Genomic DNA, 72,089 nt, shown 5'->3' with positions numbered 1-72,089 from the left:
ACTAGTTGCTATTCTTTTTATCTTGGTACGTTTCATTTTTGTTTTAATATTTCACTGTCTCTATAATTGATTGTACAAACATATCTCATCATTCAATCACTTTTCAAGTTTTAGATTTTGAAATTTGTACATATTGGGGTTTTCCTTTTTCTTTATTTTGGATTATTTCAAATCTCCAAAGATCTTTCTTGTAACATTTGCATATTTTAGTTTGTTAAAATCTTCGAAAGTAGAGGAGAAGGCTCCAAAAGCATTCTGTCTCTCATTGCTCTCTGCCCTAACATTATCATCTGTGTAAGATGTGCCAATGAGTAGACCATTTTCTTTTACTTTTTTTTCCATAGCTTTTGAACCACTTTCCCTTTCTCTCCTTCTCTTTCATTCTTCTTTTATGTTAATTGGAAGAAAGCTTTGAGGCCTCTCTTGAAAATAATGAGGTTTTGAAGGGATAGAAAGAGAGTGATGGTGGGATCCATCAAAGGTTTGGGATTTCACACAATGTTCGCATCACTCTTTTAAATGTAATTAGAGGTTGAGGAGTTGATCGTCGATCATAGATAAGGAGGGGTGGTTAGTGGCTTGGAAAAGAGTTCAGACAACATTAACTTTTTCTAAAAAATAAAACCAACCTTCCGACGGTTGGTTAACACTCCTCGACAGTCGAGATAGGGTAAGACTTGTATTCTGGTTCTGTTGATACCTATATTTGTGCTTCATCACTTTATAATTGTACTTTTATTTATCCCCTTTGTATATTTCCATGTGTTTCATGTTTGTCTTTTATGTTTCTTCTATTTATATATTTCTTCATGTTCTTCTCCATTCGGGTTTGCTCTTGCGGAGGTTACACATTCATTGTTGTGCTGGTACTTTAGTTAATGATGTCTAGTAATTTTTGTTTTGCAAATTTTCTTGTTAGTGCTCAAGTTTGATTTCATACTGCCTTTAGCATAGCTTTACGACTGCAGAATTCAATTGCACGTTGCCCTTTTTTATTTTGGTATTACTGATGGACTTATTTGTGATACCTTTAAAGAAGAAAATTTATGGCTATTTGTGTTGAAGTTTATTTGTTGATTATTGGTTGGTTTTTTCCCTCCACTTTTCTTAATATTTTGAAGTGTGTAATAAGGTAAGCAATTTTTTAGTCCCCTAAATTTGTTTTGTTGATGAATTGTTCCCTTTTTTTTCTCGATTTTGTTTTCAGGTTTTCATCATTATTCATTTGGTGGCTAAATATTACTCATGGGTATTTGTTCGATCTTATTTTGTTGTGATCAATTGATATACATAATATGCACTATAAATTTGTTAAATTGTTGTATTATTTGCTTTTTTAATAAGGTTTGAGGAACCTCAAGGTACGTTTTGTTAAAGCATATTTTATATTGATAAATTTGAAGTTGTCAAGTCTATAACAATGATAATGTTAATACGAGTAAATTTATAGCAAATTTAGTTGACTTAACTTATTTACATGCTGGTTGCTCGGACTCTTGGAAAAACCTTACGTGCATTTTAACCCATGATAAGAGGACTTAAGGTTGTTATGACTTACATATCAGTTTTTGAGATTTTCCTTTGTAATTTTTTCATAGACCTTATTGTAGTTTTTTTTCTTCATTTTTGTTTGTAGGACGTTTCTAGAGAATGCAAGACCATGTTTGAGTGAGAAATTGGTCTTGATGAAATTGAGAGTTCAATGAACAGCACACCCGTATCACCCGTATTTCTATTTCTAAAGCAGAAGGGCTTTCGGTGGCTGAAACAAGTGAGTGATTAAGTTTTTTATCACCCGTATTATTTGTTATCACTAGGGAAAGAAAGCTGAGTAGAAAAAGTAGAATGCCAAATGGAAAAAAAAGATTAGTAAGCAGCGTTATTATTTTAAAATAGAAAACAAAAATTAACATTATTGTTAAACCGAGCCATTCTCGAGAATATGAAATAGAATTGGATAGCTGCCATGCATCGTGTCTATGAATGTTAAGAATGAAACTATCGGTAGGGTTATAGAATAATCATTCTATCAGCCTCAATTATGATACATGGTTTATGAAATAGAATTTTCTTATGTATTGTAATAGTAGAAGATTCTTCGTCAGGAAGCAAAGCTTATAGCTTTGAAGAGTATCTAAAGGTTACAGAAGAGCAACCGAAAGCTTATGATCAGCTCCAAACCAATTTTCCAGCACAAAGCCAGAGTGGATCCCAAGTACAACGAGAAGGTTGTTAAAATCAAATCTCTTATGTCTTATTTCATAACTATTTAGTTTTGATCTTAAGTACAACAATTTTCATTTTTTTCTAGGTGAACATTGTATGTGCTTAGAAATTAAGTGTTTTGAAATTAGAGGTGAGCAATCACACTTAGAAACTAAGTGTAGAACCATAGAAATGTTACCCCATCGGTTCTAGCAATGCCTAGTTACCGCAGTTCATAACAAAGAAAGAAAAGAGGCTCGTAAATGCAGACCATAAAAAAGTGAGACAATCAACAATTATAAAAAAAACATATGCAATATGCATTAAAAAAAGCTCATAAAAAATAGAGTCAAGTTGGTTAGGTCAAGTAGAACATGTTGAGTTCCCTAGCTATTAGAGCTTTTGGGGGAAAACATCGCTTTTGGCCTAACCAAAACTAGACCATAGTGTTTTAAACATAACGTCAAGTTTGATTGAGGGCTTTGAAAAGAGGAGGAATCCTCCTCGATCCACAGTAGGGCGAAAATGAGGCTTGTTGTCACTTCGAAGGGAGCAGTCAAACTTAGCATTGAGTTTGATTTTTTTTTTGAAAAGGTAATGATAATATTATACAACAACAAGGTGGACCTCACATCCTGAGGTCAAGACAAAAGAGTGAACAACACTCACAGAACAAGTAGTTAGACAAAACAACCCATAAGTACCCAAAACAACCCCACATCTTGGGAACAAGAACTAAAACCAAAAGAAACCAACTAGTGTTCCAAACATTAAAAGGACAAGAAGAAGAGAGAAAGACAACAAAGTTAATAAAGAGAAGAGAAACCCCATAACCCGGGGACAAGCAAACGAAAAGAACATTAAATAAGACCATGAACACCATCCGACCAAGAAGCAGCACGCGCTTTAATACACGACCAAATGAGCTGGAATACAACCATAGGCTCCCAAATAGCACCTTCATGAAGACGATGATTTCGCTCCTGCCAAATGAAATAAATTGTAGCACACCAGAGAGAAGGCGCCACAGTTTTCTCCTCACACTCTTCCCAATACCCTGATTATAAATCCAAGATAACTCAACCCCCCAATAACCGATTCTATGAGAAGATGACATAAGCAAAAGGATCCTCGACCAAATCTCCCACCCAAAATGACAAGAAAAAAACAAATGATACGAATCGCGCAAAAGGTAGAGAACAAGGAAGATATATGTCAGGAAGCAAATCTTTCTAGATATTCTGGAGAAAAGGTGATAAACTCCCATAATAGCACCAAGCCTAATACCATTGCGAATACAGAAGAAAGTAAAGGAGGAATGAATTGGCCGATGAGAACTATTACTCTACGAGGAACAACAAAAGAGGAAGTACGGAAAGAGGGACAGACGAAGCACTTATTTGATGCTGAATTTCAATCTAGAAAGAAGGGATTGTTCTTTCGCTGTAATGAGAAATATTCTCATGACCACAAATGCAAGATGAAAGAGCAAAGGGAATTGCGAATGATTGTTGTGAAGGAAGAAGGCGAGGAGTATGAAATTATTGAAGAAGGAGGAATTGATCAGAAAGAATTGAATGCCCCTGAGATCGTAGAGGAGAGTCAAGTGATGGTGGAATTATCCATTAATTATGTGGTGGGATTATCCAACCTAGGGAAAATGAAGGTAAAAGAGATGATACAAGGGAAGGTGCCTATAGTACTAATTGATTGTGGAGTCACACGCAATTTCATTTCAGAAAAAAATAGTGAAAGAGTTGCAACTGAGTATAAGAGAAACGTCGAATTATGGAGTTATTTTGGGCTCGGGCACTGTAGTCAAAGGGAAGGTAATTTGTGAAGATGTTGAGTTAATGCTGGGAGACTAGAAGGTAGTGAATGAGTTTTTACCCTTGAAGTTGGGAGGGGTAGTTGCCATACTTGGAATGCAGTGATTGTATTCCTTGGGAACGACTGGAGTGGATTGGAAGAATATGATGTTAACATTTACATATCAGGGGAAGAAGGTGATAATCCAAGGAGATCCGAGCCTAACCAAGGTCAGGGTCTGTCTTAAGAAGTTTATGAAAACATTGGGGGAAGAAGATCAAGGCTTTTTAGTAGAGTGCATAGCCTTAGAGAAAAGTGAATCCTTAGAAGAAGAGAATTCGTGGGAGGTCGAATTAACAGTAGAAGAATCAATAGCGATGATCCACTGTAGGAGGAAAACTTCGAACTTCGAAACTAAGTGTAGAACCATAGAAAGGTTACCCCACTCGTTCTAGCAAGGCCTAGTTGCCACCTTTCATACCAAAGAAAGAAAAAAGAGGCTTGTAAATTCAAAATACAAAAAAGTGAGACAATCAAGAGCTATAAAAAAACATTTAATGGAACAATTAGTATTGTTTGCTTTGGAGTAATACTATGGTTGTCCAATTTTGAGTTGAACATGAAATTACTTGATGTATATATACTCGTTCTAAAGTTGGTGTAGAAAATGGAATTCGACAAGTTTAGGAAAGGTACCTTAGACCAAAAAATCAGAGATTCGATCTCTATTCCCATCTGTTGAATTAAAAAAGGGTGGTTAATGCTATTTGTTGTGGGAAGCAGTTCTTTAACAAAGGTTGTCCAACTTATGTTTGAACATAAAATTATTTATTGATTTAAATGGTTAAAACAGGAGGAATGGATGGGTGACACAAAAGATCACAATCCACATATCACTTGAATCAAAATCTTTTGACAGTTTTGATTCAAAAAACTTGTTTGTTTGCAAGATTTACATATACTGTTTAGTTTTAGACAAGATAAATTGATACAGTTTTATTTTGGTACCTTTGCTGTTAGTACTTGCCAATTAATATCCGACTGCATAATATATAGATTCTGGCATCTTGCTTGTCCTTTTGCAGCTGCACTTTGTATATAAATCTTGAACTTCTCTTTCTTAGTTGGCTATTTTCTGACAAGGATATGTTTTTTGTGTATGCTTGAACTTCTGAAAATATCCATATTTTTTGTGTATCAAAGCTGCCTACAATGAATGACAATGTGGATGTTTATGTGCTTGATTATGCAGTTCCTGTGAACTAACATATTGATAATTAACTTTTGGTCTAACTGCTTCTAATGATATCTAACATATGGAAATTTAGATTCTAGTAATTCAAGTTTTGTGATCCACATAATCCTTGAGTTCTGTCCCCTTGTATTTTCTTGAAATGAAAATTCGAATCATGTTTCTATCTAAAGTTGAATTGCATTATCTTTTTTTTTTTTTTGAAAAGTTAATATCATAATACAACAAGGATGACCTCACAAGAGCGGACAATGCTCACAAAAACAGGAAGAATCCAAAGTATCAAAAGAAAGAACAATAATAAACCCAACAAAATTAAGAGCAACAAAAACATAAAAAGTCCAAACAACCCCACAGCCCGAGAACAAGCAGATAAAACAAAAATCAAAAGAAAACAAGCTAAATAATACCATGAGCATCCTCACGCAAATAAACAACACGAGCACTGATACAATATGGAATAAGCTGAAACAGAACAATGAGCTCACGAGCTTGACCACCATGGAGACAATGATTATGCTCCTTTCACATAAAATAAATCGTAGCACACCAGAGAACATACCACAACTTCCTTCTCACACCCTTACCAATACTCTAATGACAAACCCAAACAACTCAACCCCCCAATACCCAATCCTGTGAGAGGAAGCCATAACCTAAAGGACCCGAGACTAAATATCACACCCAAAAGGACATGAAAAAACAAATGATAACGAGACTCTCAATCCCCACCCCACAAGAAAACCTATCCAACGAACCTTAACACTACGAGGATGAATAGTATCCCATGCACTAGCAATCAAAAAACCACTATGACGACCAAGAACCCAAACCCACCTATCACCAACATTAGGACACGAACTTACAACTTGAACCCTATCCGATAAATTAATCAAATCCAAAGATACCCTCGACCACCTCCACTCCCCTTTCGAACCAATAAACTTAGAGAGCCTAGCCTCCTATCTACTCGTTACATTATAAAGCGCTCTCTCACCAACTTGTTGAAGGATATGACCACCCTGCAACCACGGATCCAGGCACAGTTTACAATGCCTACCATCCCCAACCTCCATCTGAACATGCTCTTTTAGACTATCTCGTTTACACATGATAGCGCAAAGACACCAAGACCGACCAACACAAGAATCGACCTGAACAATGACCTTCCTTTATGAATATAAGCCTCCACCCAAGCAACCCATAGAAAACTCGAACTAGTCAGCAACAACCAAAGATTCTTCATAGTACTCACAACATTCTAAGAAGCCCATCAAGAATAGCAAGACCACCCTCCTCAAAAGGAACACACCTCAGCCCACGCCACCTTAACACCTCCTCTACCTTCCTCCTTACCCCTCCAAAGATAAGACCTCAAGATTTTATCAACCTCATGATGCACACTCACAGGCAACACAAACACGTTAGCCTAGTAAACCTGAAGATTATCAAGCACATATCGAACCAGTTGCAATCTACCTGCAAATGATAAAACTCTAGCAAACCAAGAATGAATCTGACTAGTAATACGTTGAATAAGAGAGCACAATCAGTAGGTCGTAACCTCCCAGAAAGTAAAGGAAGCCCAAGATAACGAACAGGGAGATGCCTGAGGACAAAACCCAAACTGGTAGTCAAACGATAAACATCATCACTATTAACCCCTACAACAAACATAGAAATTTTACTAAGATTAGTAAATAGCCCCGAGAGATCACCAAACTTTCGAATAGTCTCGTTAATAAAACTCAGAGAGGAATCATCAGCAGTACAAAAAATCATAAGATCATTAGCAAAGGTCAGATGAGTTAAGCTAACCTTCTCACAATGCCTGTGAAACTGATAGCTCGGAGGAGGCCGATTGAACATACGAGAGAGGACCTCCATCACCATGATAAAAAGGAAAGGAGATAAAGGATCACCCTACCGCAAACCTTTCCTCCCATTAAAAAACCCTTGAAAGAGCCATTAATCATAATGGAGAACATCGAGGAGGTAACACAAGTTCTAAGGCAAATCACAAACCTCTTGGACTTCTAACACATGAAGGCTTCCTCCAATCTAACAGCCGTCCAAAAGGCCTCAATGGCAAGACCTGCTTGGCGACTCAAAACATCATACATAGGATTTTGCCCAACCTTTCTCTAAGGTTTATCCATGGACTCTTTAGCAATACGAACCTCCTCACTTAGGCTCTAAATGTGCTTACCAAATTGTCTATGGAGGGTAGGCTTGTGGTTATGTAAATTTCTCACGAAACTCACAATCAGAGAAACTCCTACATGGTGACTCCAAATCAAAGAGACAACATCAATAAACAAAGAATCCTCAACCCAATGGTTGAAGAAACAAAAAGAAACTACCCACTGTCTCTGCTAAAAGTTGGGATAAAATAAAAGGGGAGTGATCAGAAATACCCGAAGGGCATGCGGTAATCCAACACCATTAACCAGAATACGATTAAACCGTTTTATCAAACCAGACCCATGAACCTTTCTAGTCCAGGTGAACCAGTTACCCTGTACTGTAGGTTCAACTAAATAAGCCTCGCAAATAGCCATATCGAACTCCTCTATATCCATAGGAACAGAAGACCTATCAAAAGCCTCAAAATGCATTTTGATAGCGTTAAAGTCACCCATTACAAAACCTGACTATGTCCAACCAGAAGAGATATCACCCATATGAAATGACAACAAACATCTTTCAACATTATTATTAGAGGCAAAAATACATATGTTGGGATTTTATGTCCTAAAACTCGTAGTTTGTTATCATATTCAGTTCAATAAAATCGTTATTGAAAAATTTAAAATTATAATCTTCAATCCAATAAACTAAGTCTTAATGCTATTTTTAATACATTTGAACTTTATGTCGAGACATAAACGTGGATCAAGTTCGAGTGTATAGCCTAAATAGTCTATAGTGCCTTATTTAGAGAAACTACGGATGTGACCCGCTTTGTAATTAGTACAAACGAGGTGATCCTAAATTGTTCATGTAGAGACATGAAAGTGGGGGCATCCTATGTAAAGTACTTACATAAGACTGATCCATGAAATAGTCACTTTTACGTTATAACACCGTTTACTGTTTAGAACTGACTATTTCGTTTATTGATGACTTAGGTAGCTTAATCTTAATCCTAAGCTAACTATGAACTCCTGTTCACATGAGATTATCCTTACATTTGCATAGGTGAGGGTATCTCATCAACGTTCTCCCAATAAGCCTCTCATTTCAAGGGTAAGATCGGATGAATGGCTGGGAACATAGGATGCAAGACAGAATTCACTTCTACCTGTTTTAGGGTTAGTAGATAGGTTGTTCTCTTAAGCACTGTAAAGTACTTACATAAGACTGAATTCACTTCTACTTGTTTTAGGGTTACATCTGCATAGGTGAGGGTATCTCATCAACGTTCTCCCAATAAGCCTCCTATTTCAAAGGTAAGATCAGATGAATGGCTGGGAACATAGGATGCAAGACAAAATTCATTTCTACCTGTTTTAGGGTTAGTAGATAGGTTGTTCTCTTAAGCACTGAATCCAAGTCTTGAACAAGGGGCCCCACCCTCACATTAGCCCGAGAGGGATTAAGTTTATAGGTTGGACCTTAAACCAATTGTTCAATAGTGGATCAATGAAACTTAAGAAATAAGATGTAGTCTCAAGGATAAAACAGTAATTTCATCCATTCAAGGTTACGAATAACATGTGAAGGATTAACTTATTGATCATGGTTATATTAAATGGACAAGAATATATCTATAGTGAGGGGAGTGCAACTGCGAGACTTTAGTGGAATGACCCGTTAGTTTACGAATGTTGATTAACTCGGTCTAAAAGAGTTTAACCAGTTAATCTTGAATCGTTGGAGCTCATGATATATAAGTCCATTAGGTTTCCCTGCTAGTTCATATGGAATAAACTTAGAACATTGTGATGGAATAAGTCGAATTGTTTGAATTGAGAGAAAAGAGAGAAATCGACAAGTATACCGACAAGGTGCACCTTGAGGACATGAAAGTCATGTTAAGAAAGACTGAAAAGAATTAAAACTTAATACCTATACCAACAATGTGAACCTTTTTTTTTCGGTGGCTCGATTATAGGGACTTCAGAGTTAAGCGTGCTTAGCTTGAAGAAATTCTATGTTGGGTGACCTCTTGGAAATTTTCCTAGGATGCATGTGAGTGAGGAAAAGCATGCTGAAAGATTTCGTGTTGGTTTGTGAAGAGGAATTTCATTCTAATAAGTTTTTAAGAATAGTAAGGATGATGCTGCCAGGTCGCAGGGGATGCAGAGAATGCTGGAGATACGAATTCCAAATCCTAAGTTTAATGTGTTACATTTTGGTTTCAAAAACTTTTGGAATTTTGTGAGAGGTATAGACGTTCATATTCGAATAGATACAAAGGTATAATATTTCCTAAACCCTAATTCTTTTAATTTAGGGTTGCAAGTTAAATAGGTGCAATTAGGGTAATTTTGTATTCCATTTTTCCACTGCGCATGTCTCTTTCTAACATAGACTATGAAGAAACTTTCTCTATCGTTGCCATGCTAAAGTCAATTAGAATAGTCTTATGCATCGCCACGTTTTATGATTATGAAATTTGGCAGATGGATGTCAAGACAACTTTTTTTGAATGACAATCTTGAAGAGAGTATCTATATTACTCAATTAGAGGGGTTTATAGATCAAGATCAAGAACAAAAGGTTTGTAAGATTCAAAAATCCATTTATGGATTAAAACAAACATCTAGATCCTGGAATATAAGATTTGATACTATGATCAAATCTTATGGCTTTGATACAAAAGGTTGACGAACCTTATGTTTACAAAAAAGGTCGTCAATTCCATTGTAGTATTCTTAGTCTTGTATGTAGATGATATTCTACTTATTGGAAAAGGACATAGGATTTCATACTAATATCAAGAAATGGCTAGCTATGCAATTTCAAATGAAAGTTCTGGGAAATGCACAATACGTTCTTAAGATCCAAATTGTACAGAACTGCAAGAACAAAACACTAGCCATGTCTCAAGCATCTTATATAGACAAAATGTTGTCTAGATATAAAATGTAGAATTCCAAAAAGGGTATGCTATTATACATCTACGAAATTCATTTGTCAAAGGAACAATGTCCTAAGACACCTCAAGAAATTGAGGATATGAGAAAAATTTCCTATGCTTCCGCTGTTGGAAGTTTGATATATGCAATGTTGTGTACTAGATTTGACATTTGCTACTTAGTAGGGATGGTCAGTAGGTATCAGTCCAATCTTGGACGTGATCATTGGACAACCGTTAAGAATCTTCTAAAATATCTTTGAAGAACAAAACACTACATTCTCGTGTATGGTACAAAAGATTTGATCCTTACTGGATACACTCATTATGATTTTCAAACTGATAAAGATGCTAGAAAGTCTACATCAGGATTAGTATTCACTCTAAATAGAAGAGTAGTAGTTTGGAGAAGCATAAAACAAACTTGTATAGTTGATTCCACAATGGAGGTAGAATACGTAGCAACTTTTGAAGTAACAACAGAAGCATTATGGCTAAGAAAATTCTTGACAGATCTGGAAGTCGTTCCAAATATGCATCTATCAATCACTTTATACTGTCACAAAAGTGGTGCAGTTGCAAATTCAAGAGAACATAAAAGTCGTAAACGGGGAAAACATATCGAACGTAAGTACCATCTTATCAGGAAAATTGTACATCGTGGTGATGTTGTAGTAACCCAGATTTTTTCAGAGAAACTGTGGATGCCGTCCGCTTTGTAGTTAGTACAAATGAGGTGATTCTGAATCGTTCCAGTACATTCATGAATGACCCGTTAGTTAACGAATGTTGATTAACTCAGTCTATAAGAATTTAGTCAATTAATCTTGAATCATTGGAGTCCATGATATATAGGTCCATTAGGTTCCCTTGCTAGCTCATATGGAATAAACTTAAAAACAGTGTGATGGAATAAGTCGAATTGTTCGAATTGGGAGAAGAGAGAGAAACTGACAAGTATATGTGTTATAGCCATCGAATTTCATATTAGAAATAGATCTTTGAGTTGTTGGGCTTTAGTATTCCATGGACATGCAATTTTGTATGGAAAATCCTTATTAAATAGGGTCGTTGACCTCATTTGATGGGCTGGCTATTGAATTTGGGCTTTGTACCAAATTGGATTTCTTTTTCTTATTTACATAGAAAAAAAAATTACCAAGCCCATTTCTTTTTCCATCTATTTCTTTCTCCCGGTACTGAGTCTAGAGGATAGTAGGTGAACCCTATTTTAGAATATATTGAAGGATGAAACGTAACTCTTTCACGGAAGTGGGGGCTCTCCACTCCTTAATAGCTCACAACTTATGTTCGTCCATTCAAATCTTTCTACATTCGATGATGTGACCCAGAAAATTTATACGCTATTTAGCAAAAACACTTTTCTCTTTCTTGAAATATAACTGATTATGTTGGATTTTGTCAAAAGCCAAAACTCTTCGACACGCTCTTCCATTTGTGCGATAGAACTTGAAGAGCTACTTCCACGTTCAAAACTACCTACTTTGGTGGTTTTATGTTCTAACGAATCAACCCTCAGCGCCAATTCATTTATGGGTAGTTTGTCTATTTAGGCATTCAATGCGTCTATTTCTCTGACTTTTTCTTTAAACATCTCAAGCCGGGTCTGGAGAAATCTTACTTCTTTTGGCAATTCTTTCATATCCAAGAATTCCTCTTCAATCTCAGTCAGTCGCTTAGATTGCAACTTTGATAGTTGTTTCATTGTCGACATAATTGCATCTCGCTTAGCCAAGGAGCTAACAAAGCTTTAATACCACTTGTCACAAAATGCAACTTTTCAAATACGGGACGGGCGATTGTGCAACACTTGTTCTAAATTGATGAACAAGGCAACCTTGTGAAATTTGAAAGTTGCGGACAAACTTGTGAAATTGGTTTTTATAAAACGTGAGAGATAAAGAAAAACATTGATAACATCCTTAAAGAAAAAAATTGAATATTGTCAATTGCAAAGAAAGCTTAGATTTGCAAAAATCACAATAGGCCTTAGTTGGGGATTCAACTACCATGCCTCCCCTACAATACATCTTAAACTTTTTTAGCTTTGACAACCTTGCATATGAAAATTGCGAAACGACGCACCTTAGGTCGGTGACAACAAAAGGAAAGCAGTTGACTAAACTAAGTACAAAGCATAAAGATAAAGTGGTTTGAGGATATTCGAGCATGCGGCCATAGGCAAATAATGCCTTGGACAAGCCCACTTGTGACACTCTGCGTGCCACAATCGAAATCTTTCAAACATGGAACGGACAATTGAAGAACACTTGTTTTGCTCAGTCAATAAGTCAGTCATGTAAAATTCGAAAATCACGAACAAACTCACGATATGATATAACCTCCCTTCCCGTTCTTGAAAAAATTGTTTTATAAAATGTGAGAGAGAATATCATTAAAAACATCATTAAAGAAAGCGTTGAAGACTTTCAATTGCAAAATAAAAATTTGATTATAAAGAATACGATAAGACATGGTTGGGGATTCAACTATTGGGTCTCTCCTATAGTACAGTTTAGACTTTTTGAGCTTTGACAGGTTTGCAAATGACAGGTTTAAGATTATAGTATCAATAACGACTTTATTGAATAGATTATGATTACAACGAGTTTTAGGACATAAATTACAACATCTAGTTCTTACAACTTTTGATTCTAGAGTGTCAACTCTTGTCAACAACTCTTAAATGGGTAATCCATCGAGATGATCGATCATTGCAGCAATAGTGTTAGTGATATATATTAAACCACCAACTGTACCTCTGTAATTATCATAAAAATAATAAAACTACAAACACAATGCTTTTCTTTCGATTCTTGCGTTTTCACGTAAGCTTTGGTTTCGTATATATTGCTTTCAATATGGTATTAGAGCTCATTAAGCCTAAACGGATATTTGGTTCAAGATAGGTGAAACCAAAGAGGCACCATCTTGAAGGGGCATGTTCCCACAATTGAAAAACCAAGGAAACTTAGACTCCTTATAAAATAGATGAGCTACTCCTCTCATTGCCAATTGGTATTGTGATGAAACCTCATACTTTGGTAATATATAATTAAATTTACCTTCAATCACTAGCTTAAGCTTTTGGGTGAATTTGGGGTTTAATATGGTATTAGAGCAGGTGGTCCAAAAGGTCCTATGTTCAAGTCCCTGTATTGGTGTTTCCTTCCCAATTAAAATTGATTTTCACTTGTTGGACCTTTTAGATATTTCGAACCCATAAGTGGGGGATTGTTAGTGATATATAATTAAATTTACTTTTAATCACTAGCTTAAGATTTTGGGTGGTGGTTTAATTAATAGCATCAGCTTTCTAAAAAATTTCTTCAAGGCGGGTTTCCAAGAAGCGAATTGAGTTAGGAACTTTCATTAGGTAGAGCATTTGATCTTCAACCTTTACCAGTCGGTCCACATGGGCCTTGCCCGACTATTTTGTTATGGACATGTTTACATTTTAACCGTTAATAAGCCAACTTAGGCTATCACACCCCACCACGAGCACCTACTTGCGTGGCTCGAGATATGGCGTGAAGCCAATCGATAGCACCCACGTCAAGAACGACACCATCTGACCCTTAGCCTGAACCTTTAAACTCTAAATAACAGCGGAAACATAACACATAAATTTTACTAAAACCAATTGGGCTAAACCTTTTTTCATTTAACAACCTTAGACAAGTTTTACATAGACAAAACGTAATCTTATTTATCTAGAACAAAACCTTATAAAACCTTCCCAAAAGCCTAAGTCTGATAGCACAAAAGACTCTAATTTATCATTAGTGCAAAATAACAGGGCACATACGATAACAAAATGAAATCCTTTAGTAGACAGGTAGCAGCAAGTTAGGCTTAGAGGACACGATCTCTACCTAGAAAGTGGGAAAACATTTTGAATATTATGCATTTTGAAGAGTAAAACAATATGCTTGAATAAATACCTTTAAACAATAACACGCTTGAAAGACTTTTTATAACATAACTTAAACATTTTATCATAAATCCGTCATAAATCATGACTTAAGAACATGCTTGAAATCACTTTAAATAAAACATTTTCCACTCACAGATACAAGCTCAAATCCTTGGTTTATAAATTTGTACGATCTTCTCATGTCCTGAAATAATGGTAAAATAGTACAATTAATTATCTTTTGCCAAGAAAATATCAAAAGTATACTTAAAAAACTCAAAAAATTACCAAAAATAGCTCAACACGCAATATGACATTGCCTGGCACGAATGGGTGGGCGGCAGGGCCTTGGTTGGGCGCTGGCTACTGTGTGTGAATCTCACAAGAGGCTTTTCACACGCGTTGGGCATGCCTGCGTGCTAACCTCACACACAAGCACATTGTGAACCTCACTTGGTTGCGTGCTTGGCATTTTGTGTAGCCCTCCTCGTGTGCATTCTTGGCTAGTGCATTTCTTGTGTCACAATCGCGAGCTTTCAAACACGAGAGGAGCGATTATGTTGCACTTGTTTTACGTAGACAACAAGTTAGCTGATCAAAATCCAAAAACCACGGACAAACACATGATACGATGTAGCCTCTCTTCACGTTCTTGAGAAAATGTTTTATAAAACGTGAGGAGAAAGAAATTCAATGAAAATATCGTTAAAGCAAGCATTGAAGACTGTCAATTGCAAAGAAAAACTTTGATTGCGAAGAGTGCAACAAGGCTTGGGCAGGGACTCAACTACTATGTCCCATCTATAGTACATTTTAGACTTTTTTAGTTCTGGTAGGCTTGCATAAGAAAAAGCCAAGTCACACCCAAGGTTTATGAAATAAAAAGGAAAGCAAAAAGTAAAACTAAATACAAAACATTAAAACAATGTAAATTGGGGGTGTTTGGGCATGCGGCCATAAGCAAACAGCGCCCTGGACAAGCATGCTTGTTACATTCTCCCCCACTTAAACAATTGACGTCCCTGTCGACTGGCGAAGCTAGAATTCCTCGATCTTCTTCTTTCACGCTTCAAGGTCTTCAGCACATTCCTAACGTGTTTCTTCCACATGGAGGTTCTTTCACTTCAGTAGGAATTCATGTATCCTCTTCATGGGTATACCCTTCCTCACTCTCTTAGGAAGGATTTCTTCCATTTCTTTATCGTCTTTCTGCTTTAGGTCACTAGATGACCATACACCATTGTTGCACTACTGGTCATCTGGATATTGATGGTAAGGTTTCAAGTTGCTCACATGAGCTACTAGATGATTTTTTATCCATGCAGGCAACGATACCCCATAGGATGCATTTCCAATTTTCTTCAGAACTTCAACAGGCCCTTCGTATTTTCTAGTGAGATGCTGATGTTGATGTCCTCTAAATCAAATTTTCTTTGCTTTAAACTCTATGAAGAGTTGGTCTTCAGCTCAAAACTTGAGAGGATGATGCTTCTTATCATACGCTTCGAGACTTTCTCTTAGTATGCTCGAGTGATGTTCGTAGTCTTCTCCCACTTTTTCGTAAAGTTATGAGCTTGAGGATTTTTTCCTGCATAAGGATGATCAACAATATGAGGCAGTATAGGTTGTCTTCCACTCAAGATTTCGAAAGGACTCGTTCTTGTGGATAGACTAGTTTGTGCATTAAAACAAAATTGAGCCACATCCATCAACTAGGCCCAATTCTTTTGTCCAAAATCAACAAAATGTCGTAGATATTCCTTAAGCATACAATTGAATCCTTCAGTTTGGCCATTCGTCTGAGGATGGCAGCTTAAGGATATATTTAGGCGTGTCCCCAAGAAGGCGAATAGTTCGGTCCGGAGAGTACCAATGAATCTACCATCCCTGTCACTCACAATGCTTGATGGAACTCCCCATCACTTCAAGACATTCTTAAAGAACAAGTGTGCTATCAGCTCGACAGAACATAGTTTTGTAATGGGGATGAAGGTGGCGTACTTCGAGAACCAATTGATTATAACCTTTGGGATGTGTAATAAAATCCATGGATTTCGCACATTCAGGGAATTTCAATGTGTTCGACTGACTTTCCAAAGTTACTTTCTCTACTAAAAGCCTGAAGCCCCGTATGCTGCAAGAATCAGTGTTGCCAATCGAGGTTGCAACGTTTCAAATTCAACTGATCAGCATACCATTCAAAATTTGAATTTTCAACATGACGAGTTTGTAACTTTAGTGCCCCTTGGAGAAGAAAATGAAATTCAGGGTATATGTAATTCAGGTTTTGTTCCACAAGATAGTACAATTTAAATTATTCTCCATATGTTGCTTAATTATCTCATAACGGTTTATTTAAACCAGGATGCAGTGCATGATAGCAACGGTCCGGTTTCTTTTGCAGAAATAGAGAACAACACGACAGCTAGTATTGTAGAATTATCCAATACTCTTGGTAATTTGGATGAGACACATTGTTCTTGCTCTAAACATAGCGCAAAGAGAGTTTGGGAAGCATCACTTTCTTCCTTGAAGTCAAAGAAAGTAAAAGGAGTCAATCTGGACCATTTTCATTCTCACTCTAACAAAAATCTTGATCCTGAAAGTGATGTATACGATACCTGCTCTCAAGGATGCTCTTTAGCCAATTCAAAGCATGAGATTTTATCAAGTATTTATCCTAAAAATCCAACCAATCAGTGTACACAAAATTTCTGTCAAGAATTTGGAAGTGTAAATGTGGCATCAGAGGACCTCAATTCTGAAGAGAACACATTAGGAAAACCATTTAAAATTATGCTGATGAACATTGCAGACGAAACTAAGAAAACTCAGCTCATGAAGGTACGGTACCAATTTATAGTCTTCTAAAATATTCATCATTCATGTTTCTTTTATGAGATTTTCTATTGATAGTATTGAAGTTTTATATCCTTGGCTTAGTATTCTTTAAAGGGGGTGTTTGGCACAAGGAGTGGTCCAAGAAGTTGTGAAATCTAGAAAGTTTTGAACTCTTAGGGCCTAGGACATACGAAGTCAATAAGGCATAAAATTGAAATTTTCTTGTCGGGAGTCCACAAACACTTTTGGCCAAACAAAGAGCGGAAAACTCCACACTTCCCTAATCCTACTCTTCCAGCTCCTTGGCTCATACAGCCTCTACGATCTCTACATACTGATAGGCCCATGGTAGTGAAGGTGTACACCCGTAGGCACAAGAAAGGATTCAGGAGAGGAGGATGGGAAGCTGTTTTGTTGGTCTGAATGCTGCTAGTTAAGGGGGCCATGAGTCTTTTATGCTTTCATATAAATACTATTATGATTGTTTGGGGAGGGTATGTTTTGGCATAGCTTGTATCAGGTTTCTTAGAATAATTGGGAGAGCTAGAGAAGCTTCTGATTCCTTCCCTCCATTATTGATAAATAAAATTGAGGTTAAGGCTTATCATATACATACCCAGTCATTGAACTTCTCCATATTCCTTAAGAGGCATATCTTGCTTGGCTTATTTGGCTGGCTCTACTCATGTAGGATTTCGAAAGGCGAATCTGACATCCTGCCAAAAATGATTAATCAGTTTCTTTAACTGTTGAACTTTTAGGTTGTATACTAGCAAGCACATGAAGTTTAGGGATTCAATCTTTATATTATTTTTAAGAGTTATTCAATATCCCTACCTAAAATAGACAAATGAAGCTTGAAACTACCTATAATATTAATGTTGTTGTTTAATTATGACATTTTGTTATCGGTCTTTCTAACTTACGAATATCCATCTTCTGATATGTGTTCACATGCATATTTTATGGATGTAGATTTTATAGTATTTCTTTATTTATTTTATATGGCATTAGCTGTATACTTTTTTTATAAAATATTAATATAAATATTAAACCACCGATTCACCAAAAATTTTAAGCTGATGGTTGAAAGAAAATTCAATTATAGCCTTAAGCTTAAGCTACTTTGGTGGACTAGAAAGTATAATCTTAGAAACACTCAATCTGATCAAGTTCTCTGAAGCAAGAATTAAAGTTCGGAAAAATCTTTGCGGATTCTTACCAGCAACTATAGAATTAAAGAGTGAGAACTGAGGAAATTTTTCCCTTAATTTTGGGGATTTTGAACCCTTAGAAGCTCCTGTAATAATCCAATATTGATCTATTTCAAAGTGATTTTTCCAATCCTATTGATTTATGTAGAATAAATTCAGTGATTTTAGATGAAGGGCTCCAAAGTGATGGTCTCCCAGATACCTTAATTTTCTCAAACAGAATGGCTTATCCATCTCAAGAAATCCTTTCGAAGCACTTAGGAAGTTGGGTGATGAAGAAGAAAACCTTGTTCGACCGGAAAGAGTTTCAGCCCTTGAATCCTCGCCGAAAAAAATAATTTTCAGAAGGCAAAATTCAAATTTGGGTATAGCTGGCATCTCCATGTACTTAGAAGGGGAAAAGACTTCAACAGAAAAGAGAGAAAAACAGACCTCGAAAGAAGAAAAGGCAGCCAGTCGGCATTTTATTATCTCAAAAAACAGCTCACCTAGCCCTCCCCAACCAAATTTTTTCAAACTTAATGTATTTGCAGACATTTTTAAAGCTGACACACAGATGGTAGGCCCCAAGAATTCTATTAAACAGAATTCCAATGGCTTTTGGTATTCTGACGAATTGGAGGAAGAATCAGAGTCCTCTCCTCCATCAAGGAACTTCACTTGCGGGCCATCTCCTGTTTTCAGTTCTCAACCAAAATTACCAGCCTCTCCCAAGACTAAAATATCCTCTGCAATGAAAGCTATTCCATTTCATGCCATAAATTTTTCTAAGCACCTCAAGACCTATACCAAAGGGAGAACTTTTCGCAACATTTGGATGAGCTTAACTAATTCTGATTTATTAGAGGAAAGTTGTGTGAAGATACAAATTCAAAATTCAGTTGGCAAAAGGTCAGTACTGCCTTCCTCCTTAAGTAATAAATTTTCTCAATCCTCCTCCAAACTTTCTGGTTCATTCTTTAATTTTGTGCAAGATACTTCTTATCTAAAAAAAGTTGAGAACCTAGAAGATGAATTCAAGGAAGTTGAATCAGTCACCAGTGTAAGTAGTGCAGAATTTGAACCAGTTGAGGAAGAAATAATTCAATCAGAGACAGAGAAACAAGAGGACAGTGACTCTCTCGGTCCAGATTTTATTAAATTGTTTTCCTCCCCATAAAAAGAAATTTTGTGCAGGTCAGCAAGTATCCTTCCCCCTCAAGAGTTGGTTCCTTTCTTGGCAGCATGTGAAATTGAATTGATATAAGGGCAGAGGTAGCAAAGATGGAGATTATATCATGGAACACTAGAGGATTCATGGGCCATTCGAAACAATTGGCTATTAAAAATCTTTTGAAGAAAGCTAATCCAGATAGAGCATTGATTCCGGAGACCAAAAGAGAAGAGATTGCCAGTTGTATTATAAAGGCACTATGGATAAATATAAGTTGTCGATTATTGAAGTTCGGTCAAGAGAAGGAAGGTCATTACAGTGTGGCTTATAAGTTGTTTCAACATTAATTTATAAGTTGTTTGGAAAGGTTCTCGCAGAAAGATTAAAGAAAGTCAGGCCAGGTATTACTTTGTAAGACCTCCTATTATCTATACCTATAAAAGGAAGGGTAGAAAGGGAAATTCCTTAGCAACCAATTATGAGAGAATAATGGGAGAGGATCGTGTAGGTGGGGCCCGCCAGGAGGGAAGAGAGAGAGAGGTATAAATATGTAATGTTGGGGTAGGGGAGGCTAGGTCTTTTTTTGTTATTTCAAGGAGAGTAAAGGTTGTTGTAGCCTGAGGGTATCCAGCCCCGTATAAAGGAGTTGGGTAAGTTTTCTATGTTGTTCTTCCTTTATTTTTCATATCTACTACTGTTGAATGTGTTTTGGCTTTTACATAAATAAAGAATTACAGAGTGCTGCCTCTGTTTAGCCATTTGGTTAGGATATTTTGTGTTTTATTGTTAGAATCTAACATACTTCTCCATTACAATGTGGCTTTCTGGAAGAGTGCCAAATCTTGGATCCTATTTTAATAGCAAAAGAAACTGTGGAGGTCTATAGTATCCGAAAAAAGAAAAGATGGATCATTAAATTAGACCTTGAAAAGGCCTTTAACAGAGTGGATTGGAAATTTTAGAAAATGTAATGCAAAAGAAGATCTTCGACGTAGGATATTGTGTTATATTGGCCAGCCTTTACAGCATCCCCACTTTGAAGTCTTTGATGATCAGGACTTTCGGATCAGCCCTCTGCTTCAAACAGTTTTTGCTCAACCAATCAAGGCTTATTCTTCTTTGTTCTCAGCATGCTGCCTTTGATTATGATTTTGCTTTGGAAAGATTCTTTTTATCATTTTGTTTGTCTCTGTTTTTGTGGCTTTTTGTTTTGATCTTGTGTTGTCGCTTTTTGGATGTTTTGAGGGCACTAAGGGGGTGTCAACCTAGTTTGAGATGCCCGGATGCGCCTGTTGATCTTCCCTCTCCCTTTTTGCTCTTTGTATAATCCTCATGTACATTGAGCTTTGTCTCTTTCTTTATATTAATAATAGTGAGACTCGTATCCTTTTTTAAAAAAAGAAAGAAAATTCAATTATATATCACCAACACTCTCCTCACTTGTGGGCTTGAAATATTTGAAAGGCCCAACAACTGGAAATGGATTTTAATTGGGGAGGAAACGACAATGCGAGGCTTGAACACAAGACCTTCTTGGACCACCTGCTCGGATACCATATTGAAAGGGAGACAAACAAACACACAACTTTACGTGGAAACCTGTGTACCAGGAGAAAAACCACTATATTTTTTTTCTTATTATTTTCTGATGAAAAATACAATAGGTACAAGGGAGAATAAATAGAATATACAGAGGAATAAAAAAGGAAAATATTTAGGAATTAAGAAAAATATTCCCATAAACTTTTCATAAATATTCTAAGATTCTAACAATTAAAAGTTCTATTTATTCCAAATTGTGACTGCTCTAATGTGCAGTTGTTTTCTAATTCAGATGATTGAGGAGCTTGGTGGTTCTCTCACTGCTGATGGGAGTACAAGCACTCATGTCATTACAGGAAAAGTGCGAAAAACTCTAAATTTTTGTATTGCTCTCTTTTTAGGGTTAGTCTTGCAGCCTTAGACGAACACTCTTCTATGTGTCCTTTTGGCCTTTGAATACCGATAATTATCTCATTTGCACAAAAGTTAGCGATTCCATGCACACAAGGCCTTTGCCGTTATTCTTCCATTGCCTCGTAGTTGTGCTTAGGCTAGAAATTGTTGTGAACCTTCTAGATCTAAAAGGGTATAGTTTCTTATTCTACTGCCTGTTTACTTTTAGTTAAACATCAAAATCAATTCTTATGTTTGAGTTGGATTGTATCATGCTCTTCCTTTTCAGTTGTTTCTATCGTGATGGTGGGTAGTGGTTGTTAAGACAACCATTAGGCTAATTTGGGTTTCAGGCTTACTTTTCTCATTTTACGTGTAAAATGGCTCAAGCTCACTAATGAAAGATATTTGTTGGCTAGCTAGTGTTTTTATCCTCGATTTCCTTCTTCCCCTAATACATTATGTTATGGAATTTGTTAGATACCTAGATTAGTATAGGGTTGGGTATAAGGGTAATTAGATATTTAGAAAGTTACTAGTAGTTATTGTGTAAGTGTGGTTACTAGTAGTTATTATGTAAGTGTGGTAACTAGGGTGGTTACATGTTATTATAAATGGAGGGAGGGTAAGTTGGGAGAATTCTGGGGAGTGATATAAGGCTTGGGTGAGAGTACTCAAGAGGGAGGGTTCCAAGTGCTTTATACTTGGTTTTATCTTGTATTTTCTTATAGTTACATTATAATAAATTCAGATCTTGTTCTTGTTAGGAAGTATATGTCTCCAATATTATTTAAATACAGTAGAAGAATTAAAAAGGGTAATATTGACCCACACGAGAATATAGGAGAGATTATAGGAGGAGAGAATATCGGAGGAGATCTTTCCCATTAGTTTGTTAGTAAAGCAAAATAAAAGGGAGGAAAGAGGAGGGAGAAAGGGACAAAATATTCCAAAGAAGTAGAGGCTGCCGTCTTTCGTGCTCGGGAGAAGTAGAGGGTCCAAGTCAAGTTCTTTTTATTCGACAATCTCCGGAAGAATGGAAGGATCGTCGAGCAAAGGACCAATGATTGAGAGTATCATCGAAGGTGGAGGTAAGACATTGAAGGAAATCAAGGTAGAAGGTAAAACAAACAAGTTTGAAAGGGATAAAAACTCGAACGATCATAGCAAATTCAAGAAGGTTGAAATGCCTGTGTTCAGTGGCACTGATCTGGATTGTGTTTATTTAGAACGGATTGGAATCTTCAGGTCCATAAATCGATGGACTCTAAGAAGTTGCTGAATCCATAGAAGAATCGAGGAAAACGCGATTGCAACGGTTATACAATGAAGGTGAAGAGGATGGCAAAGAGTGACCAAGAAGAAACTATAGAGGAAGGTCGATAAGGATTACTTGTGAGGCTCGAAATGAAGACTCGAGTGAAGAAAAATTTGTTGCTCAAAGAAACACAAAATGGCTGGTTGCAATGGAGAAAGAAGAAGCCGACAGTTACCGGTCTACAGAGGCTCGAGAAGGTGGTCTGAAATAGGGGTGAATCACGTGACGAGGAAGAAGTTGCTGCACACATGATGGTTCCAATGACGTGGTAGAAATTGGTAGGAAAGAGGATTAGGACAAAAGGAACAATCTTGGGTTTTACTATTTCATGTTTGTAAGCACACCTTGAGGACAAGGTGTTTTGAAGGATCGGGTAATGTTAGATACCTAGATTAGTATAAGGTTAGGGGTATAAGGGTAATTAGATATTTAGAAAGTTACTAGTAATTATTATGTAAGTGTGGTTACATCTTATTATAAATGGAGGGAGGGTAAGTGAGGGGAGAATTCTGGGGAGTGATTTAGGGCTTGGGTGAGAGTACTCAAGAGGGAGGTTCCAAGTGCTTTATACTTGGTTTTATCTTGTATTTTCTTATAGTTCATTATAATAAATTAAGATCTTGTTCTTGTTAGGAAGTATCCTAACAGAATAACTCTAGAAGGTCTCATGTTAGCGAATGATAATCTTCTGCGTTAAGTGTGTATTTGTAGGAGTTCTTCTCCGGGCATCTATGGTTGATATTCTTTACCTTTCAATATATCAAAGCCAAGGATTCTTTTGCATTTCTCTATGCTTTTTCTTTACCGATTTATGCTTTTTTTTAGTTATATTTGAGAATAGTATTTCATTTCTTTCATGTGAAATGTTGAACTTCAGTAGTGTGGAGAGTGGAACGTAATATCTTACCTTTTATATTAGTAAACTTGATTTTAAGCAATGTGTTTTTGAAGATTTTATGTTGTAGAATGTTTTTTGTTCTTCAAGCTACTGTTCTTAACTTTATTTTCTCCTGTTAATGTTCTCAATGATTATCGAGCATATGCATTACCATGTGCCTTCAAGCGTGTCAGTGTGCTCTTGCTCATAATTGCAAATTACTCAGAGCTTGGATTGTCTCCTCCAGTTGGTTAAAGGAAAGCTACCGGGAAGGCAGATTTGTTGGTAAGTTCGAATGGCTTGCTAGTATCAAAGCGTAATGTATTTTCTTCCACTTATGTTTTTCATCCTACCTAATTTTTGTGATTGATTAATTCCTTATGGATCTGCAGACGAGTTGCCTTACATACTAAATGATGATGACTACATATCGAAGTATCGAGCCAGCCTAAAAGCTGCAGTTCTCAGGGCAAAAGCATGTTCTTGAGCTTTATTTGAAGGGTATGATGTTTGCATATCAGCTCACGCTCAACCACCACCTAAAACTCTATCCCTGATAGTCAAGTCAGCCGGTGGAAATGTAATTTCTCTGTTATTGTACAAATCTCGAGTACTAGGTTTGGTTCTCTATATTACATATACAACCACTATAATATGGCTATCCTCCCATCTAATGAAGACGTGAAGTTCTCAACAAACAAGCACGTATACGAATTCTAGACATGGGTCAATAAATCATAGACATGGTGACGTGTCATTTTTTTCTTAAAAATATAGGATAGTGCTAGAACACAGTTTTAATATATATAATTTAAAAAGTATGTATCATATTTATATAGAAATTCAAAGTCAATAAGTTTATGTATTTATATGCTTAAAAATAAGCTTGTCCTTCACTCAAAACTTATTCAAAGCCAAGAGTTTAATATGTGTGTGTGACCAATCTTGACCTTTATTGCATTGGAATACTTGTTGTCTAACACATCTACTGTACTAACTAGTGTTCAACATGTGTTCTCCGAGTGTTCCATACATATTGTTTATTGATACACTAGCCAAACTTGTGTGTATGTGCTTCTTAAGTCTTTAATATTTATGTTTGTTTTGATCCTAGGAATTGAGCATGTAATGTAAAAAGTCTATGCACAAGGGGTCATATGGCCATCTCCGTGTTTCTTTAATTATCAAATTTGTTCAAGTTTTTAATTGTCTCTAGATCAAAATCTGGAGTTATTTTTTGTGATTTGGTGTACAAATACATACATCCATGTTTCTAATTATGATTAGATTGTTTTCTGCTCGCAACATTTTATTGTTTAGCTTGTCTTTGATCTTGAACTTACTATTATGTTGATTTAAATTCCATTTTAGCCTTAGAACTTTCAAAACATCCATTTTAGTCATCGAGCTTCCAAAACGTAGCCAACTAACGGTTTTAGTATTTTGTAAATTATTTTATCAATTAATATTCATTTATCCAATACTCATCGGTCATTTCTGCTATATGTGATTGGAATATATCTCATAGGAAGCATTTTGAAAGTTGGGAAAAGATGGAAAATTTTAGGGACTAGAACAAGAATTTGTTTAATATTTTTTGATAGGGTGAATTCTTGCAATTTCCTTGTCGTATATACATAATTTTTTCTCTCATTTGGCAAATTCATTATGCTTGAAAATTTAGGTGATTCATGAGCTAGATAAAGTAAACAACGTATGGAAGATGATCTTTGTGGCTTGTGAGGAAGACGTGGAGGAAGCCTTGGTGGCCGTAGAAAAAGGGATATGGACTTTCAACGTTGAATGGTTAATGGCATGTATAATGAGACAAGAAGTAGACTTGGAGGCCCCTTAATTTGCTGAGTCCCTATGAGAAACAAGGTCACCCTAACTTTCAGTTTTGAACAAGCAGCAGCCAGCCATTTCGTCCTTGTGTAAATCCACTCTTTTCTCAACTCACTCTAATTTGGTACATAAACAAACTCTGATCGCTCCATCTCTATATTCATCAGTACATAAAAGACGATAAGTTTATTCATGGAGAAAGTTGGATGTAAGTATGTTTTAGGAATGGTCCTTCATTTAGTAACTTTGGGAATTGTAAAAATGAGGTAATGAAGTTCTATCAAGTTGAATGTTCTTGTTTATGTTAGATGAGACTGATTCTTGGATACCAGAATTAACTTGAAGTACGTGTTTGAGTTCCATTGGAGTGATTAGAGAAAAGATGTTCCTTTAAAAAGGGTAATTTTTTTATGTAGACTTTCTTTTTATTAAAATTGCTTAAAATACAATTTGAGAGTATTTCAATAGCTTTCAAAGAGTTGTCAAACACTTGTAGTTTTTCTAAAATAACATATTTTCAAAATTAATTACTGTAATAGTTAAACAAAAGATTCTTTCCCTTCGAAATTTTAAAGTTTGTCTAGTTACCTCTTAAACCTTTCAATTGTTTAATAGGTCTTTCAATTTTATGTTTTAAGTGTCTATAAATTTTGATTTTTTTTTATTTGTTAGATATAAATCTGAAGAAATGAATAAAGTAGATTTGTAAGTTTAAAATAGTTTAAAAGTTGAGAAATTAAATTTGTAGTTTAAAAAGTTGGAGTAAAATAGTTTGTGTTAAAGTCGGGTTGTGATATTTTATTTATTTATTTTAATAATAGAAGAGAGGGAGACGAAAACTGCAGACTGAAGGGAGAAGAAGCGGTGGCTGACTTTGTATATTTCTCCTTTCTTTTCAATTTGAGAAAATTTCTTTGCAATTCACTTTGAAAAGGAAATGAATATTTCTCCCTCAGACTTATCTCTCTCTTCTTTTCAATTTATTTTCAATTTTTCTGTGTGCTTCTCACAGTGTATGCATAATCTCTCTTTCATTTTGATATTCATCTCCATTTCAAATATCTCCCACACAAAGAACAAAGAAATGAGTAAAGTAACTGAGAGAGCATTTTGTTTTTCCCTTCATATGGTTGGTTACTTTTTGTCAATTAAATGAAAAGTGAAGAATAAGATAAGATTTTCTTTACCCATTTGCCATCATCATCAAAGCTATTTACCTCATTTTTGTTCACACACACACAACTTCATTTTGTTGGATTACACTCATTTGAGAAAATAGCAAAATTTTATTAGAAGAATAGCAAACACGAGCATTTCATGTGTTTTGAATTTTCATTAACCCTAAAATCTCCTCGCCTGCTTTTTAGTTAAACTGTAACTAATTTTGAAATATGCAAAATTTTAGCATAAATATTGATTTTCTCCTACATTATCTTAACACACTTTTTTTTCCTCCAAATATTGGATTTATATCAAATCTTTATTTTCAAATTTTACTTTATCCAAATTTTCATTTTTCAAAATTTCATCGTTATTCTACTTTTATTTTTGTATTTCATATATATATATATTTATAATATTTAATCTTATTTTTTCTCTTTTCCTATTCATCTTCTTCCTTTCTCTTCCTCTTCAACCTACGGCCACACACACCGTCTCTTTTCTTCCTTCTCTTTTCATTCTCCAATCAACTTCACCACCGTCTTCCACCTACATCGAACGTCAAGCAAATTTTGTCGTATCGTCGCATCACCGTTAGCCCGAGTCACTCCGGTTCCGTCACGCCATGTATGTTTAGATTTGAATTGTTTGGTTATTTGTTGCACCGATCCGTCTCCGTTAGAATTTGATTCTCCACAATTTGGGTAAGTTATGGAATTTACATATAGAGTGAATTGAATGGATTAAATTGTTTGTGGAAGTGATTGATTTCTCTTCAATTATGTTTAGGTCGGTTCGTTGCACTTTAGTTTGAAAAAGAAGCTTAAGTAAGGTTATAAGCTAAGGGATTCTCTACTACTGGACTCACCTATAGTTTTGAATTGTGCTGTCTGTATAGTTACCTCCGATTGAGTAAAGATGTCGAAACGATATATATACGTATGAATGTAGACTTGATGTTGAATGCATATTGTGATTGTCTGGGAATATATATATATAAATATGTATGGATGTAGACAGGACGACAATTGTAGATTGTGTTTGTATGGAATGTGGATGTGAACTTGTGATTGTCGTTTAGATTGGGTGTATGTTATACTAAAGTATGGTTGTGTACTGGTGAATTGAGGGGTGTTATGACTATATAGTTTGATTGACTGATGTATTGATATGTTACTGGCGGACATTGGGCTAAAGTGAGATAAGTTGACTATTAGGGTGTTCAGTGAAAGGATTATATGTTGAAGTAGTTGGACTGTACTATGAATGAGTTTTAAGATGTTTAGAATGGATTGAGGGGAAAATTGTTAGATTTCTATTGGGTAGTTACCTTGCAGGTGTCCTACAGGATCACCACCTGATATGTGCATCCTTCGATAGCACTAGACTGATATGTGCATCCTTCGGGAGCATTAGACTGATATGTGTTTCTGCGGAACACTAGACTGATTTATGCGTCCTTTGAGGCGTTAGACTGATTATGTGTATCCTACGGGATCACAAGACTGTGACTGTGCAGGGTACCCCAATAGAAAGTTAACAGTTTCTTTTTCCCCTAACGGGACACAATAGCGGGTCTCTTATTGGGTATGTTTATACTCATCCTTTCATGTTTAACTATTTCAGGCAAAGGTAACAAAGGAGGTAGACTGACGAGGGACAAGAAGGAGACGTGATTGCCATAAGGGAATGTCCTTCAAATGCTTCCGCTTTATGTTTCTTGTTTTTCCTTTGTACATGAGGTTGTTTAAAAATTTTGTGATGGAACTGAGTTTACGAACTGTTGTTTTGTAAATAGTACTTTTAAAGTTTTGGATATTTGAAATAGGGCCCGAACTTAAGTTTGTTTTCTTTGATCGTATGATTTCAAGTGAATTTTATTATATTTTGTGTCAATCAAGGTCTCTTTGTCAAAATTAATGACTTCAACTTAGTTAGAAAAGTTGGGTCGTTACAACAAATTTTAAGTATTAATGTAAGAATTATGTACTTCATTATAAAGATCGATAGTTTAAAGTTTTTGACGATAATTTACATGGAATTACATGATCAGTTACCACTATCAATAGAATCACTTACAAATATTAACACAATCGTGTACCGATAACAAGACGATTGTTTACACTATTCAATACGATCACCAATATCATATGATCGTGTACCCATGTCAACATGATAATTTTTTTTAATCAATATTATCATTTACCGTTGTTAAATGGTCGTTTATCACGGTTAATAGGATCGTTTAATGTATATTATTTCATTGCACGATGGTTTACTTATTCTTGCATTGTGTTTAGTATTATCATTTTGTACATTTTATTCTTTTATTCAGTAATAAATGTATATCTATGTCTATCTATTTCTTTCTATCACAATTAAATACTTAATTTTTTTTTTTTTTACAGATTATAATGTCTTTTCCTATTGTTGTTTTTTATGGAGGTCAATGGAATGGATGTAATATTTATGAGAATTACTTAGTTGCTGAAATTTTGGTAGATGTCCGAGTCAGCTTTAATTCTCTAGTTGATTTAATATGTGAACAGATTCAATTGGATGGATAAGTAGAATTATCTGTTTTACTTGATTTTGGTAAAAGCAAGGTCCAACTGTGGTGCCAGTAAAGAAAGACAATGATGTGGCTTGGTATTTATCTTTTGCTAAAGATGCAACTAACATACATCCATTAGTTGCTCATGTAACTGTTGATTTTTTTAGAAGGTCTTCTTCTTCTAGTAGTGTACGATAGAATGTTGATATGTCATTGAATGTAGGTTCTTCTTCTTATGTTTCAAATGATGAAATTATAAGAGACATCTCATATCATGGTGATTTGAAGGAAAATAGTTTATTTGAAAGTAAAGAAGTGCTTTCAAAGTGTTTTGGCATAATAGAAGTGAATAACAACTTTCAATTTAGAACTACAATATCAAATTTGAGGTCTCTTGAATTTAGATGACTACTAGAATGGTGCAAATGGTTTATTAGGACATCTCGTTATAAGAAGAGCGAGTTGTGGATGCTATGAAAATACATTTATGAACACGACTGTTCATTGAATACTAGTTGTCACATGCATGCTTCTTCAACAGTAATTGACAGTTGCTTGATAGATGAGTTCAGGTTCATGTCTACTGATCGTTTCATTCCAAAAGCAATTGTGCATAAGGCATGTACAAATCTTGGAGTTAATATAAGTTAGTAGAAAGCTTGCAGGGCAAAAGAACACATAGTAAAGATATTAAAAGGTGACACAGTTAAATCATACATGTTGATTCCAAGGTTCTTTGATAAATTGGTTGAATCTATCTCAGGAATAATGAGTTTCATATATAGAATGATGACATCAAATTGTGTAGACAGTGTAAATTTAGTTTTTAAAGATCTTAGAGATGTATTGCAAAAGTGGTTTGATGAAAGAAGTAAAGCTACTTTTACAATGAAGAGTTGTTTGACTTCTTGGGCTGAGAACGTGTTGCATTTAGAATAACATGAAAAGTCAAGAATTTTATTGGTAAGGTTTTTTTTTTTTTTTTAATGTTTGTATCTCAGGTAGATATAAATAGACTTCTATTTTTGTCCATCCGATAGAGAAATATAACAATTTATGTGTGCTTGTTTCAGATAGATGGAGATAGATAGCTATCAATGTCTATTTGTCTCTATTTGTGCATGCTTTTTTTTAAAAAAAAATTCTATATTTGTTTTATGTATTAGGTTGATCCAATTAGTATGATTGAATACAAAGTAATGGATGATACAAAATGATAATGTGATTTATTTATGCTGGTTCTAATTTGAAATATTCAAATTTACTTTGGAAATTAGTATAATTAGTATAATATATAGTGATACATTATAATATAAAGTTTATATGTTAATGAAACTTTATTATATAAATTTAATTTTAGATAAAGTTCAAAATTAATTTATGAGAGATAAAATATTTGAATGAGTTCAAATATTAATTTAATGTGGATTTGTTTCATATTAAAATTATTAATTATGAGATAAAGTTATATTTGAATATGATTCAAATTTAACTTAAGTTAAATATAAAATATTTAATTTAGTTATTAATTAATTGAATAATTAATTAATAGTTTAGTTTAATATTATTTAATTAAATTAATATAAAAATATAAGGTATTGGAGAGATATTCATTCAATAAGATTTAAATGAAATATTAATTAAATATGATTTAATTAATTATTAACTAATTGATTAATGGTTAATTAGTTAGTTGATTTGAAACTTCTATTAATTTAATAATTTTTAAGTTAATAGAATCCTATGATTTTCTCCTACCCCGTCTCCTACTCAATGAAAGAAAGAGAGTTATAAATATGTAGAAGAAAAACAGCTTTTCTTAACCAAAATAAAATCGATGATTTTCTTTTCATGCAAAATAGATTGTAACGACCTAATTTTTCGAATTAAGCTGAAGTTATTACTTTAAGACTAGATTCGTCCTTTAACCATAAGACTTTATAATTTAAAAAAATATATTTTTTAACAACATTAAAGAGTTTTTATTCGGGCTCTATTTCAAATAAAATTTTGAAAGTGTAAAAGTATCGATAATAAAGAAAGTTCAAGAACATAAAAGTCGTTCAATCATGAAACCCAAAACAGTCTCAATTACTAAAGAAAACCAAAATAAAAAAAATATATAAGTAGAAGCAATTTGAAGGACATTTCCCTATGGCAGTTTCGCGGAAAAAGATTAAACATAAAAGGGTGAGTATAAACATACCCAGTAAGAGACCCACTACTGATCCTGTTAGAAGAAAAATAAAATTGTTAACTTCCTATTGGAGGTGCCCTGCACTTTAAAAGTCTTGTGATCATGTAGGAATACACATAATCAGTCCAATGCCCTAAAGGACACAAATATTAGTCTAGTGCTCTGCAGAAAGCACATGTCAGTCTAGTGCTCTCGAAGAATGCACATGTCAGTCTATTGCTCTCAAAGAATGCACATGTCATTCTAGTGCTCTCGAAGAATGCACAACAGGTGGTGATCCCGTAGGACACCTTCAAGGCACACTACCCAATCGACAAAGCTAACAATTTTCCCTTAGTTCGTTATAAACATTTAATCAATCCATTCCTAGTATAGTCAAACTACTCCATCATATCATCAATCCAACTTAACACACTTACGTTCAATCTATTCAATCTATCACAAAATCAGTTGATACTATAACAACACACCAGACAGTCAAGATATATATATATACATAACACCTTTCTCAGTTTACAAATACATTATCCATCGTATCTACTTCTATACCAGTCTGGCATAATATACATTTGTCATCATATCTACTTCTACATATATTGGTAAACCATACTAAGTCCAGAGATCCAAACAGTCAACACATTTCAAAACTTTCAAAGAGTCCAGTAATAGAAACCCCTTACTGTAATGTTACTCAAATTTCTCAAACGAAGGAAACCTAATAATAAGAATATGGAACTCAATTACTTTCACAATACTTTCTTTCATTTAATTTCCTCAATGTAAATTCTAGCTTACCAGAGTATTGGCGAATCGAACTCCAACAAATCTACAATTTAGTTGTGAATCCAAAGAACTCAAATGCTACCTTCAAGAATAAATTAACAATTTAACTAATTATCCAAAACTACAACCCAAGGATAATTACAATTTAAAACCACCATACTCACCAATACAACTTACCAAAAAAATCCCAAAAATTAGAGTAAAATGGGGGCAACAACTTCGAATAACTGGAATCGACGCGTGTAATAGATCAGATCTAATCAACAAACGAAAAACAAACTTCAACTTACAACCCATGGCTGGAAGGTGAAGAGCCGCGCGACGGCACTTCGACAGACGCGACGGGCTCAGGTCTGGTCGACGACTGCTTCAACTAAGTAACAACACCGGTGAGATGATAGGTCAATCGGTGACGTTCCTCGTCACCTGGAGCATAATGTGGTGGCGCGAACGTCGAAGGAGCTACGCGCGAATGAATCACAGATTGGCTGGAAAACAGAGGTGAGACGCGATGCCGAGAGTTTGAACTCACGACGAACGGTGATTCGGCTTCAACGGAGATGAAGCGATCGGTGACGGCGTGGCCGGCTGACGTCCAAGAGTAATATAAAATGGCTAAGGGAGGCAGGCGGCGGTGGGCACGGGGAAGAGGAAGAGTGAAGGAGAAAGAGATGGGGTTGCACGTGAATCAATAAAGAATTTATATTTTAAATTAATAATAACATTAATTCTATTATTATTATATATTATTATTATTTAACCTTTAGTATTAGTATATTTTTTTTCATAAAAGCCCCCTTCACTTCCTGCTAAATCCACACCACAACCAAATTCCTTAAAATCTTAATAAAATTTAAAAAATTTAGCTTGAGAGAAATACCTTGATATTGGGGGTGTTACATAGTTTCTCTCTAAATTTTTTTTTCATTCCAATTGTTTTCCACAAACCAATCTCATCTTCGAAGATAGGAAGGTCTCCAACGGGTGGTGTCCCCAATTCGGTGGATTATAGATTCAGAGACGTCAACAAGAGTAAGTTCTATGTATCTTTTAATTTAAAAGCATATTTAGTTCTTTATTTAGAACTTTGATTCTAAATATTGTCAATGTACTGGTATTTTGGAATTTTCAAATTAAAATTGATGAATGGTTTTGTAAAGTCTTTCACTGCCAAGAGCTTTTATCCCTTTAGGGCACACATACCAATTAAACTAATGCAAGACCAGTTTTGCATACTTAACAGCTCTTGACAACGGTAGAGAGTCTAAATCTACACTTTCAAGGGGTTCCAACTCCACCACTCGATGAGCCAAAGATAGAGACGAATCATTAATGATCCATTAAGCAACATGAAACCTTGTAATTTTGGGGTCAACGGTAGTCCCTCCCATTACTAGCTCAACACTCAAACGGAGTCTCCTGTATCAAATATAAAATAATACAGACACAAATAGTGAATGAAATCTTGTGACGTAACAAACACAAATTTTATGTATACTGCAATTTGACTAAATATTGAACAAGAAAGCCCAAGGGAATGCACAAATATCCAATGTTTTTAGGGGTCAATTTGAAAAATGGCAAAACTACTTTTTCTTTTCAATTTTAGCAAACAACATTTTTTGCACGTGCATGGTATTTTATAAAACACCAAAATATTCACCTTCTCCAACTATAATTATTTTGTTTTTACGTTATAATTAATTTATGTTATGTATTTATCAACTTTTAATTAATTTTTACTTGAAATAGATACATCAACTCATATCATAACTTTTCTCTTAAAATCTCGGGACTCAACTAATTGATTCAACATTTTACTAACATTATTCAATCTTACTAATTTCAAAATAACCTAAGTGAATTTGAATTTCAAAATAACCAAATTTAATTTCAAAATTACAAAATTATTATTTTTTAGCATTTTAGAATCTGAACGATAGATTTTATATTAAAATAACCTTATCTCAAAATAATTTTAATGATTTGAATATCAAGATAATTAAATTATTATTTTAAAATTGGAAGAAAAGCACAAAAACCGCACACGCCTACTCACGTACACACGCACGCGTGCGTATACGCACACACACGCACACGCACACGCACAAACGCGCACACGTGGACACTTACACCCACGCACACGTAGACACACACACCCCGCCCAGTGGTTAGATGTAAACTTTCGAGGCCTACGACCCCGTTCTGAGTCCGATCGTTCCTTTCTATACCATTGTGCCTTTCTTCGACATTTTGAGACAAAACGAAGAAACCGAGTCTGGGCATCACCGTTCAGCTTTTGTGGGCAAGAAACTTCGAGATCACTCAGAGTCGGACCGCTCAGTGGTTAGATGTGAACTTACGAGAACTTCGACCCCGTTATGAGTCTGGTCGTTCCTTTCTAGGCCATTGTGCCTTTCTTCGGCGTTTTGGGACGGAACCAAGAAACCGAGTCTAGGGCATCACCGTTCGGCTTTTGTGGGCAAGAAACTTCAAGATCACTCAGAATCGGACCGCCCAGTAGTTAGATGTGAACTTTCGAGGCCTCTGACCCCGTTCTGAGTCCGGTCGTTCCTTTCTAGGCCATTGTGCCTTTCTTCGGCGTTTTGGGACGGAACCAAGAAACCGAGTCTGGGCATCACCGTTTGGCTTTTGTGGGCAAGAAACTTCGAGATCACTCAGAATCGGACCGCCCAGTGGTTAGATGTGAACTTTCGAGGCCTCCGACCCCGTTCTGAGTCTGGTCGTTCCTTTCTAGGCCATTGTGCCTTTCTTCGGCGTTTTGGGACGGAACCAAGAAACCGAGTCTGGGCATCACCATTCGGCTTTTGTCGGCAAGAAACTTCGAGATCACTCAGAATCGGACCGCCTAGTGGATAGATGTGAACTTTTGAGGCCTCGGACCCCGTTCTGAGTCCGTCCGTTCCTTTCGAGGCCATTGTGCCTTTCTTTCGGCGTTTTGGGACGGAACCAAGAAACCGAGTCTGGGGCATCACCGTTCGTCTTTTGTGGGCAAGAAACTTCGAGATCACTCAGAATTGGACCGCCCAGTGGTTAGATGTGAACTTTCAAGGCCTCCGACCCTGTTCTGAGTCTGGTCATTCTTTTCTAGGCCATTGTGCCTTTCTTCCGCGTTTTGGGACGGAACCAAGAAACCGAGTCTGGGCATCACCGTTCGGCTTTTGTCGGCAAGAAACTTCGAGATCACTTAGAATCGGACCGCCCAATGGGTAGATGTGAACTTTCGAGGCCTCCGACCCCTTTTTGAGTCCGGTCGTTCCTTTCTAGTCCATTGTGCCTTTCTTCGGCATTTTGGGACGGAACCAAGAAACGGAGTCTGGGGCATCACCGTTCGGCTTTTGTGGGCAAGAAACTTCGAGATCACTCAGAATCAGACCAAACAGTGGTTACATGTGAACTTTCAAGGCCTCTGACCCTGTTCTAAGTCCGGTCGATCCTTTCTAGGCCATTGTGCCTTTCTTCGGTGTTTCGGGACGAAACGAGAAACCGAGTCTGGGCATCACCGTTCGGCTTTTGTGGGCAAGAAAGTTCAAGATCACTCAGAATCGGACCGCCTAGTGGTTAGATGTGAACTTTCGAGGCCGTTGATCCTGTTCTCAGTCCGGTCGTTCTTTTCTAAGCCATTGTACCTTTCTTCGGCGTTTTGGGACGGTACAAAGAAACCGAGTCTAGGGCATACCGTTTGGCTTTCGTAGGCAAGAAACTTCGAGATCACTCAGAATTGGACCGCCCAGTGGTTAGATGTGAACTTTCGAGGCCTCGTACCCCGTTCTCAGTCCGTTCGTTCCTTTCCAGACCATTGTGCCTTTCTTCGGCGTTTTGGGACGGAACCAAGAAACCGAGTCTGGGCACCACCGTTCGGCTTTTGTGGGCAATAAACTTCGAGATCACTCAGAATCGGACCGACCAGTTTGTTAGATGTGAACTTTCGAGGCCTCCGACCCCGTTCTGAGTCCGGTCGTTCCTTTCTAGGCCATTGTGCCTTTTTTCGATGTTTTGGGATGGAACCAAGAAACCGAGTATAGGGCATTACCATTCGCCTTTTGTGTTCAAGAAACTTCGAGATCACTCAGAATCAGACCGTCCAGTGGTTAGATATGAACTTGCGAGGCCTCGGACCATGTTCTGAGTCCGGTCATTCTTTTGTTATCCATTGTGCCTTTCTTCGGCGTTTTGGGACGGAACCAAGAAATCGAGTCTGGGCATCACCGTTCAGCTTTTGTGGGCAAGAAACTTTGAGATAACTCAGAATCGGACCCACCAGTGGTTAGATGTGAACTTTCGACGCCTCCGACCCTGTTATGAGTCCGGTCGTTCCTTTCTAGGCCATTGTGCCTTTCTTCAGCGTTTTGGGATGGAACCAAGAAACCGAGTATGGGGTATCACCGTTCGCCTTTTATGAGCAAGAAACTTCGACATCACTCAGAATCAGACCGTCCAGTGGTTAGAAATGAACTTTCGAGGCCTCGGACCACGTTATGAGTCCGGTCGTTCTTTTGTCGGCCATTCTGCCTTTCTTCGGCGTTTTGGGACGGAACCAAGAAACCGAGTCTGGGCATCACCGTTCGGCTTTTGTGGGCAAGAAACTTTGAGATTATTCAAAATCGGACCGCCCAGTGGTTAGATGTGAACTTTCGAGTCCTCGAACCCCGTTCTGAGTCCGGTCATTCCTTTCCAGGCCATTGTGCCTTTCTTCGGCGTTTTGGTACGGAACCAAGAAACCGAGTCTTGGGCATCTTCGTTCGGCTTTTGTGGGCAAGAAACTTCGAGATCACTCAGAATCGGACCGCCCAGTGGTTAGATGTGAACTTTCGAGTCCTCGAACCCCGTTCTGAGTCCGATCGTTCCATTCTAGGCCATTGTGCCTTTCGTCGGCGTTTTGGGACGGAACCAAGAAACCGAGTCTGGGGCATCACCGTTCGGCTTTTGTGGGCAAGAAACTTTGAGATCACTCAGAATCGGACAGACCAGTGGTTAGATGTGAACTTTCGAGGCCTCCGACCCCGTACTGAGTCTGGTCGTTCCTTTCTAGGCCGTTGTGAATTTCTTCGGCGTTTTGGGACGGTACCAAGAAATCGAGTCTGGGGCATCACTGTTCGGCTTTTGTGGGCAAGAAACTTTGAGATCACTCAGAATCGGACCGTCCAGTGGTTAGATGTGAACTTTCGAGGCCTCTGACCCCGTATTGAGTCGGGTCCTTCCTTTCTAGGCCATTGTGCCTTTCTTCGGGGTTTTGGAATGGAACCTAGAACTCGAGTCTGGGGCATCACCGTTCGGCTTTTGTTGGCAAGAAACTTCGAGATCACTCAGAATCAAACCGCCTCAGTGGTTAGATGTGAACCTTCGAAGCCTCGACCCCGTTTTGAGTCAAATCGTTCCTTTCTAGTTCATTGTGCCTTTCTTCGGCGTTTTTGGACGGAACGGAAAAAAACCGAGTCTGGGGCATCACCGTTCGGCTTTTGTGGGCAAGAAACTTCGAGATCACTCAGAATTGGACCGACCAGTGGTTAGATGTGAACTTTCGAGGCCTCCGACCCCATTCTGAGTCCAGTCGTTCCTTTCTAGGCCATTGTGCCTTTCTTCGGCGTTTTGGGACGGAACAAAGAAACCGAGTCTGGGGCATCACCGTTCGGCTTTTGTGGGCAAGAAACTTCGAGATCACTCAGAATCGGACCGACCAGTGGTTAGATGTGAACTTTCGAGGCCTCCGACCCCGTTCTGAGTCTGGTCGTTCCTTTCTAGGCCATTGTGCCTTTCTTCGGCGTTTTGGGACGGAACCAAGAAACCGAGTCTGGGGCATCACCGTTCGGCTTTTGTGGGCAAGAAACTTCGAGATCACTCAGAATCGGACCGACCAGTGGTTAGATGTGAACTTTTCGAGGCCTCCGACCCCGTTCTGAGTCCGGTCGTTCCTTTCTAGGCCATTGTGCCTTTCTTCGGCGTTTTGGGACGGAACCAAGAAACCGAGTCTGGGGCATCACCGTTCGGCTTTTGTGGGCAAGAAACTTCGAGATCACTCAGAATCGGACCACCCAGTGGTTAGATGTGAACTTTCGAGGCCGTTCTCAGTCCGGTCGTTCCTTTCAAGGCCTTTGTGCCTTTCTTCGGCGTTTTGGGACGGAACCAAGAAACCGAGTCTAGGGCATCGCCGTTCGGCTTCTGTGGGCAAGAAACTTCGAGATCACTCAGAATCGGACCAACCAGTGGTTAGATGTGAACTTTCGAGGCCGTTCTAAGTCCGGTCGTTCCTTTCTAGGCCATTGTGCCTTTCTTCGGCGTTTTGGGACGGAACCAGGAAACCGAGTCTGGGCATCGCCGTTCGGCTTCTGTGGGCAAGAAACTTCGAGATCACTCAGAATCGGACCACCCAGTAGTTAGATGTGAACTTTCGAGGCCTCCGACCCCGTTCTAAGTCCGGTCGTTCCTTTCTAGGCCATTGTGCCTTTCTTCGACGTTTTGGGACGGAACCAAGAAACCGAGTCTGGGGCATCGCCGTTCGGCTTCTGTGGGCAAGAAACTTCGAGATCACTCAGAATCGAACCACCCAGTGGTTAGATATGAACTTTCGAGGCCTCCGACCCCGTTCTAAGTCCGGTCGTTCCTTTCTAGGCCATTGTGCCTTTCTTCGGCGTTTTCGGACGAACCGAGAAACCGAGTCTGGGCATCACCGTTCGGCTTTCCTGGGCAAGAAACTTCGAGATCACTCAGAATCGGACCACCCAGTAGCTAGATGTGAACTTTCGAGGCCTCCGACCCCGTTCTAAGTTCGGTCGTTCCTTTCTAGGCCATTGTGCCTTTCTTCGGCGTTTTGGGACGAACGAGAAACCGAGTCTGGGGCATCACCGTTCGCTTTCGTGGGCAAGAAACTTCGAGATCACTCAGAATCAGCACCCAGTAGTTAGATGTGAACTTTCGAGGCCTCCGACCCCGTTCTAAGTCGGTCGTTCCTTTCTAGGCCATTGTGCCTTTCTTCGGCGTTTTTGACGGAACCGAGAAACCGAGTCTGGGCATCACCGTTCGGCTTTCGTGGGCAAGAAACTTCGAGATCACTCAGAATCGGACCACCAGTAGCTAGATGTGAACTTTCGAGGCCTCCGACCCCGTTCTAAGTCCGGTCGTTCTTTTCTAGGCCATTGTGCCTTTGTTCGCGTTTTGGGACGGAACCGAGAAACCGAGTCTGGGCATCACCGTTCGTCTTTCGTGGGCAAGAAACTTCGAGATCACTCAGAACCGGACCACCCAGTAGCTAGATGTGAACTTTCGAAGCCTCCGACCCCGTTCTAAGTCTGGTCGTTCCTTTCTAGGCCATTGTGCCTTTCTGCGGCGTTTTTGGATGAAACCGAGAAACCGAGTCTGGGCATCACCGTTCGGCTTTCGTGGGAAAGAAACTTCGAGATCACTCAGAATCAGATCACCAGTAGCTAGATGTGAACTTTCGAGGCCTCCGGCCCGTTCTAAGTCCGGTCGTTCTTTTCTAGGCCATTGTGCCTTTGTTCGGCGTTTTGGGACGGAACCGAGAAACCGAGTCTGGGACATCAACGTTCGGCTTTCGTGGGCAAGAAACTTTGAGATCACTCAGAATCGGACCACCCAGTAGCTAGATGTCAACTTTTGAGGCCTCCGACCCCGTTCTAAGTCCAGTCGTTCTTTTCTAGACCATTGTGCCTTTCTTCGGCGTTTTGGGATTGAACCGAGAAACCGAGTCTGGGGCATCCCCGTTCGGCTTTCGTGGGCAAGAAACTTCGAGATCACTCAGAATCGGACCACCTAGTAGCTAGATGTGAACTTTCGAGGCCTCCGACCCCGTTCTAAATCTGGTCGTTCCTTTCTAGGCCATTATGCCTTTCTTCGGCGTTTTGGGACCAAACCGAGAAACCGAGTCTGGGCATCACCGTTCGGCTTTCGTGGGCAAGAAACTTCGAGATAACTCAGAATCGGACCACCCAGTAGCTAGATGTGATTTTTTGAGGCCTCCGAGCCCGTTCTAAGTCCGGTCGTTCCTTTCTAGGCCATTGTGCCTTTGTTTGGCGTTTTGGGACGGAACCGAGAAACCGAGTCTGGGGCATCACCGTTCGGCTTTCGTGGGCAAGAAACTTCGTGATCACTCAGAAACGGACCATCCAGTAGCTAGATGTGCACTTTCGAGGCCTGCGACCCCGTTCTATGTCCCGTCGTTCCTTTCTAGGCCATTCTGCCTTTGTTCGGCGTTTTGGGATGGAACGGAGAAACCGAGTCTGGGGCATCACCGTTCTGCTTTCGTGGGCAAGAAACTTCGAGATCACTCATAATCGAAGCACCCAGTAGCTAGATGTGAACTTTCGAGGCGTCCGACCCCGTTTTAAGCCCGATCGTTCCTTTCTAGGCCATTATGCCTTTCTTCGGCGGTTCGGGACGGAACCGAGAAACCGAGTCTGGGGCATCACCGTTCGGCTTTCGTGGGAAAGAAACTTCGAGATCACTCAGAATCGGACCACCCAGTTGCTAGATGTGAACTTTCGAGGCCTCCGACCCCGTTCTAAGTCCGGTCGTTCCTTTCTAGGCCATTGTGCCTTTGTTCAGCGTTTTGGGAAGGAACCGAGAAACCAAGTCTGGGGCATCACCTTTCGGCTTTCATGGGCAATAAACTTCGAGAACACTCAGAATCGGACCACCCAGTAGCTAGATGTGAACTTTCGAGGCCTCCGAACCCGTTCTAAGTCTGGTCGTTCCTTTCTAGGCCATTCAGGAGACCAAAAGAGAAGAGATTGCCAGTTGTATTGTAAAGGCACTATGGAGTTCAAAAGGAATTGGCTGGGTCTTTGTTTGAAGCTAGTGGCAGATTAAGAGTTTTGCTGATTATGTGGATAAATACAAGTTGTCGATTATTGAAGTTTGGTCAAGAGAAGGAAGGTCATTACAGTGTGGCTTATAAGTTGTTTCAACATTAATTTATAAGTTGTTTGGAAAGGTTCTCGCAGAAAGATTAAAGAAAGTCAGGCCAGGTATTACTTTGTAAGACCTCCTATTATCTATACCTATAAAAGGAAGGGTAGAAAGGGAAATTCCTTAGCAACCAATGATGAGAGAATAATGGGAGAGGATCGTGCAGGTGGGGCCCGTCAGGAGGGATGAGAGAGAGAGGTATAAATATGTAATGTTGGGGTCGGGGAGGCTAGGTCTTTTTTGGTTATTTCAAGGAGAGTAAAGGCTGCTGTAGCCTGAGGGTATCCAGCCCCGTATAAAGGAGCTGGGTAAGTTTTCTATGTTGTTCTTCCTTTATTTTTCATATCTACTACTGTTGAATGTGTTTTGGCTTTTACATAAGTAAAGAATTATAGAGTGTTGCCTCTGTTTAGCCATTTGGTTAGGATATTTTGTGTTTTATTGTTAGAATCCTAACATACTTCTCCACAATTATATATCACCAACACTCTCCTCACTTGTGGGCTTGAAATATTTGAAAGGCCCAACAACTGGAAATGGATTTTAATTGGGGAGGAAACGACAATGCGAGGCTTGAACACAAGACCTTCTTGGACCACTTGCTCGGATACCATATTGAAAGGGAGACAAACAAACACACAACTTTACGTGGAAACCTGTGTACCAGGAAAAAAACCACTATATTTTTCTTCTTATTATTTTCTGATTAAAAATATAATAGGTACAAGGGAGAATAAATAGAATATACAGAGGAATAAAAAAGGAAAATATTTAGGAATTAAGAAAAATATTCCCATAAACTTTTCATAAATATTCTAAGATTCTAACAATAAAAAGTTCTATTTATTCCAAATTGTGACTGCTCTAATGTGCAGTTGTTTTCTGATTCAGATGATTGAGGAGCTTGGTGGTTCTCTCACTGCTGATGGGAGTACAAGCACTGATGTCATTACAGGAAAAGTGCGGAAAACTCTAAATTTTTGTATTGCTCTCTTTTCAGGGTTAGTCTTGCAATCTTAGACGAACACTCTTCTATGTGTCCTTTTGGCCTTTGAATACCGATAATCGTCTCATTTGCACCAAAGTTAGCGATTCCATGCACACAAGGCCTTTGCCGTTATTCTTCCATTGCCTCGTAGTTGTGCTTAGGCTGGAAATTGTTGTGAACCTTCTAGATCTAAAAGGGCATAGTTTCTTATTCTACTGCCTGTTTACTTTTAGTTAAACATCAAAATCAATTCTTATGTTTGAGTTGGATTGTATCATGCTCTTCCTTTTCATCTATCGTGATGGTGGGTAGTGGTTGTTAAGACAACCATTAGGCTACTTTGGGTTTCAGGCTTACTTTTCCCATTTTACGTGTAAAATGGCTCAAGCTCACTAATGAAAGATATTTGTTGGCTAGCTAGTGTTTTTATCCTCGATTTCCTTCTTCCGCTAATACATTATGTTATGGAATTTGTTAGATACCTAGATTAGTATAGGGTCAGGGTATAAGGGTAATTAGATATTTAGGAAGTTACTACTAGTTATTGTGTAAGTGTGGTTACTAGTAGTTATTATGTAAGTGTGGTAACTAGGGTGGTTACATGTAATAAATGGAGGGAGGGTAAGTGGGGAGAATTCTGGGATGTGATATAAGCCTTGGGTGAGAGTACTCAAGAGGGAGGGTTCCAAGTGCTTTATACTTGGTTTTATCTTGTATTTTCTTATAGTTACATTATAATAAATTCAGATCTTGTTATTGTTAGGAAGTATATGTCTCCAATATTATTTAAATACAGTAGAAGAATTAAAAAGGGTAATATTGACCCACACGAGAATATAGGAGAGATTATAGGAGGAGAGAATATCGGAGGAGATCTTTCCCATTAGTTTGTTAGTAAAGCAAAATAAAAGGGAGGAAAGAGGAGGGAGAAAGGGGACAAAATATTCCAAAGAAGTAGAGGCTGCCGTCTTTCGTGCTTGGGAGAAGTAGAGGGTCCAAGTCAAGTTCTTTTTATTATTTGTTTTGGTCATTTTCATGGTTGCGGTTTGTTCTTAGTTTTTCTTGTTCTTTGTTGTGATCCTCACTGGAGTGTGCCTTTAGGAAGTAGATGTGAGTGATTTTTTATTCTCTATACTATAATTCATTGAGGTAATTCAATAAAGTAAGATACACTTGCCGTATATTTACAGTATCTTAACAATTTGGTATCAGAGCGTTTTTACTTGGGAGAACGATAGAGCAGCACAAAAACGGATCGAAGAGAAGTTGGAGACCTATGATAAGGAAATCTCGGGGATACAAGTGGAGTTACACAAGTTGTTGGCAATTGAAGAAAACTTGTCATGCTTGCCAAAAAGCATCGAAAGACTGGTCATCTAGTTGGAAAAACAAGAACGGTTGCTAAATGCATCGAAGGAATAGCAGAAGGATAATTCGACAATCTCCAGAAGAATGGAAGGATCGTCGAGCAAAGGATCAACGATTGAGAGTATCATCGAAGGTGGAGGTAAGACATTGAAGGAAATCAAGGTAGAAGGTAAAACAAACAAGTTTGAAAGGGATGAAAACTCGAACGATCATAGCAAATTCAAGAAGGTTGAAATGCCTGTGTTCAGTGGCACTGATCTGGATTGTGTTTATTTAGAACGGATTGGAATCTTCAGGTCCATAAATCGATGGATTCCAAGAAGTTGCTGAATCCATAGAAGAATCGAGGAAAACGCGATTGCAACGGGTATACAACGAAGGTGAAGAGGATGGCAAAGAGTGACCAAGAAGAAACTATAGAGGAAGGTCGACGAGGATTACCTGTGAGGCTCGAAATGAAGACTCGAGTGAAGAAAAACTTGTTGCTCAAAGAAACACAAAATGGCTGGTTGCAATGGAGAAAGAAGAAGCCGACAGTTACCGGTCTATAGAGGCTCGAGAAGGTGGTCTGGAATAGGGGTGAATCACGTGACGAGGAAGAAGTTGCTGCACACCTGATGGTGCCAATCACGTGGTAGAAATTTGTAGGAAAGAGGATTAGGACAAAAGGAACAATCTTGGGTTTTACTATTTCAAGTGGGCTTCAACTTACTCTAAATGAGCTTCAACTTATTCTAAATAAAACATTGGGGGCACATCATTTTGTAGATGAAGTGGATGGAGAGTTCCAAAAATAGGAGGGAAGAAAAACGTGTATGTAGGTGGGTCCTAGGAATGAAACCGGCGACAGTATGATTTTGGTCTTGACGCAACACTTTGATTATGGCCTAGCCCACTAGAGATGAAGAGTTTGAAAATTAAACACTTGTTGGTGATATGCAAAGGGTTAACTAAGACAATGTGTTTTGGAAAAGGAAAATTCAAGTACATTGGGCTGCTTTGTGTGGCTGAAGTCAATGGACCTTATTGGAATCGAGAGTTTTTCAAAGCCGAAGGGGAGGATTTCTTTTTCAACATTGAAGAGCAGAATGTTGGGGATTGTTTGCAATTAAAAAGAGAAAAAAAGAAAAGGGGGCCTTGATCATGTTTGTAAGCTCACCTTGAGGACAAGGTGTTTTGAAGGATCGGGTAATGTTAGATACCTAGATTAGTATAAGGTTAGGGGTATAAGGGTAATTAGATATTTAGAAAGTTACTAGTAGTTATTATGTAAGTGTAGTTACATCTTATTATAAATGGAGGGAGGGTAAGTAAGGGGAGAATTCTGGGGAGTGATTTAGGGCTTGGGTGAGAGTACTCAAGAGGGAGGTTCCAAGTGCCTTATACTTGGTTTTATCTTGTATTTTCTTATAGTTCATTATAATAAATTAAGATCTTGTTCTTGTTAGGAAGTATCCTAACAGAATTCCTCTAGAAGGTCTCATGTTAGCGAATGATAATTTGCGTTAAGTGTGTACTTGTAGGAGTTCTTCTCCCGGGCATCTATGGTTGATATTCTTTACCTTTCAATATATCAAAGCCAAGGATTCTTTTGCATTTCTCTATGCTTTTTCTTTACCCATTTATGCTTTTTTCAGTTATATTTGAGAGTAGTATTTCATTTCTTTCATGTGAAATGTTGAACTTCAGTAGTGTGGAGAGTGGAACGTAATATCTTACCTTTTATATTAGTAAACTTGATTTTAAGCAATGTGTTTTTGAAGATTTTATGTTGTAGAATGTTTTTTGTTCTTCAAGCTACTGTTCTTAACTTTATTTTCTCTTGTTAATGTTCTCAATGATTATCGAGCATATGCATTACCATGTGGCTTCAAGCGTGTCAGTGTGCTCTTGCTCATAATTTTTACTATATCTTGTTACTAAAATTGCAAGTTAATTGCAAATTACTCAGAGCTTGGATTTTCTCCTCCAGTTGGTTAAAGGAAAGCTACCGGGAAGGCAAATTTGTTGGTAAGTTCGAATGGCTTGCTAGTATCAAAGTGTAATGTATTTTCTTCCACTTATGTTTTTCATCCTACCTAATTTTTGTGATTGATTAATTCCTTATTGATCTGCAGACGAGTTGCCTTACATACTAATGATGATGACTACATATCGAAGTATCGAGCCAGCCTAAAAGCTGCAGGTCTCAGGGCAAAAGCATGTCCTGGAGCTTTATTTGAAGGGTATGATGTTTGCATATCAGCTCACGCTCAACCACCACCTAAAACTCTATCCCTGATAGTCAAGTCAGCCGGTGGAAATGTAAGTTCTCTGTTATTGTACAAATCTCGAGTACTAGGTTTGGTTCTCTTTCTTACATATACAACCACTATAATATGGCTATCCTCCCATCTAATGAAGACGTGAAAACAAACAAGTGATAGAACTAAGTCATGCACAGCGGAAAAAGAATCGAATTTCTACTCTAATTGCCACAATTAACATGTAACCATAAACTAATCAAATTAGGGTTTTAGGAAATATTACCTTTGAAGCTTTCAAAAAGTTTGATATCTTCTTACCAATTCAAACCGAGACCACCACTAGTACTCAACTGCTATCCTCTAAACAAAGAACCGGGTTGTGGGACCCAATTTTGGTGTAGAAAGTAATGGAGATAAAAGGGGGTTAGAAGGTTTCTTTTTTTTCTTTGGTTGAGATGATGAAAATGATAAAAGAGGCAAAAGTCCTTCAACATTTGAAAACACCTCTATTTATAACCTAATTACATGCAAAAATGCATGTAATTCATTTGTCAAATCTCAACACCTAATGTTCCACTAACAATTAGTGGAACTTAGTGGGCTAGGTGTCTATATCTCATATAGCCACATATCCCACTAAGAGTTAGTGGGATTATCCAACAAAATGTTGGATTTTCCCACTAACTTAGTCCAAGGGTAAAATGGTCATTAGATATTTCTAGTCAAAAGTCAAACTTTGACTTTTCTAAGTCAAAAGTCAATATTTTGACTTTTTACCATTTTGTCCGTCTTGACTAATTCCAACCTCCCGAGCATGAATCCGCATTCATTTTTCCAAAATTCAAATCACATTTGAATATATGGTCGGTCAAAGTTTGACTTTTCAAAGTCAAAAGTCAACATTTTAACTTTTTACAATTTTTGACCAATTCCATCAATTCCGAGCTTCTTAGTATGAATCCGCATTCATACTTATAGTATGAAAAACATGAAGCTCTTTTTCTATTTAGAAGACCGACGACTATCACTATACCTGTCGGTTTCTCTTTCTTCTCCCAATTCGAACAATTCGACTTATTTCATCACACTGTTCTAAGTTTAATCCATATGAGCTAGCAGAGGAACCTAATGGACCTATAGATCATGGGCTCCAACGATTCAAGATTAACTAGCTAAACTCTTTTAGACAGAGTTAATCAACATTCGTTAACTAACGGGTCATTCCACTAAAGTCCCGTAGTTGCACTCCCTCACTATAGATATATTTGTGTCCATTTGATAAAACCATAATTGGTAAGTTAATCCTTCACAGGTTGCTCGTAACCTTGGCTGGGTTAAAATACCGTTTTACCCCCAAAAATTACATCTTGCTCCTTAAGTCCCACTAATCCACTATTGAACAATTGGTTTAAGGTTCAACCTATAAACTTAATCCCTCTCGGCCAATGAGAGGGTGGGGCCCCTTGTTCAAGACTTGGATTCAGTGCTTAAGAGAACAACCTATCTACTAACCCTAAAGCGGGTAGGAGTGAATTCCATCTTGTACCCTATGTTCCCAGCTATCCACCCGATCATACCCTTGAAATTGGAGGCTTATTGGGCCAACGCTGATGAGCTGCCCTCACCTATGCAGATCTAAGGATAATCTCGTGTGAACAAGAGTTCATAGTTAACTCAGGATTAAGACTAAGTTACCGAGGTCATCAATAATTGAGATAGTCAGTTTTAAACAGTAAACGGTGTTATAACGTAAAAAAGATAAATTCATGGTTCAGTCTTATGTAAACACTTTACATAGGATGCCCCCACTTTCATGTCTCTACATGAACGATTAGGATCACCTCGTTTGTACTACAAAGTGGGCCGCATCCATAGTTTCTCTAAATAAGGCGCCCAACCTTTATTTCATATACTATAGACTATTTAGGCTATATACTCGAACTTGATCCACGTTTATGTTTACACATAAAGTTCAAGTTTATTCAAAAATAGCCTTGGAACTTGATTTATTGGATTTAAGATTATAATATTTAATTTCTCAATAACAACTTTATTGAACAGAATATGATTACAAACTACGAGTTTTAGGACAAAAAATTCCAACAACAAGCACGTATACGAATTTTAGACATGGGTCAATAAATCATAGACATGGTGACGTGTCATTTTTTTCTAAAAAATATAGGATAGTGCTAGAACACAGTTTTAATATATATAATTTAAAAAGTATGTCTCATATTTATATAGAAATTCAAAGTCAATAAGTTTATGTATTTATATGCTTAAAAATAAGCTTGTCCTTCACTCAAAACTTATTCAAAGCCAAGAGTTTAATATGTGTGTGTGACCAATCTTGACCTTTATTGCATTGGAATACTTGTTGTCTAACACATCTACTGTACTAACTAGTGTTCAACACGTGTTCTCCGAGTGTTCCATACATATTGTTTATTGATACACTAGCCAAACTTGAGTGTATGTGCTTCTTAAGTCTTTAATATTTATGTTTGTTTTGATCCTAGGAATTGAGCATGTAATGTAAAAAGTCTATGCACAAGGGGTCATATGGCCATCTCCGTGTTTCTTTAATTATCAAATTTGTTCAAGTTTTAATTGTCTCTAGATCGAAATCTGGAGTTATTTTTTTGTGATTTGGTGTACAAATACATACATCCATGTTTATAATTATGATTAGATTGTTTTCTGGTCGCAACATTTTATTGTTTTAGCTTGTCTTTGATCTTGAACTTACTATTATGTTGATTTAAATTCCATTTTAGCCTTAGACTTTCAAAACATCCATTTTTAGTCATCGAGCTTCCAAAACGTAGCCAACTAACGGTTTTAGTATTTTTTAAATTATTTTATCAATTAATATTCATTTATCCAATACTAATCGGTCATTTCTGCTATATGTGATTGGAATATATCTCATAGGAAGCATTTTGAAAGTTGGGAAAAGATGGAAAATTTTAGGGACTAGAACAAGAATTTGTTTAATATTTTTTGATAGGGTGAATTCTTGCAATTTCCGTTGTAGTATATACATAATTTTTTTCTCTCACTTGGCAAATTCATTATGCTTGAAAATTTAGGTGATTCATGAGCTAGATAAAGTAAACAACGTATGGAAGACGATCTTTGTGGCTTGTGAGGAAGACGTGGAGGAAGCCTTGGTGGTCGTAGAAAAAGGGATATGGACTTTCAACGTTGAATGGCTAATGGCATGTATAATGAGACAAGAAGTAGACCTGGAGGCCCCTCAATTTGCTGAGTCCCTATGAGAAACAAGGTCACCCTAACTTTCAGTTTTGAACAAGCAGCAGCCAGCCATTTCGTCCTTGTGTAAATCCACTCTTTTCTCAACTCACTCTAATTTGGTACATAAACAAACTCTGATCGCTCCATCTCTATATTCATCAGTACATAAAAGACGATAAGTTTATTCATGGAGAAAGTTGGATGTAAGTATGTTTTAGGAATGGCCCTTCATTTAGTAACTTTGGGAATTGTAAAAATGAGGTAATGAAGTTCTATCAAGTTGAATGTTCTTGTTTATGTTAGATGAGACTGATTCTTGGATACCAGAATTAACTTGAAGTACGTGTTTGAGTTCCATTGGAGTGATTAGAGAAAAAATGTTCCTTTAAAAAGGGTAATTTTTTTATGTAGACTTTTCTTTTTATTAAAATTGCTTAAAATACAATTTGAGATTATTTCAATAGCTTTCAAAGGGTTGTCAAACACTTGTAGTTTTTCTAAAATAACATATTTTCAAAATTAATTACTGTAATAGTTATTTTTAATTTTCAAAATGCCCCCACTATCAAATTTGTTCAAGTTTTTAATTGTCTCTATATCGAAATCTGGAGTTATTTTTTTGTGATTTGGTGTACAAATACATACATCCATGTTTCTAATTATGATTAGATTGTTTTCTTGTCGCAACATTTTATTGTTTAGCTTGTCTTTGATCTTGAACTTACTAAAATAACATATTTTCAAAATTAATTACTGTAATAGTTAAACAAAAGATTCTTTCCCTTAGAACTTTTAAAGTTTGTCTAGTTACCTCTTAAACCTTTCAATTGTTTAATAGGTCTTTCAATTTTATGTTTTAAGTGTCTATAAATTTTGATTTTTTTTTATTTGTTAGATATAAATCTGAAGAAATGAATAAAGTAGATTTGTAAGTTTAAAATAGTTTAAAAGTTGAGAAACTAAATTTGTAGTTTAAAAAGTTGGAGTAAATAGTTTGTGTTAAGTCGAGTTGTGATATTTTATTTATTTATTTTAATAATAGAAGAGAGGGAGACGAAAATTGCAAACTGAAGGGAGAAGAAGCGGTGGCTGACTTTGTATATTTCTCCTTTCTTTTCAATTTGAGAAAATTTCTTTGCAATTCACTTTGAAAAGGAAATGACTATATAGTTTGATTGACTGATGTATTGATATGTTACTGGCGAACATTGGGCTAAAGTGAGATAGGTTGACTATTAGGGTGTTAAGTGAAAGGATTATATGTTGAAGTAGCTGGACTGTACTATGAATGAGTGTTAAGATGTTTAGAATGGATTGAGGGAAAATTGTTAGATTTCTATTGGGTAGTTACCTTGCAGGTGTCCTACGGGATCACCACCTGATATGTGCATCCTTCGATAGCACTAGACTGATATGTGCATCCTTGGAGCATTATACTGATATGTGTTTCTGCGGAACACTAGACTGATTTATGCGTCCTTTGAGGCGTTAGACTGATTATGTGTATCCTACGGGATCACAAGACTGTGACTGTGCAGGGTACCCCAATAGGAAGTTAACAGTTTCTTTTTCCCCTAATGGGACCAATAGCGAGTCTCTTATTGGGTATGTTTATACTCATCCTTTCATGTTTAACTATTTCAGGCAAAGGTAACAAAGGAGGTAGACCGACGAGGGACAAGAAGGAGACGTGATTGCCATAAGGGAATGTCCTTCAAATGCTTCCGCTTTATGTTTCTTGTTTTTCCTTTGTACATGAGGTTGTTTAAAATTTTTGTGATGGAACTGAGTTTACGAACTGTTGTTTTGTAAATAGTACTTTTAAAGTTTTGGTTATTTGAAACAAGACCCGAACTTAAGTTTGTTTTCTTTGATCGTATGATTTCAAGTGAATTTTACTATATTTTGTGTCAATCAAGGTCTCTTTGTCAAAATTAATGACTTCAACTTAGTTAGAAAAGTTGGGTCGTTACAACAAATTTTAAGTATTAATGTAAGAATTATGTACTTCATTATAAAGATCGATAGTTTAAAGTTTTTGATGATAGTTTACATGGAATTACACGATCAGTTACCACTATCAATAGAATCAGTTACAAATATTAACACGATCGTGTACCGATAACAAGACGATTGTTTACACTATTCAATACGATCACCAATATCATATGATCGTGTACCCATGTCAACACGATAATTTATTTTAATCAATATTATCATTTACCGTTGTTAAATGGTCGTTTATCACGGTTAATAGGATCGTTTAATGTATATTATTTCATTGCACGATCGTTTACTTATTCTTGCATTGTGTTTAGTATTATCATTTTGTACATTTTATTCTTTTATTCAGTAATAAATGTATATCTATGTCTATCTATTTCTTTCTATCACAATTAAATACTTAATTTTATTTTATTTATTTTTTTTACAGATTATAATGTCTTTTCCTATTGTTGTTTTTTTATGGAGGTCAATGGAATGGATGTAATATTTATGAGAATTACTTAGTTGCTGAAATTTTGGTAGATGTCCGAGTCAGCTTTAATTCTCTAATTGATTTAATATGTGAACAGATTCAATTGGATGGATAAGTAGAATTATCTGTTTTACTTGATTTTGGTAAAAGCAAGGTCCAACTGTGGTGCCAGTAAAGAAAGACAATGATGTGGCTTGGTATTTATCTTTTGCTAAAGATGCAACTAATATACATCCATTAGTTGCTCATGTAACTGTTGATTTTTTTTAGAAGGTCTTCTTCTTCTTAGAGAACTACCTGTAGCTACCATGCTTAGTTCAATTAGAGATGTATTGCAAAAGTGGTTTGATGAAAGAAGTAAAGCTACTTTTACAATGAAGAGTTGTTTGACTTCTTGGGCTGAGAACGTGTTGCATTTAGAATAACATGAAAAGTCAAGAATTTTATTGGTAAGGTTTTTTTTTTTCTTTGAATGTTTGTATCTCAGGTAGATATAAATAGACTGCTATTTTTGTCCATCCGATAGAGAAATATAACAATTTATGTGTGCTTGTTTCAGATAGATAGAGATAGATAACTATCAATGTCTATTTGTCTCTATTTGTGCATGCTTTTTTTTTTTAATTTTTCTATATTTGTTTTATGTATTAGGTTGATCCAATTAGTATGACTGAATAGAAAGTAATGGATGATACAAAATGATAATGTGATTTATTTATATTGGTTCTAATTTGAAATATTCAAATTTACCTTGGAAATTAGTATAATTAGTATAATATATAGTGATACATTATAATATAAAGTTTATATGTTAATGAAACTTTATTATATAAATTTAATTTTAGATAAAGTTCAAAATTAATTTATGAGAGATAAAATATTTGAATGAGTTCAAATATTAATTTAATGTGGATTTGTTTGATATTAAAATTATTAATTATGAGATAAAGTTATATTTGAATATGATTCAAATTTAACTTAAGTTAAATATAAAATATTTAATTTAGTTATTAATTAATTAATAGTTTAGTTTAATATTATTTAATTAAATTTGATTTAATTAAATTAATATAAAACTATAAGGTATTGGAGAGATATTCATTCAATAAGATTTAAATGAAATATTAATTAAATATGATTTAATTAATTATTAACTAATTGATTAATGGTTAATTAGTTAGTTGATTTGAAACTTCTATTAATTTAATATTTTTTAAGTTAATAGAATCCTATGATTTTCTCCTACCCGTCTCCTACTCAATGAAAGAAAGAGAGTTATAAATATGTAGAAGAAAAACAGCTTTTCTTAACCAAAATAAAATCGATGATTTTCTTTTCTGCAAAATAGATTGTAACGACCTAATTTTTCGAATTAAGCTGAAGTTATTACTTTAAGACTAGATTCGTCCTTTAACCATAAGACTTTATAATTTAAAAAAATATATTTTTTAACAACATTAAAGAGTTTTTATTCGGGCTCTATTTCAAATAAAATTTTGAAAGTGTAAAAGTATCGATAATAAAGAAAGTTCAAGAACATAAAATCGTTCAATCATGAAACCCAAAACAGTCTCAATTACTAAAGAAAACCAAAATAAAAAAAATATAAAGTATAAGCAATTTGAAGGACATTTCCCTATGGCAGTTTCGCGGAAAAAGATTAAACATAAAAGGGTGAGTATAAACATACCCAGTAAGAGACCCACTACTGATCCTGTTAGAAGAAAAATAAAATTGTTAACTTCCTATTGGAGGTGCCCTGCACTTTAAAAGTCTTGTGATCATGTAGAAATACACATAATCAGTCCAATGCCCTAAAGGACACAAATATTAGTCTAGTGCTCTTCAGAAAGCACATGTAAGTCTAGTGCTTTCGAAGAATGCACATGTCAGTCTATTGCTCTCGAAGAATGCACATGTCATTCTAGTGCTCTCGAAGAATGCACAACAGGTGGTGATCCCGTAGGACACCTGCAAGGCACACTACCCAATCGACAAAGCTAACAATTTTCCCTTAGTCCGTTATAAACATTTAATCAATCCATTCCTAGTATAGTCAAACTACTCCATCATATCATCAATCCAACTTAACACACTTACGTTCAATCTATTCAATCTATCACAAAATCAGTTGATACTATAACAACACACCAGACAGTCAAGATATATATATATACATAACACCTTTCTCAGTTTACAAATACATTATCCATCGTATCTACTTCTATACCAGTCTGGCATAATATACATGTAACGACCCAACTTTTCTAGGTAAGTCGAAGTCATTAATTTCAAATAAAGACCTGAGTTTACTCAAAATCTCAATCTCAAACAATTTCAAAGTCTCAAGAAAACAAAAATTTATATCTGGGCCCTGTTTAAAATAACCAACACTTTCAAGAAAAATTTACTAATTCGTGAATACAGTTCAACTATAAAATTTTCTAAACAATCTCAAGTACTAAAACAAAACACGTGAAACAAAACATTTAGCATAAGCAATTTAAAATAACCCCTATGGCAATCACGCTTCCTTCCTGCCCCTCGCCGGTTTGCCGTCTTTATTACCTTTGCCTGAAAATTAAACATAAGGAGGGTGAGTATAAAAATACCCAGTAAGAGACCCTCTACTAGTCCCGTCAGGGGAAAATAAATTGTTAACATTCTATTGGGACACCCTGTACAGTCGCAGTCTTGTGATCCCGTAGGATGCACATTTCAGTCTAACGCCCAAGGGACGTACATTTCAGTCTAGTGTTCTGCAGAAACACATATCAGTCTAATGCTCCGAAGGTGCAGAATAATTGGTGATCCCGTGGGACACCTACAAGGCACACATCCCAATAAAAGCTAACAATTTTTCCCCTCAGTCCATTCTAAACATCTTAACAGTCATTCACAAATCAGTTAAACATTCTCATCACGTAAACTCCTTATTTAACCTCAACCAGTCGTCTTACTCTAATTTAGCCCAAGGTCAGTAAAAAGCATATCATTACATCAGTTAACAAGCTAAACAATCATAACCTCCTCCTCAGTCACCAAGGGCACAACCACGACGTTTCTTCCGTTCACAAGCACACAACATAACAGTAGATATTATACATTCAGTCTAGACAACAATCAATCTACTAATCAAATCCACACTTTATATAAGCAACATCTACGAGATTCAGTCGTTTCCACATCCTTATCCTTGTACACATACATAACCAGACAGTCACAACATATACTCAACCACAGTCCACATCAACCCATGCACATATATGTATTAATTTCTCCCAGTCAAACACAGCAAACATTAAACTTTAAGTCAATGTCCAAACATACATCATAACAGTCATCTCTACTCAGTTCAAATAATATAATACGGTCCATACAGTCAATACATCTTAATTAGTCATTATATCTTAATTTTGTTGTTGAGTCCAGTAGAAAATCCCTTACCTCAAGGTTGCTCAATTTCTTAAACAAACTATATCCCACGAAAGATACGAAGTATTGGCGAGCCAAACTCCAAAATTCACAATTTCGGTTATGAACACGAGGGACCCAATGTCACTTCCAACACCTTCAAGAACAGTATTAACCAAACGTTTCATTTGATATTTTATCTTAACAATCCATCAAACAGAAACTATCAATTTTACTTATAAGAGAACTCACAACAAAAACGGCGGCAGCGACGATCGAACCTAACAACAAAGATCGTACAAACAGATTAGAGTGTACGTCGGTTGTGAATTGCGGCTGGAAGAAGAACACGCTGCTGGAAGAAGAGGAAACGCGCGCTGGAAGGAGACGTGCGCGCTGCCTCAAAATCGATCGACGATCTGACGCGGCGACCGGGCTTCACGAACGGAGAGGAAAGGAATGGGCGGCGGCTGGGCTTGGCTTCGACGGAGACAGAGGCGATTAGGACGGGCACGGCGACGCAGATCTGGACGACAACTGCAAGGCGACGCGTACGGCTTGCTTCGCGAACAGAGATGCGCGACCGACGGTTGCAGCGGCGGCTGGGTATGGTAGAAAAGAAAGAGAAATGGAAGAAGAATAGGGGCGGCGGCCGTGGATCGGAGAAGAAAAGAAGGAGGAGAGCGATGGTGGTCGGTTGGAGGGTGCGGCTGGAGGTAGGGCACGGTGAAGGAGAAAATAGAAAAAGAAAATGAAGGGGAAAGGGGGTTGCGCGCGGGAGGAAGAAGAAAGGAAAATTTTTCTTCTTTTCTTTTATTTAAATTAAATAATAAAACTAAAATATAAATAAATATATATATAATTATATTATCACATTTTCAAATCTTCTTTTTCCCCTTCAACATATTTTCTTCAAAAAATAAATCTTGTACAAATTGAATAATTTTCTTAAAATAAATTACCTTCGAGTTTGGGGCGTTACAATACATTTGTCATCATATCTACTTCTACATATATTAGTAAACCATACTAAGTCCAGAGATCCAAACAGTCAACACATTTCAAAACTTTCAAAGAGTCCAGTAATAGAAACCCCTTACTTTAATGTTACTCAAATTTCTCAAACGAAGGAAACCTAATACTAAGAATATGGAACTCAATTACTTTCACAATACTTTCTTTCATTTAATTTCCTCAATGTAAATTCTAGCTTATCAAAGTATTGGCGAATCGAACTCCAACAAATCTACAATTTAGTTGTGAATCCAAAGAACTCAAACGCTAACTTCAAGAATCAATTAACAATTTAACTAATTATCCAAAACTACAACCCAAGGATAATTACAATGTAAAACCACCACACTCACCAATACAACTTACCACAAAAATCCCAAAAATTAGAGTAAAATGGGGGCAACAACTTCGAATAACTAGAATCGACGCGTGTAATAGATCAGATCTAATCAACAAACGAAAAACAAACTTCAGCTTACAACCCATGGCTGGAGGTGAAGAGCCGCGCGACGGCACTTCGACAGACGCGACGGGCTCAGGTCTGCTCGACGACTGCTTCAACTAAGTAACAACGCCGTGAGATGATAGGTCAATCGGTAACGTTCCTCGTCACCTGAAGCATAATGTGGTGGCGCGAACGTCGAAGGAGCTACGCGCGAATGAATCACAGCTTGGCTGGAAAACAGAGGTGAGACGCGATGCCGAGAGTTCGAACTCACGACGAACGGTGTTTTGGCTTCAATGGAGACGAAGCGATCGGTGACGGCGTGGCCGGCTGACGTCCAAGAGTAATATAAAATGGCTAAGGGAGGCAGGCGGCGGTGGGCACGGGGAAGAGGAAGAGTGAAGGAGAAAGAGATGGGGTTGCACGTGAATCAATAAAGAATTGATATTTTAAATTAATAATAACATTAATTCTTATTATTTATATTATTATTATTTAACATTTAGTATTCGAAGATAGGAAGGTCTCCAACGGGTGGTGTCCCCAATTCGGTGGATTATAGATTCAGAGACGTCAACAAGAGTAAGTTCTATGTATCTTTTAATTTAAAAGCATATTTAGTTCTTTATTTAGAACTTTGATTCTAAATATTGTCAATGTACTGGTATTTTGGAATTTTCAAATTAAAATTGATGAATGGTTTTGTAAAGTCTTTCACTGCCAAGAGCTTTTATCCCTTTAGGGCACACATACCAATTAAACTAATGCAAGACCTTTGACAGTAGTTAACGGTAGCATCTCACAAAGTGGAAGTGGTTGGCTTACCAACGAAAGATTTTCAATCATTTCTAGCAGTCCCTTTTCTGTTTGAGTATGACCTTCCATATTTTCTGCTATATTACTTATAGTTAATATCAAATGTGCATCTCTGCCATCTATGCTAATATCACTGCCTGACTGCTCTTGATGTTGAGGCGTTGTTCATTTTTGTTCCCTACACAGAAAAGAAAAAAAAATTATTGTTGTTTATTTATAATCTAAGCAATTTTAAACAATATAAAGCAGTAACTAATGAATTAAACACTAACGGTTGAGTCTCTACAGTAGATTCTTGAACAGATGGATTCTCATGGATGATCACATGTTTGTTATTTTGATGGTCATCATTCTTGTCCAGATTGTGATGACTAGAATCATCACGAAGATCATCATACATGTTGTTAATATCATCAAACAATTGATTCTGATTCTAGTATAGAAAGAAAAAGGATATAAAAAAAATAGTTACAAAATGATCGTGTATCCTTAAGCAAACAATCGTGTAGAATATCTAAACGGTTGTTTTACGAAGGGTGATCGATATTTCAAATGGGATATGCGATCGTTCATATGTGATATGCGATCGTGTAAAGATATATCAAACCTTTGTTCTGTCAGAAGTCGTGCTAAGAAGAGTTGAAAGCTTGTAATAAGATCCATCAAAGCTGAAAGATTTTACATCAACACGTTCCTGACACAGTAATGCAGTATCAATGAGCATCAAATTACGTGAGATACGTATTAGAAAATATCTAACTGCTCAGTTAATTTTTTATGGACATCAAATCACTTTTTTCAAGCTTAAGGAAGGAAATGTCAGCACTATATATGTCAGAGTTGTGCATTGCAATGGAAGTGCCAACACGAGGTGATACATGTGTGTCTTTCTGGGATGTAAATGCCACTCCCGGCTAGGACCAGCATAGTCTTAGGGAGAAAGCATGCTAGGAATTGGAGTTGTGTCCTCAATTTCTTCAAGGACTTGAGCATTTCATCTTACACTAGAATGTCTCCTGTTCAGAGAGTTTATAGGATTTCTCAAGGCCATTTTTGCATACTTAACAGCTCTTGACAACGGTAGAGAGTCTAAATCTACACTTTCAGGGGTTCCAACTCCACCACTCGATGAGCCAAAGATAGAGACGAATCATTAATGATCCAGTAAGCAACATGAAACCTTGTAATTTTGGGGTCAACGGTAGTCCCTCCCATTACTAGCTCAACACTCAAACGGAGTCTCCTGTATAAAATATAAAATAATACACACAAATAGTGAATGAAATCTTGTGACGTAACAAACAAATTTTATGTATACTGCAATTTGACTAAATATTGAACAAGAAAGCCCAAGGGAATAAAAAATCCAACGTTTTTAGGGTCAATTTGAAAAATGGCAAAACAAAATTACTTTTTCTTTTCAATTTTAGCAAACAACATTTTTTGCACGTGCATGGTATTTTATAAAATACCAAAATATTCACCTTCTCCAACTATAATTATTTTGTTTTTACGTTATAATTAATTTATGTTATGTATTAATCAACTTTTAATTAATTTTTACTTGAAATAGATACATCAACTCATATCATAACTTTTCTCTTAAAATCTCGGGACTCAACTAATTGATTCAACATTTTAATAACATTATTCAATCTTACTAATTTCAAAATAACCTAATTGAATTTGAATTTCAAAATAACCAAATTGAATTTCAAAAGTACAAAATTATTATTTTTTAGAATTTGAGAATCTCAACGATAGATTTTATATTAAAATAACCTTATCTCAAAATAATTTTAATGACTTGAATATCAAGATAATTAAATTATTATTTTAAACTTGGAAGAAAAACACAAAAAGCGCACACGCCTACTCACGTACACATGCACGCGCGCGTATACGCACACACACCCACACGCACACGCACAAACGAGCACATGTGGACACTGACACCCACGCACACGTAGACACACACACCCACGCACACGTGGACACGTGCATACGCAGTCGCGCACACGCACGCACACACGCACATATGCACAAAGATGTATAAATGAATTAAAATTAAAAAATAACTACAATAATTGTGTTTAGAAAGACTTTTAAACCATGTTCATTTGACTTAATAACGTTAGTTAAATTATAATTTCTATCAATATTGGTTTAAAAGTGTCATTCGTGTAATTATTTTAATATAATGCGGTCTTATCCAATTTTACGAACAAAAAACAAGTCGAATATGTACCAGTAGATGCACACTCTTTGTCATAAGAGACATAACAACGTTTTTAGGGGTCATTTTGAAAAATGACAAAACTACTTTTTCCTTTGAATTTTAGCAACTAGCATTTTTTGCACGTGCATGTATTTTATAAAATACCAAAATATCAACATTCTTCAACTGTAATTATTTCGCTTCTACATTGTAATTAATTTATGTTATGCATTTATCAACTTTTAATTATCATTTACTTGAAATAGATATATCAGCTCATATCATAATATTTTTCTTAATATCTTGAGACTCAACTAATTAATTCAACATATTAATAACTTTATTCAATCATAATAATTTCAAAATAACCTAATTAAATTTGAATTTCAAAATAACAAAATGAATTTCAAAATAACAAAATTATTATTTTTTCGGAATTTGAGAGTCTCAACGATAGATTTTGTATTAAAATAACCTTAATTGAATTTCAAAATTAAAAAATATCAACCTGTTCACTATCTTTATCTCAAAATAACATTAATGCCTTGAATATCATGATAATTAAATTATTATTTTAAAATTGGAAGAAACTTAACATTAAAAAATATTAACTTGTTCGCACACAAGCACAGAAGCATTGTGCACACACGTACACATGCACACGCACACCTACACATAGACACCCACAGACGCACGAACGCACGCACACACACATGCACACGCGCACGCATGCACACACACACCTATCCACACGCGCACAAGCACACACACTTGCACAAACGCACACACGCGTAGACACATACGCACACACGTAAACACATACGCACACGTGCACAAACACGCACGCGCGAGCACACCCACACACCCAAGCACACACGCACGCACAAACACATACAAACATGCACACACCCACACACACATGCACACGACACTCGCACGAACGCACGCACATACACAAATGCACACCTACCTACACGCGCACACGTACACACGCACATGCATGCATAAAGATGTATAAATGAGTTAAAATTAAAAAACAACTACATTAATTGTGTTTAGAAGGACTTTTAAACAATGTTCATTTGACTTAATAACATTAAATGAACTATAATTTCTATCAATATTGGCTTAAAAGTGTCATTCGTGTAATTATTTCAATATAATGCGATTTTATCCAATTATATTAGCAACAAACAGGTCGAATATGAACCAGTAGATATACACTCTGTCATAAGAGATATAGCAACATTTTTATGGGTCATTTTGAAAAAAGGCAAAACTATTTTTTTTTAATTTTAGCAAATAACATTTTTTGCACGTGCATAATATTTTATAAAATACCAAAATATCCACATTCTCCAACTAAAATTATTTTGTTTCTATGTTGTAATTAATTTATATTATGCATTTATCAGCTTTTAATTATTTTTTACCTGAAAAAGATACATCAACTCGTATCATACTTTTTTCTTAATATCTCGGGACTCAACTAATGGATTCAAGACTTTAACTTTATTTAATCTTACTAATTTCAAAATAACCTAATTGAATTTGAATTTCAAAATAACCAAATTGAATTTCTACATAACAAAATTATTATTTTTCAGAATTTGATAATCTCAACAATAGATTTTGTATCAAAATAACTTTAATTGAATTTCAAAATTTAAAAGTATCAACTTATTCACTCTCTTTATCTCACAATAATATTAATGGCTTGAATATCAAGATAATTAAATTATTGTTTTAAAATTGAGAGAAACTCAACATTAAAAAATATCAACTTATTCACACACAATCACACGCGCACACACATACATACACTTGCACACGCGTGCACCCATGCACGCACACACACACGGGTGTACACACGCACACACACACAAACGTAGGCACACACACACAAACGCACACATGCACACGTACACCAAACTGCACGCACACAAATGCACATGCAAACACGCACATGCACACGTACACCAAACTGCACGCACACAAATGCACATGCAAACACGCACACACCTACTCACGTACACATGTATGTGCGCATACACACACCCAAGCACATGTGGACATGCGCACACGCAAGCGCACACACACGCACACTGATGGTTCAATTTCATTGATAGTTCCTATTTTTGCTGACAGTTTATTTTTTGCCATCGATAGAGGATCTTCGGACAGACCTACGTGACGGTGTGTGTTGACAGCTTAATTTCGTTGGCAAAAGAAAAGTCGATGAGTTTTTGAAGATTTACTGACGATATTTGTCATCGAGAAAGGGTAAATTTCTTGTAGTGCATGTACATCAAACATATCAAATTTGTTAAGTGTACCAATGAAGTATAAGAAGTTTATTAGTGGTGTATCAAGCGTATCAAACTTATAAGTGAAGTCTTTAAGTGTATCAAACTAATCAAGTGTATCAAGGCCTCAGGGGTATCAAGTGTATCAAGAAGAATCAAGTGTAACGAGAAGTATTATGTGTATGAAGATGTTTCAGGTGTGTATCAAAAAGTATCGAGTGTATCAATGAATACCGAGTGCATGAATTATAACTATCAAATGTATCAAGTGTATCAGCAAGAAGTATCAAGTGTATCAAGGGGTATTAGGTGTATCAAACGTGTATAAGGTGTATCAAATGTACATCAATAACGAGGGCATTTGTGACATTTTACCTCTTGATGTGTGAGCTGGTCTTTGTTCTTGTCACTTTCTCAAATAATAAAGTATGTGTTCGATGGACTTAATTATTATAACTTATTTTGCCATTTTCGCAAGTGTCCCTTAATTGTAATACATGTATATGTGACATAATCTAATCAAACTAACTCATAAATGGACTTAATCGATCTCATGGACACAAATTCTTCAATTACTTGCAAATTTGGTGAGTTCCTTCAAACGGTGGGCGGAGAGCTTAATTTTGAGAGAGAGGAAAAGTCGTGAAGAGTAATTGATAGAGAGGGGGAACGTCGCCAGAGAGCATTTGCGAAAGAGAAAGACAACGACGATGTGGGATGAAAACTCAATTTGTGTCACGAAAAATTTTGTATTTTTATTTTTAACGACACATTTTATTCCCTCATATCCCTTTTTCTTGATTTCAAGTGTCATTAAAACTTATATTTCTAAATAAATTTATTCGACGAAAGTGGCTAGATTGGTGGGTTCGACGGCGAAGGCTTGTTGTGGCAGCAACGACAACAGTGGTTGGAGTGTGGAATCGACGACGGCAAGTGGCAAAAAATTGGAAGGCAAGGGTTCTTCATAACGACTCGGTAGCCCACTTCGTTCGACGAGAATTTTTTTGCATTTTTGGTAGAGTGAAAAAAATTGCATTAAGACTTCATTCGACGACATCGTTTTTGCTTAAGAGAAAATTTGAGGTTTTTACTTTGTTGTAATTGCGTGAGAGAGGGAAATTATAAAATTTTGAAATTTGAGGTTTTTTCATTTGAAAATGTTTTTAATGACAAAAAAATTGTCGTTAATTAATGACGCAAAAATTGTGTTGAAATAAATTAAATTGTATCAATAGAATTGTTTTAAGAAATAATCCATATTTTTATTTTCAACAACACAATGTACCTCATCCCACCTCTTTTTTCTTTTATTTTCAACGACACAATGTCTTGATTAAAATCCATTTTTCTAGTAGTGACTGAAAAAAAACTGGACAAAATCATAATATCTTTGATAATTAAATCACCAGTTGGTTTGAACATATATAATCTTGGATCTATTCTATTATGATATGACCATGGTACATCATGAACATACATTGACTAAAAAACTTAAATTGATGAGTGAATGTAATAAATTTAATATTAATTATATGATCAATACTTTACACATGTATATTGGTATATCAGTCAATAACAGTAGTAAGACAAATTATAAAATATAAGGGATAAAATTAAAGTCCTACACATGCATGTATGGTATACTATCTTGATAGCAAAAAGGAGATCAATATTCAGTAAAAATACATAACAGAAACTGGAGAGGAAAAAAGCTAAAATAGAATATGCCGGGGAAGGCTAGCTAGGAAATGCATACATAGCAGACAATATGGTTTGAAGGAGGGTGAGAAGAATGAGGAAAGTTGCAGCTAGCAATGATAACTTTCGCCTTGTTCCAATAACCTTATTTTGCCTTGCTCCTCTGTCTCTTGCAATGTACACATAAAGCTTTGGCGATTTTACCAAAGTGGAAAGCAGCTAAGGGGACGAAGGTATATTCGGAGAGAGATTGTTAAACAATTGTAAAAAGTAAGCCCAAGAAGAGAGGTCCAATAAAATTCAGCCACCTCTCACATAGTAATTGAAATAGTCTAGCAACTTCAACCATTTCCCTCACAGAGAAGAAGAAGACCATAGCCACTCGAGGCTTTTGCACAGACAAACACCAAGAAGATGGTGTCCGGTTCCGTATCTGTGCTAAGCGCGTCATTGTTTGACGCCAGGCATCACACCTTGGAAAGGCTCTCTTTCATTATATAGCCAAAGAACTTCCAAATTATTGAAAATAAATATTTTCAACAATTTTATATTCTCCTTTAATTTATATTCACTTTTGTTAGAAGTTATTTCTTCTTCATTTTTCTCACGAAAATCACATAATTTATTTATTGTTCTTGTAAATGTGTAATGATTATTTTATCATTTCATGTGAACAATATGATTTTGTTACCATTTACTCTCTTTGCTTTTTACTATTGAAATCTCCCTAACTATAAACTAATTGCACAATTTTGCTCCTAATATACGATCATGTAGCAACCTATAAGCCAAGAGTAAAAACAAGAATCAATTGAAGAGGGAATAAATTGATATATATCACCCTGGAAGATGAAATATACATGAAAGAGGGAATAAGTTGATACAAAAACTAATCACCATTCATCATATATGAACAAAATATGTAATGAAATGCTTGGAATGAAACATGATGAAATAATTTTCATTAGAATAAAATAAAGGGTAAGAAAATATATCCATACCTTCGGATGGTATTCAGAAACAATCATCATAGGCAAATTCTGGGTAACGACACCAAAAAACTGAACTACATTAGGGTGACGAATCTTTTCCAATAATGTCAACTCATGTTTGAATGCATTTCTAGAGGAAATTCAATAAAATAATTAAGAAACCTTGCAATATGTGAGAGATATACGAACTTCAAACAAATTTTACAAGTTTCAGCAAAAATTTTCAAACAACTTTTAAAGTTTAAGCAAAAAGTAACCGTAGGTAGGAAGGGGAGCAAAAGTGGGGTCTCGAATTAATTCTGCAAAATTAGTAGGCTTTCAAAATTTAGTTTCTAAAAGTAGAATTATTGGAGAAAAATAAATAATTGCATCATTCAAATTGAATCAAACATATAAGGATGTTATATTCTCCACAACGTATAATGGAGTATAAACATAAAATTTCTATATACAAAGCTATGTATCTCTACCTTGACTTCTCTTTCTCTCTTTCTACCTTTTTTATCCATTCTTTCTCCCATTCACTCAATACACTTGCAAGAACCTTCATTTTTTTGTATTTAAATTTTCTTGGCACCATCCTTTTTTTAATTATCAAGGCTTTGTCATTGTGTACCAGTATTGTGTCGTGCCTCCTTCACTTCTCATCATCATTTTCATGTCACATCTCTACCTTGTCAATTTTCGTTTTTCACTCAGCTTTCTTTCTTCTTTTGTCTTCACTACTTTCTTCGCTCCTTCTTCTTAAGCTCTAACTTTTGCTATTATCAATCAGTCTCAAATGACCATTGGAAAACCTATAGCCCACTGAGAGGCAGCCAATATAGTAATGCCTCTAATGATAAACTCCAATGAAATCAAAAGTTCTTTTTTAAGATTTGGAAAAATATATTAGATAAAGCATAATTAGTTGAAAAAGAACCTCAAAATTTTGTGTTAAACGACTACAATTTCATCGTATAATATGCCATATTGACATCATATTTTTCCTACAAAAACATATTAACTAAAATAAGCTCATAAACACGAAAATGCACTAAGTGTTGGTTAACATACACTACCTTAAAATATGACAAAGACTTTATTTCTCCCAACCAGACAGCATAATCAGGAGGTAGTTGGGAGCAAACAGAATTGACTTAATTTCCACTAGCAATATCCTATAAAAATTTCAAATTCTTGAAATATGGAAACCAATGGAAGTTTTAGGGGAATGAAGTATAACCTCTAAATACAGAAGGACGACATAAAGGGGAATGAAGACTCGAAAGAAGGACGACATTTTCGTAGAGAAGGACGACAACTTTGAGGGACAACGGACGACGATTTCAGAGTATTAGAGATGGCAGATGGCGGAAGTCTTAGGGATCTCGTACTCAGTGGATGGTGAACGACTGAAAGCGAAGGATCTAGTACGCATTTTCGGAGAGGGCGTGGTGAACGCGGACGGACGGACGGTGAACACGGCAGAAGTGAGAGATCCTCTGAGAGAACTTGGCATTTTCGAATGCGGTAGAGACAAGTCTAGGGCTTCGAAGGATTCAACCCAATATTTTATTTTATATATATATATTATATATATATATAATAGTAATAACACTTGACGTTTTTAAAACGTCAAGAAAAACGATCTTACTTGACGTCTAAAAACATCAAGATATTTAAAAAATAACTCTTCTCCGGCTTTTTATAAAAATTCTTGACGTTTTAAAACATAAAGAATTTTTAAGATATTTCTTGACGTTTTTAAATCTCAAGTAAAAGTACATATTACTTGACGTTGAAAATTTTGAAGAATGTTGAATATATAAACATTCTTGACGTTTTTCAAATTGAGTTAAAGTTACAAGGTTGAAGGCTAGAGGGAAGCCCGAACAACCTAATCTAACAAAGCTTAAAGTTAAGAGTTGGTAGTAATTAACATCATATTGGTTACAAGATGAATGACGCCTAGACCAAACTCCGATCAAGTTACATATGTCTTCCCACAAGTTAACAATAAACCTTGATTTATCCTTAAAAATTCTATTGTTTCTTTCTATCCAAACAGTCCAAAGTAAGCCAGTTATGGAGGGAGGAATACACATTAGAGAGCTCAGTTATGGATGGAGGAATACACAACTTTTTTCTCATGGTCATTTTCCTCGTGGGCATTCTCTTCATGTTTCTTCTTATTCGACTAAAATAAAGCACAAATTATTCTTCGCCTTCGTATAGGTTTGTTTGAAGAAGATTAAAAAAGTCCTTAATTTATCTCGACACTTCCAAAACCATAATATAATACCCGTGCTACATAAATCCCTCTTTCCAAATAGTCGAACATGAATTATCCATGCATATCTTGAATAAACAAGAGAAACCCTAACTAAACCCAAATAGAAAATACGCTGCAATCTAAAATATACTTAAAGAAACAAAAAGAAGTTTTAATGCTGTGGGTTTTTTACCGATCTTCTTCAACAACAAAATAACTCAACGCCACAGTTCAATTTTTCCTTCCACGAATTGGGCTTTTAAAGAGTTTTCACCACGAATTTATCTTTTTTGGTTCGACAAGTAACAACATGTGAATCCCCAAATGCAAGGTTTTATTAAAAATTTAAAATATAATTTTTTAAAAAAATTATAATACCTAAAAATATATTTTTTATATAGTTATAACCTAATTTTCTGTCATTGCATACTTGAGAGAAATATATTTTTCAATTAGCATAATAACCTTTATATAGTAAATTAAATTTGTAGAATGAGAAAAGACCTTAGATCCAAAAAAGTTATTTATTTATTATTGGAGTGAATTGTCTAATTAATGTAGTTAATGGATGGTTTTGTAACCATAAAAAAATAATGAAAATAATTTTCTAAAAGAATGAATGAAAATTTGGAAAGTTAAAAGGTTTTAGGAATTAAAAAAAAGGGTGTAACATTATAAAAGACTACCAAATATACTGTAAGAGACATGCATTAAAGGAGCTGAGGCATGCATACTACCAAATATACTATAAATAAACCAGAATTCTTTTTTAAGAAATTAAACAACTAATTAAATATAAAGAAGAAAGATTAGAAAATGAATGATCAAACAAACTATGACTCATTTATTTTTGACAGGTTCGGCCAGTATCACCTGACAATTCATTTTCACCAAGAGAATAAACATGAGTAGCCTTGGAATCAAGTTCCTCCGATAAAAGCCACGGAGTTGATGGGTTAGAGACAGAACCAGAATTTGAGTTCAACGATGTGGATGGAAAATTCTGAAACTAGGAGCAACAGGAAGTTAAGACAACGAATTATTTTCAATATAGAAAGGCTAATTGTAAGAAGTTGTTAATGAAATGTCCAAATGCATTATGGTAATATTGGGTGCAGAATGTTTGGAAGTTTTATCCGTGTGCTGTGAAGCACCACAGAGTTGAAGCATATGAAACCAGTGTTTATCTGACAAAAAATAGTGTCATGATCATTGCCTTTCCATTCCATAAATTTATGGATAGCAGAAGAAAGAGAACTCTCAACACTTGAATCACCATATAGCACTCTACATCCAGGTGGTGCCTTGATTTTTGAAGATTTAGTTAAAAGCAGTGATAAAATTGGTACAGAAATTACAGTGCATTTCTCGATATGCAACAACATTAAGAGCAACTTAAAGACAACAATCATCAAGAAATCTAGTATTTAAAATGTACAAAGAGCAGTAGTAAACATATGTATTTTATGGCTGACTTTATCCATAATAAATGTTGGATTAAATCATCAAAATAAAACACAAACAGATAATTATCGAGTTTTTCAATGGAGGATAGAGAGGAAGACATGCATGCACAACTACTAGATCTATATGGTGCCAGACTGCCAGTAAAAATTTAAAGACACACATGACAACATTATTTTGGATGAAGTTCTAATATTGCAACCATGGAGGAAAAATTAGCAAATCTTAAATAGATGTAGTAGTCCAATGATAAAAGTTTGTCTCAAGATAATATTTCAGTAACTGCAGATGCATTGTGCTGAACCTAACCTCTTGTGTTTCACGGTAATAAACAAGGACAATGTGTTCAAAGGTCCTGAACAAAAAGCAGAAGCAAGTCATAAATTATATAAGTAGAACACGATATACTTCCACTGTTTAATTTCATTTTTCTTTGCTTGTGGCATGATGGGGATAGACCCCACTGAAACAACTGGTAGCAAGAAATTTAACAATTTTCTTTCAACCATAACATACTTATCTAGGAGCCAATAACATCGGCGAACAAAGGTTGGGCTATCTAGTCCATGGGCATAGTATACATGTATCCTTTCTACATTACCAACCTGCCGAAGAGAAAGAAAAGATTATCAAAGCACACCTTTTCTTGGTTATTAAGGCTGTAAAAGAATGAAAATTACCATAAATCTAAACACAGTTAATATTAGACCATTGAACAACCTATAGATTCAAAAGGAAAGACTCAAACCACCAATAGACTGGTTAATCATTTAAAATGATCTCCAACAACATGATACGCAGTATATCGTGCTAGATCCATAATTACCACATGTGGACTCCTATGGTAATTTCATTGATGATACGCAGCTAGTAGGCAAGATTATGAAATGAAGACAGTATGTGAGAAGATTGAAAAGATCCACATGATAAAATTATAGGGATTTGAATTTATATCTTAAGAACACCAGAGTCAAATGCTTAAGCTGATTAACTGTGTTAAATTTAACTCTATAATATATTTTAAATCTGAACAGTTATTAAACAACTACATTTTGAATAAGCTTTAGAGAATATTAGCAAAAGCAGTAGAAATTACTTCAAATTTGTAGAGAGAACATATAAATTATAATCTAGAGAAAGAGCATCTGAATTATATTCTACAGAAACACGAGCCCATAGCATGTCTACTGAGTAGCAATGACAGTGAAAAAGGGAATAGTAAGTAACTAATCTCATAAACCCCTTTCTCACATCTAACCAAGTTCTTTCATAACATGCAAAAGCATCAAAATATTTAAGAAAACTTCCAATATTGCATTTGGAACTCATTGATTGACTTCAACGTTTAAGAGTCATAAAAGACACAGCTTACTTTCTCACCTGTCACCACTAAGCCTACGGCAACATCTTTTTATAAGATATTCAGCTAATCTTTAGATTGTTTACCGAATAATCGTCTATTGTTTTGTAATTGATCCCACCAAGCGCTTGCGCCACCTTAAAGTTTGAGAGCAACTAATCGAACCTTCTTGTGTTTGGGTGTATTGGCATAGTCGAAAAAATTTTCTACGTTCTTGATCCAATCAAGAAACTTCTCCACGTCAATTCGACCATTGAAGGTAGGGAGATCCACTTTCATACGTATTTCTTGATCTTCTTGAAAGTATGGTCGAAGTCCAAGCCTTTGTTGAGGTTCTTGATGAATGTTCAGCAAGTTGTCTTCATCGGAAGAGTCAGAATCGCTTAAGAAATTTCCAGGTACGTTGTTTCCATACAATCGATTATTGTGGATGTGAATAGGTTGATTTCTTAGTAGTTCTTGGTTTACAACAGAGTTTATTGGTCTTTCTTGTCTTTCTTGGTTTCCTGCAATTGGGTTTCTTGGGGGCTAAATTGCTTCTTCTAAAGGTTGGACATGAAATCGGGTAAAAAGGTTTGTTAATTCTACTAACGATTGTTGTATATCCGACTGCCCTTTTCGAAGTTCTTCAATAGCTTGTTCTACCAACTGCAAGCGTTGGTTGAAGGAGGCTTCCGCGTCCATGGATAAGAGTGGTAGGATCCAAGTTTTTTTAGGGAAGAGTGAGCTAGGATCATGCTCTGATACCAATTGATGCAGTAATTGCAAAGCTAGAAATCTTTATGTATAATGCCTCTTTTTTTTATGTCTTATTAATGAAAATGAGAAGCTTTTTATAGGCTGGAGATTACAAGAGTTGTTAAACTAACTTGGGGTTGAGTTAGTTTAACTTGGAGTTGAGTTAGTTATAACTAACTCAAGATACAAAATTGGTAATTCAAATAACTAATCCTAAACTACAAAAGGTAATTCAAACCCTCCTCTAGGATAAAACTCAAGAAACATCAAGAAGGGAGATGTTCTACATCAAAGTGTAGAGAACAATTCAAAATCTTTGGTGAAAGGAATGAATGCTTAACTAATGTGTGTTTATGTGAAATTGTTATGTTATGAGTATGTTAAGGATAAAGAAAGGTTTATGCGAGATAAAATTATTTGATGTTGTTTATGCGAAATGATGTTTATGAAAAGGTATTGCGAAAAGGATTTCATAAACCTTAGTCTTTTAGACATTCTTTCAAAAATTCATCTTCCAAGATGAGGTGTTTAGGCTAAGTAGAGAAGAAGGTTGAAGGATTTGCAGCAGATGACCAGACGTTTTGAAAATAGTTAAGCATTGGTTGTTTGGTCAAAGTGTTGTAATTATGTATCAAACACATGTTATTAATAAACATCTTGGTCATCGACCCTAAAGCTCTTGCAATCCGACCCTTAACTCTCTCATCGCCTCCTCCAAAATCCAAATCCTTCAATTCCAGTCCTCATCCAAAAATTGAACCTCCCCCTCATCAATCTTACCCAAGTCCTCTCGCATGTCTATTATCCTCTCACCACCAAATCCCCCATCATTATAACAACATCCTTCACCTCACGACCTGACCGAACAAGCCCTTACCCGATCAAAAGGGCATTGTTAGCGAAGAAAAATTCCTTAGGGTTGAGGAGGAAGACCTGCATCACATTCCTCTCCCTCCGCACACTACTATACGTAATTCCAAGGAGGAAGACTTACATCTCGCGTGTAAACCCCGATACTCAATAATCCTTAATTCATCTAAAGAACTCAATAGGACATTAGGGGTTGATGTTAGGAGAAAGATGGTTTAAGATTAAATAGTTTAGTTGAAGTGTTATGGAAGATGTGTTAATATTTTTAAGATGACAAAAGAAAAGTGTCATCGTAACAAAGAAAACCTAAAGGGTGTTTGAAATATGGCTAAGTGTTGGCTAGGGCATGTTGCATACTCTAGGCGGCCAAAAGTGTCAAGCGAACCTCTAAAGAGACATGTTGGGTGGCCAAAGGTTGAGATGTGGTATGGCCGAAAGGTGTCAAGACAACCTCTATAAGACAAGGCTATATGACCAAGGGTATGCGCTAGGCAAGGAAGCTAAGCATCTAAGAAATGTCAAGAAACTCTAAAGAAGTTAGAACGTGGATAAGGAATGTCATGCAACAAAGAGGTGGGCTATGTGGACATAGGCCATGCGGCCAATGGGGCAATTCAACCAAATGCTAGTCAGGATGGCATGGTTTGTTGAAGGCATTGAGGGATGTTTGGGAGATTAGGCGAGAAAAAAAAGTCTTAGGCAATCTTGGCAGTAAGAATTTACTAAAGAACCCTCATAGAAAAAGGGATATGCGTCCAAGGATGACTTAAGCAATATGAGTAAGATGTGCGGTAGAGTACAAGTGGACAACATACAAGATACCTAAGTTTTGCCAAATAAGTGTCTTGCATGAGGTGGAAAGTGGCAAGTATAGGCGTAAGAGGTGAGAATAAAAGTGGCAAGTATAGGCGTAAGAGGTGAGAATAAAAGTGGCAAGTATAGGCGTAAGAGGTGAGAATAAAAGTGTCAACCAAAGAGCATGCAAGGATCACTATATGTACAACTTTGGATGAATTATGTTAACAATCAACTTGTGTTAATTGGGTAA

At 36.3% G+C, this 72,089-nt stretch overlaps 3 protein-coding genes and 2 long non-coding RNA genes across 8 annotated transcripts in view; 3 read left to right on the top strand and 2 right to left on the bottom strand.

Moving 5' to 3' along the window:
* Positions 1–1,855, top strand: part of LOC116405973 — a 2,837-nt gene extending 982 nt beyond the window's left edge. For 2 of the 3 annotated variants that reach the window (XR_004219056.1, XM_031889692.1), the window contains exons 2-3: positions 1,208–1,249; positions 1,637–1,855. Coding sequence is in view for 1 of the 3 variants with exons in the window: in XM_031889692.1 (XP_031745552.1) it covers positions 1,208–1,249; positions 1,637–1,672 (78 nt within the window). In the remaining 2 variants the exon portion in view is untranslated. Of the gene's footprint in view, positions 1–1,207; positions 1,520–1,636 lie in introns of those variants that run through there. The other variant, XR_004219055.1, reaches the window with a different exon arrangement.
* Positions 1,856–16,559: 14,704 nt separating this feature from the next.
* On the top strand, positions 16,560–25,829 carry LOC116405967. Of its 2 annotated transcripts, XR_004219050.1 has the most exons (4): positions 21,606–21,622; positions 23,851–23,909; positions 24,017–24,204; positions 25,309–25,829. XR_004219050.1 is itself a non-coding variant. In XM_031889689.1 (3 exons), coding segments are annotated over exons 1-3 (579 nt in total). In that variant the 5' UTR covers positions 16,560–16,611; the 3' UTR covers positions 24,018–24,390. The 2 variants fall into 2 exon arrangements, 1 of the variants encoding a protein (XP_031745549.1); XM_031889689.1 differs by lacking the exons at positions 21,606–21,622; positions 25,309–25,829 and adding an exon at positions 16,560–17,130 and having other exon boundaries at positions 24,017–24,390.
* A 16,145-nt stretch (positions 25,830–41,974) lies between these two features.
* On the top strand, positions 41,975–49,362 carry LOC116405964 (mediator of DNA damage checkpoint protein 1-like). The gene is made up of 3 exons (XM_031889687.1): positions 41,975–42,108; positions 45,581–45,767; positions 48,805–49,362. Exons 1-3 carry the CDS (start codon positions 41,975–41,977, stop codon positions 48,991–48,993), a joined length of 510 nt encoding a protein of 169 aa, XP_031745547.1. The 3' UTR covers positions 48,994–49,362.
* A 4,240-nt stretch (positions 49,363–53,602) lies between these two features.
* On the bottom strand, positions 53,603–55,379 carry LOC116405959. Its single transcript, XR_004219042.1, has 3 exons — positions 55,116–55,379; positions 54,897–55,020; positions 53,603–54,023 (listed from the first exon to the last, which is right to left on the bottom strand). It is a non-coding gene; the product is annotated as an uncharacterized LOC116405959 (long non-coding RNA).
* Positions 55,380–67,202: 11,823 nt separating this feature from the next.
* On the bottom strand, positions 67,203–68,639 carry LOC116405962. Its single transcript, XR_004219047.1, has 3 exons — positions 68,590–68,639; positions 68,383–68,428; positions 67,203–67,618 (listed from the first exon to the last, which is right to left on the bottom strand). It is a non-coding gene; the product is annotated as an uncharacterized LOC116405962 (long non-coding RNA).
* Between the last annotated feature and the right edge of the window lie 3,450 nt (positions 68,640–72,089).

The sequence above is a fragment of the Cucumis sativus genome, unplaced genomic scaffold (genome assembly GCF_000004075.3).
Source record: "Cucumis sativus cultivar 9930 unplaced genomic scaffold, Cucumber_9930_V3 scaffold52, whole genome shotgun sequence".
NCBI classification, from domain to species: domain Eukaryota; kingdom Viridiplantae; phylum Streptophyta; class Magnoliopsida; order Cucurbitales; family Cucurbitaceae; genus Cucumis; species Cucumis sativus.
This window is presented reverse-complemented; position numbering and strand designations above follow the sequence as displayed.

What these genes read in the sequence shown, in the direction of transcription:
- LOC116405967 (XM_031889689.1), top strand. Translation starts at nt 16,612, where the DNA reads ATGTTGCTTAATTATCTCATAACGGTTTATTTAAACCAGGATGCAGTG. An exon ending in AGAAAACTCAGCTCATGAAG is followed by an intron (nt 17,131 to 23,850) that starts GTACGGTACCAA and finishes CAAATTACTCAG; the next exon opens with AGCTTGGATTGTCTCCTCCA.
- LOC116405964 (XM_031889687.1), top strand. Translation starts at nt 41,975, where the DNA reads ATGTGCAGTTGTTTTCTGATTCAGATGATTGAGGAGCTTGGTGGTTCT. An exon ending in TGTATTGCTCTCTTTTCAGG is followed by an intron (nt 42,109 to 45,580) that starts GTTAGTCTTGCA and finishes ATTGATCTGCAG; the next exon opens with ACGAGTTGCCTTACATACTA. An exon ending in TCAAGTCAGCCGGTGGAAAT is followed by an intron (nt 45,768 to 48,804) that starts GTAAGTTCTCTG and finishes TTGAAAATTTAG; the next exon opens with GTGATTCATGAGCTAGATAA.